We start from the raw sequence: 72,089 nt of genomic DNA on the forward strand, positions 1-72,089 counted from the left end.
CTAGAAATATGAATAACAAAAGGTTGCCTATGACGTAATTATGCTCTTTTTACATTGAACTGAAGGAATTTAAGAAAATCACAGTTATTCAATATACCGTTAACAGTCTTATAGAGTAAAATTTGGCTATTTATTAATCGTCGAGATTTTAAAGTTTTATAATTAAATTAAAAAAGAAACTGATTATATGAAATTTGCTTGTCATAAGACGACACGTGATGTTTTTTAAAATATAAATAACGTAAAGATCTTTTCTGTATCCTTTCTATTTGCATCTGATGGGACTGGAACTGAGGTGACTATATTACAGACGCATACTCTAGCTTACTTCTAACTAATAGAGTATCAATAGTATTTATATTTTTAATTCTTTTGTATTTCTGATTATACATCCTAATTTTCTATATGCATCAATTACCACGCGATTTAAGTGCATTTTAAAACATAAGTTGTGTGTAAAATAAATACCCAAATCCTTAAATGATTCTACTCTAGGTAACTTCGCACCATTAATTTCATACGAATTTTGAGCAACTAAGTATAGAAAAATGTGTACATCATTAATTGGTTTGGGGAAGGAGAAACTATGGTTCATCTTGCATCAGAATACGAGAGTTACAACTGTGTGCAATTTAATATAAGTTAAGGATAAGTGTATAAAATATGTAAGTCTTCAACACGAGACCTCCACTATTCCTATAGCCATTACAATGAATTTTCTTGCCCCTTAAAACTCGTTGTTGACAACCTGACTTAAATTAGTGAACTTGTGATCCTCTCCCCAGCGTCTTAAATACAAGATCATGGCGGAAAATACGAAAGTGAAAGTATTATTTACTAAATTTACGAAAATATTTTATGGTACGGATTATCCGATTTTTTCGATTAACCGTTCAGCTCACCCCCTTGATTACCATGGATAATAGAGGTTCTACTGTAATTAGGTAACATAAATAATAGAAATAAATACAAATAAAATGATAATTCATAAGGTAACATAAATCCAATAAGGTCAACACGAATAGAAATTATAACGCACTTCCTTCTTTAACATAGGCCTACTCGTATTTCACTATTAATCAAACACTCTAGTATAATAATATTAATATTAATATTAATAATAATATTAATATTAATATTAATAATAATAATAATAATAATAATATTACTATTATTATTTTTATTATTAATACTTACTTATGGCTTTTAAGGAACCCGGAGGGTCATTGCCGCGCTCACATAAGTCCGCCATCGGTCTATATCATGAACAAAATTAATCCACTCTCTACAATAATATCCCACCTCCCTCAAATCCATTTTAATATTACGTCTCGGCTTCCCCAAAGGTCTTATTTCCTCTGGCTTCCCAACTAACACTCTATATGCATTTCTGGATTCGCCCATACATGCGGCGGTTCCTCAATACGTGCTACCGTGCTATAGCACGCTTCTAAAATCTGGTAAATAATTCAATCATAAAATTACTTTCGTTTTCGAAAACTGTACTTCTGTTTAAATGACCCTCATTCTTTTGTAAACGATATAGTGGGGTCAGCGAGGCCGGCCTGCAAGTTTGCATTTTATACACTGTGATGTTGTTCGGCTGCACATTAGCGCATTCTGCACACATAGCTAGTAACTAACTACGTGCTAACTAAAACTGAGCACGTGGAGAATGCTGTTTTAACATTGCGTTTCCCCTCACGTCTTTAACCCCCAGCCAACTGCTGCTACATGTGAGAACCGAACTCTGGCGTGCTCTTTGAAGAGTAGCGCGGTTAGTGGTGTTATAAGCGGTTTCAGAATAAGAACGCATATGGACTAAGCCAATACAGTGCTCGCTGCTGTACAGCGTTGGCACATGTGAAAGACAGAGTCAGCAGATACGTGTGACAAGGACGGAAAATATCCGCTAGCGGAGGGAGAGTCTTGTTTCCATCATTGTGTCTTATGTTTAAATACTCTTACTAAAGTCATTTTTATTCCAATTTTCATTATTTAGTCTCTTTAAAAATCGGTGGATCTTGGAATCACAAGCTTGCGAAATAAAGCGACAGATATGTAAAAACGTAGTGTACTTTGTTGCTCGTAATGAGAGAGAAAAAATGAAGATTGTATTGCACTGCCTGGCATGTGGATATTCTCGCCTGAAAAACTGTAAGCGAGAAAGTGCATTCAAATGTCCAAACTTCCTTGCACAGCAGTCATGAATTTACTCTTCATTTCTCCGAAAGGAAACAGAACGTTACAGTAAGCGTATTTTTGTAAGGGCGGACTATGTAAGCATACCTTTAAATACGTAATTTATTACTCATGTTGAAAATGAGGATTCTTTACCTCGTTTCTGTTAAAATTAAGCATAGGCCTACCTATCTAGTTTAATTTAATTTAATTTCTAGCTTACACCTACCTAGAGGTCCATGGTTCTATAGTTTATCACTGTGGTCTATGGCAATATAAGTATAATGCAGTATGTAAACAAGTGAATTTAAAACCGCAACCCAATAATACCGTATTGGAAATATTGACGGTAAACATTCTATAGCCTATTAAGTAAAAGTGTACACTGTATAGAATAAAATAAATGCATCGTAACTCAAAGTTTTTAATATGCCAATTGAATTTTGGAATTATAAAATCTCCTCGGCCCTAGCATGGCAATATATATTTTATAAGTGAAATGTGCAGTGGCGCAACAACGTAGTTTGTTTGGGGGGAGATGTAAGAATTCTGTCATGTGCAATTTTCATGACAATTCTTTCCATCATTGTGATGGGAGGGGATTTATAATGCTATGTTTATAAAGTTTATAGTAAACAATAAAGAAAAATAAATTTAAAACATGATTTTTACCTCATATTTTTACCTCCTTGGCACTTCTGATAAATAATAGTTTTAGTAATTGTGACTGTAATCGTGTAATCAATTACAAAGTGTCCACTTCTGATAAGAACAAAGTGAAGATTACACAGAATATATACAGTAAACATATTACTGTATGTTTTTACCGTTCTCTTCCATTTGTCGTTTTTGTTGTGATCTTGAAATAATTTAGCGACAGACCGCTTCATAGCAACAGCTGAATATTAATAATGCTTCGATCGATAAATAGAAAAAACCAAAACCTAGCACTTATAAAAACTCAGCTGCTGGTCTGATATTAAAAATCGGTTAGCTTTTTCTTATTATTATTTGTGCTATTTTTTAATAGTATGACTGTTACAATAGTTCTTGTGTAAAATGTTTAATAAATAACCATATTTACTTTAATGGTCAATATTTCGAAAACAGGTGTCTGTCGCTTAGTCTCTTATTGCGTAACTCCGTCCAATTCATTGTTGTGATGTATTGAACAGACAAAAAGAACATTAACTTCGTGCCATCGCCTCAATGCAATAGTTCGAATTTTGTTATTTTTGTTACTATAGTAAAATGACTTTCAAGTTCTTCTATGTCCAGTAACGGCCAACGCGTCTGGCCGCGAAACCAGGTGGCCCGGGTTCGAATCCCGGTCGGGGCAAGTTATCTGGTTGAGGTTTTTTCCGGAGTTTTCCCTCAACCCAATACGAGCAAATGCTGGGTAACTTTCGGTGCTGGACCCCGGACTCATTTCACCGGCATTATCACCTTCATTTCATTCAGATGCTAAATAACCTAGATGTTGATAGAGCGTCGTAAAATAACCCAATAAAATAAAAAAAAATTTCTATGTCATTAAAATAAAATAAAAATTATAAACTTTAAATTTTGGCCAAAGAAAGGTAAAAACTACACTATAAAGCTTTCTAATATTTTAGGAATGTAAAAATTGTATTATTTACATCTCTAATTTTTTGGGGGGTAAATCGTACCCTCTCACCACCCCCATAGTTGTGCCACTGGAAATGTAATTAATTATTGTTTCATCTTAAAAGGTTCCATTGTTCTTAAGGGAGCTTGTCAATACTCTTTCTTATAATTAATAATTGAAAAAGGGAGGAGGGTGTTGATCTTTACAATATCAACCAATTACCTCATACTTTTTGCGATATTTCTTCTTACGCTGTGTGTAATATTACGGTGGGAAGTATAAATTCTACCATAGCCTACCTTCGACTGTGAGTGTAGAATTTTCCTTTTGCGTGTAACATACGAAACACTAGATCCACTTGAATCCTTTCAAGAGACATTGCTACTATATGTAATTATTATTGTTCAATAAAGGCTCTTCAGTACGCACAGGAAATAGTCCATGTCTGAATTTGAAAAGAAACAAATCGATCTCTGTTTACAGGGAGAGACTTCACAGCATATTACCAGTTTAAGCGATAACATGCGAACCAGGTGACGTACGAATTCCGTTCTTGTACCGTCAGATTCAGATTTCGAAGCTCTATCGAATGATACAGCTTAAAATACAATCCTGGGTATAACTATTGTGTGCGCAAGAAAGAAAGAAATACGCGACACTTCAGCGAGGCTTCGCGACGATTTAACTCGGCAACACCGCCTCACTAGCATTGGCTAGTCGACATAGACCGGCGTCAACTAGCTCCGCCTTATATGCCTTCTTATTCTGAAAGCGCTCCTAGTACAGCAGGTGTTGGAAAACAGTGTGATTTCGTTATTGTAAATAGTGACTGTTACAGAACAATCTGGTAAATTAGTGAATGTGTAATGTGAAATATTAAATCTGTGTAAAAGCATTAGTGAGAGCTGCTCGACGTGCGAATATTTGACATGAATAGATGGGAGGATAATATTAAAATGGATTTGAGGGAGGTGGGGTATGATGATAGAGACTGGATTAATCTTGCACAGGATAGGGACCGCTGGCGGGCTTATGTGAGGGCGGCAATGAACCTTCGGGTTCCTTAAAAGCCATTTGTAAGTAAGTTTGTAAGTATTCCGTTGATTCTTCATTAAAGAAACCGTTCTCTTCTAGAACGTTAGAGGAGAGGGTTGAAATTAAGAATTTAGGTAGACCCACGCCTTACTTAACCATTGTTCAGCAAGCGATAGTAAATCTCGTTCTTATAATAGACAATTTAAAAGAGAAATATACGAACGATATGAATGGTTGTGTGGATGTGAAATTCGAACCGCTTTATTTTGTTTCCCTTGCTTACTGTTTGGGAGTACTAATTCCTGGTCGAGGGGTGGCGTGAAGGATCTTGGACACTTGTATGAATATGCTAAGAAACATTCACAGAGTAAGAAGCACATTAATAATGCCGTCGATCTCAGTGCCCTAGGCAGAGTCAACATTGCAGTTAGGCTTAGTCGCGCATACCAGGAATCCATAGAGAAGCATAATCAACAAGTAAAGGGTGCGTCAGAAAGAACATATGGATTTCAAACTATCGATACGCAACGAGGAGAGAGATATAGTGAGGGGGACCACGACTGTTGGGTCAGCCATAGAATGCAGTTTCAGTTGAGAATATGGTGTTGGTCTGGTGTACAACGTGCTTTCATCGTAGATACATTTTTGAAAAATGAAGAGTCTGTGATCGCCACTCAGGACTCATTTCGACATCGGATTTCACGCTAGGATTCCAACTCTGAATACAATTTTGCGGTGGGTGGCATCATTTCATATCACAGGTTCAACATTAAAGAAGAAATCACCCGGACGAAATTCTATTGCACTGAGATTGTCCGAGGCTACGGTAAGATCTCGCGCCCTGCGACTTCTTTCTTTGGGACCATTTGAAGGCGTAAGTTTGTAAACATCGATCACATACACTGGACGAACTGAAGACAGCGATTCGTGAAGAAATCGTGGCAATTGCACCAGCTATGACTGTGAAAGTGATGGCGAACATCAGAAAACGCCTCGATGCCTGTATTGAAAGCCAAGGACATCATATGGATGATGTTGTTTTCCATAAATAAACTGCATGTATTGGTGAATATGTTGATAACAATAAATTTTTGATTTGATGAATCTTTACAATTTTCTTGCCATGTGAAATCCATCCGTTCTTTCTGACGCACCCTGTAGAAAGAAATAGATATATTTTATCTAGAATTATAGATTGCATAAAGTTCTGTGGTGTTTTTGAACTGGCATTGCGCGGCCACGATGAAACAGAAAGTTCCGAAAATCCGGGAATATTTCGTGGTCTTGTTGACTTAGTCGGTAGCATTGACAGTGCTGTGAAGGAACAGTACCGTATCCAAAGGCACCTCTAAAATTATTCAGAACGAGCTGTTGGAATGCATGTTAGAGTGTGTCATGACAAAATCAAGAAAGAACTGCATCAATCTGACTTCATAGCCCTCATGGCAGATGACACTACAGACGTTTCTGAGCATTTACAAACAGTTTTAGTGTTCAGATAGGAACTCGAAGGAAAAGTATACTAGCGATTTTGGGTTTTTTCAATCCTGAAGGCCAAGGAGCCACAGAAATTTCTGAATGCATCCTTAAGGAATTAGAAGTTTTTGACACCGATGCCGCCCGTAATAAAATAATTGCTCAGACAGATGATGGAGCATCAGTTATGCGGGGTTTAGTTAATGGGGTACAGTCCAAAATAAAAGAACATTTTCCTTTGGCACATTATGTCTACTGTTACGCTCACCAATCCAACTTGATAATGGAAAGAGCTGCGTCACAAAACCAGTCGGCAAGAATATTTTTTTGCAATCTCTCTGCATTCCCAGCTTTTTTCTCATGGTCGCCACAACGTGTAGCTGCATTAGAAAATGTGACATCGCGACGCATGAGGTAGTTCGGCTACTATGTGGAATTTCAAGTCGAGAACCGTCAATTCTGTGTATGAGAATTTGGAACCATTGAAAGAGTGTTTTTCTGAGCTAGAAAAATCCTACTCCAAGAACACAGTTCATGAAGCCTAAGCTCTTCGCCGTAATTTAGAAGATAGTGAATTTATGTTCTGGTTGAAGTTCTTCCATAAAGTTATGTACCATGTCGATATTCTCTACAACCAAATTCAGTCTAGGCAAATCGACACCTTAAACGTAAAACATAATGTAAAAAATTTTATCACTGCAGTTGAACATGTTCGAAATGAAGTGAATGACATCATGACGGGAAAAACGGATAGTGAAAGCAAGCGTCGACGAATTGAATCATGCCGTGTACCGGATGCAAAGGAAGTCTGTGATCGCATTACTACAGAAACACGCGATCGTTTTGAGAAAACAAGTCATCTTAATGCAGCAAAACTTCTGGATTCTGCGAACTTCGAAGAATTTTCTAGGAAATTTCCTCAAAATATCCTTAATCTGGCAGTAGAGAACTACCCTATGTTAAACAAGGAAATACTACACACCGAACTCTCTGTGCTGTATGAAAGACCAGACTTTAAGAATATTGATGGCGCCGTCCCTCTTCTTCAGCTTATTTATAGTAGCAATCTTCAGAATACATTTAGCGAAATCACAAACCTCCTTAAAATAATAGTGAAAATACCCATGAAAACAGCCGAACCCGAAAGATGTTTTTCAACTTTAAACAGGATTAAAACTTTTGTCAGAAATTCTATGCACCAAGAACGGTTAACAGCTCTTTCTATGCTTTCAATAGAGAAAAAACCTATTAAATGGGAGATTTCAATACCAAAGTGATAGAAAAGTTTGCCAGCAAAGAAAGCCGGAGAACGGAGTTTAACTTTCGCCTTTGATGGGTAAGTCAATAATAATTATTTTTGTAGCACGCTAGTTTATTAAGTTCGCGAGCCGCCACTGCTTTTAGCATAACACATTAAGGGCCTGTACTACGATCGCCTGTTAAAGCTCCAGATTCGTATACTCCAGTTTAGCAATCTGGAAGTTAAATATTTTGTTCTGTACTACCAGCGGATTTTAACTGCAGGATTGTTATCCGGATGATATAGTAACATTTTTATTACGTTGGCAATGAAGTTACTGAAAATGTAGTGAAATTTATTGCGTTGGTATACCTTTCCCCGCGTATTTCATGTTAATGTTCCGTGTTTATATGGTACTATTTATTTTGAGGTTTTATTGTAAGCATTATTGTTATTATTTATTATAATGCTGAAGCTCCAGCCAAGAAAATAACAGAGTGAAGAACAGAAACTTACACATACTGTATGAAGAAACTTTACATGGAAGCAAAAGGTAAGATTTTAAAGGTTATGTTTCTTTTCGAATAGTAATAATTCCTACAATATGATAATATTTTGGTTTTAATTAGTAGGCCTAAAGAGGACGGGTGCGGGTTCCAGCAAAAGTGCGTTTTTCTCCATAATCATTGTTTTATTCATGTGTAACTGCACAAGAAGTGTAGGTGGCAATTATTTTTGTATTGTAATTAATATTAAGTGTGCTTTCAGTTTGTTGTATAGCCTACATTATTAGTGAATAGGGCCTATTTCGGTAATTTTTTTTAGAAATAATGTACTCACGGCTTCAAATCATGGGTCGAAGGCATAGTAACTCGTTTAAAAAGAAACGTTCACTGATACTGATAATAATGAATGCTGTTTTTGGCCTGGGATTTCTAACCAACATTAGTACAGCAAGGTACACTGTTCCTAGCAAATTACCAATATTTCAGTATGTTAGGCCTACGTATTTTACTGTTAGTAAATGGGCGGATATTTTGTATTAGGCCTATAATACCATTCGATCACAGATAGGGCCTAACATTATTTTTTAAAAGAACAGCATGATGTGGAGAGACGTTTCCACTAAAATGCAATATCTGTTGCTGCTACCAGTTCGACTATAATCACTCACTGTAATGCACATTCAACACCTCGTAAAATAACACAGAAACAGAAGATATTCAGTTTTTTCCAAAGTTTCTATGTACAGTATAGTCATGTTTGATATTGTACTGACAATCGTCCATTAAAAGCTCTTGCTTATTTAAGTATAGAAACTTAGATAAGGGAAAAAGAGAATTACAGTATATCTTCTAATGTTGTAGGTTGCATATGGAATTAACCTAGTTTTACTTCCTTTTTAGTAATATAGAATGAAGCATGGGAAGAATATAGTAACATCAGCACAAATACAAGGACCTGAAAACAGCTGAGAAGCAAATTTGAATTCTTGGAAAAGAACACAAAGAAAATTGCTGCTGCAGAGAGACAATGCAGGCTACAAACAATTGGAGCCCCTCCAACTGAAGCAAAACCAAATCCAAACTTAGCCAAGGTAAGTGATTTAATTCTCCTATCAATTGAGTGATTTCTCAGTTATTTTTATTAATATTCAATGCATAAGTTCACTTATATGTTAATTTATACAATTATTACATAATAAGCAGAGGAAATTGTATAACACAAGTTTGAATTCTTTTTATTTATTTATTTATTCATTCATTCACTCATTTATTTACTTACTTTTGTTACAGCCGAAGTAGTAACTAAACCAAGTTCCACTGATACCAGTGCAGCTAATAACACGAATGAGGTTAGTGTGTAAGGAATTAAGAGTCAGAAGAAGAGATGATGAGCTTTAGAGATAAAAGAAAATATTAGATTCTTGAAAATTGTTATACAAATTTAATTTAATGTCGTTATTACTTTATAATACTATTATTTCTATTATTACCATTCAGGTTCACAGTGCAATTCTTTAGTTTTTGAAGTGAAACTGGACATCCCAACAATATCTCCAGGTAATTTGATTTATACTACAAAACATTCTTTCACATTCTACGTATGATCCTTTTCCAATCTGAAATAGCTGTAACATGTAAACACATTTTCAGCCAACATGTTGAAAATAAAACTAACACACATACTATATGAAATCTGCAGCAAGCAGTAGATAAATTAGATGCAAAAGTTAAAAAAAAAAAAAATGTTAAAATATAAATTGTACGTAATGATGAAATGGTCACAAGAAATGGATGTCATAAAAACTAAACATCATTGTATTATAATATTATGTGGGATTTGAGTGGGAATTTGAAATTTATAAATGTAGGCCTAAAAATAGAAAGTACACTAAACTGAAGAATTTATTTTGAGATTTCTCTGTAATGGGTTTGTAATTAGATTAGGCCACATTATGTTAAGTTATATTTCAATTTTACCGTGAGGATTCTCATTTTGAAACTTGTGAATGATTTTTTGTGTACAGAAAAACTGAACAATATCTTTTCATAAGGTAAAACAGAAACTGACTACACTCTATTTACAATAGAACTATTTGCTTGGTTTTCTCTCTCTCTTTTTTATTGCAGCTTCACTTTCTTATTGTTAAAAATGAGTTTGGATTAATAGCACGTTAGAAAATACAATACTGTTACAGCTGCTGACTTTGAAGTGTCCACACATTTATGATAAAACATCATCTTTCTCCAGAATTAAATATCTTATGAATTAATTCCACTCTTAAAATATTACAGAGTCAGCTGGTGCAGCAGGTGAAGGTCTTCCACTGTACGGGTATTTACACAGTGTAATGAAAGTAAGTTTTAAGTGAAATTACTGGTTTATTCAGTGTAGGTAGTGTAGGCTAAACTCAGAAAGATCTGAATATAAGCATATATCCCTCTCTTAAATATTTCAGCTGATAATGGGATAATAGCTGATCGAGTTACACCCCAAGGATGCTTAAAAAAAAAAAAAGAAAGAAAGAAAAAGCAAGCCCCTGAGGAATGCATTAGCCACATTGAAAAATCTTTCTCCATCTGTGAACTGTAAGTTTAATGTTGACTTACTTTTACTTGAGATGTTAGAAATTCATGAACTTCAGTACTATTACAGTGATTTCTTTAAAAAATACATTAGTTGAAAGTTGGATGCTAACATTATAACAAAGAATGATTTGAAATAAAAGTAAGTCATGTCCTCATGTTTGGAAAGAGATGGGGTTTGGAATATCAAAAGTAACATTTGGAGTTTTTACATTACTTTTTCCTCCTCTTTAATGGGTGGTCCATCTACAAGGACATCTTCAATTAGTGGCAGAAAGTAAATGCTACAAAAATCACCCATTCTTTATGTTTTAACAAAATATATGTTTAATTTTGTTGACCAGATTTGTTTGACCTGGATGACTGGGAGATTACTTCTTCTCATCCTTCTAATGGAGTGATAATCTCTTGCAGCTGTTCTTGATCCCTGTGGTCTCTGGCCTCTGCTTTATCTGCTAGTCTTCAGGATTAGGTTCGAGTCAGGTGATAATTATTAACTAATCTAAGGTTTCTGGTTGGGTTCGGGTCTGGTTCAGATCAGGCCGAGATGGGCCGGGCCTAAGAATTATGGCCCGTGCAGATCTCTAACATATGGGGCTTATAGCTGAAGTTGGCTCTGCCACAGTTTTCCAAGTTTTGTGTATTTGCATATGTATTTGTGTTGTGTTTAATTACAGTTACTATGTACTCTTATGTATTAGCCTGTATATTATTAATTTGTAAATATGACATGTACCATAGCATATATAATGAGACAGTGGATGTAATACATGATTATGCTTATTGTGTCTCCTGAAAAATGTCGTGTTTTGTTCACACAAAATAAATAAATAAATTTTAAATTTAATTGCAGCTATAGTGCATCTCTCTTGTTTTAAGTACACATTCACAGAGTACCTGAATACAATTGAAGCGTCAGCTGGAACAACATTGTAAGTTACAAAATTTTCATTCGGTGTGTTTCCGTGTAATAATGTTGTATGTCATGTTACCTTGCTATACTCCTTGGCTTGCAACTGTCCATCAATGCAGTACGTGAAATTTGTCCACTCAAAAGTTTGCTACCCTCATAAGAACAAAGTTGTACGCATATACACATTTTTGCAGCTCCTGTAAATTTTACCAAATATAATTTATAATGTTGTTCCAGCCGACGCTTCAATTAATGTGCCTCTTGAAAAATGTTGTTTTACCATATTTTGCTTATGTAAAATAAATTTGAATTGCAGATACAGTGCATTTTTATTGTTTTAAATAGCCTACAGTGTACCTGGTCATAATTTTTAAAATGTATTTATCAAACCTTTGTGTTTGAATCATCTTAGCCTGTTAAGACATCACTGTGAGGGATCCAAGCAATAAAATATATATAAAAAGTAACGATATGAATATGTTTGCATACATGAATCACTAGGCCTAGCGTGAATGAAACAGCTCCCTTGCAAAACATAAATGCCAATTCCAAAACTTTCAGGAAATGAAGAAAAACTGTCACGTCTAAAATTTAATAAACTGTTACAGTTTGTTAAATAATAATAATACTGTATATAGCAAGCATATCTTAAGTCTGATTAATGAAATATGTTAGGCCTACTCCTTCTGGTGAGCGATATATGCAAGGAAGGAGAAGGGAACTTGCCACCCTACCACATTATCTCCTGACAGTTGTCTCATGAGCAGACATCGGATTCTAGGGCAAATGCCTATTTTGTTTCTTTAGGAGAAAAGTAAAAATAATTATTAATATTTGTGTTTCATGGAAATTGAAAGGTATTCAAAGAGTTTTATAGTGCTCTAAAATGCCCTAAAACGGTTATTAGAGCCTAATTTGTTAATATTCGCCTAAAAATGCCTAACTCACTGTAAAGTTTCGCATTTTACTCTTACTTTTTATAATTTATACATGCATTCACTGCGAAATTTAAGGCATTTAAAAAGTGGAAAGTTTGCTTCACACCGGCCATGAAACCATTGATAAAGGAAACAAAATGTTTTGAATCTCACGACACTCGCAATAGATTTCACCGAATTTAACATGTTTGGAGGCATAAATGCCGACAAAGAACCAACCTTAGTTTTGAAGCAGGCAACAATCACAACATGTGCTGCTACTGATTCAGAGATATTCTATACTATAAAAATGACTGTTTTCGGTCTGAAACCGATTAGCTGTACTGCCCTTCAGAGTGTCATAAAATCACAATTTTTGGAGAAAGAGTGTTTTTGAAATATTTATGAAAAGTCGTAAAACTGCGAATTAATAGGGTAAACCATTACAAAATATTTAAAAGAAAGGCCCTCCTAGTGTTAACACTACCAGGAAATGCAACAATAAGTGGAACTTTGTATTTTTGTCCAATTGAATCTCAATAACAACGGTTCATTTGAATGCTCGTTAACAGTTGCTCTTTCCCTCACCTTATTTGTGTTGAGAAGTTTTGAGCGGTAGGGCGTTTTCCTGTGAAGTTTAACGCGATAATGCCGAAAAATATAAGTGCAAAATCTACATTGATCCGGCAATGGCTAACAGAATATTCAGAATTCACTTATGATGGAAAAATAATATTCTGCAAGATTTGTAGCAAACAGGTATGTAACAATAGTTGAAATATATAAATTCTATTAATTTTAATGAGTAGGCCTATAATATTTATACATTGACTGAGCTATCCTGAGGTATAATTCTTTTTAAGACCACTACACTTTAACCTTTTGAATTCTCCAGTCAAACGTATGTACTCATAATATTCAGTTCTTCCTTACAACTTTGATAGCAATTGCCGGGATGATATTCTTATATTCTAATTGCTTAGCTGGCAGCTTTTCACGCTACTAATTTAGCTTCTTCTGCATGAAAGCGTGTGTGAAAGCAGTGAAAGATTATCTGAATGACTCACGAGTGAAAAACGATATTGCCTACATAACATCAAACTTTTCTTTCATACCTGCAAGCATTGAACAATTAGAAAGTGAAAAACAATCTCTTTGTAGCCAAATAGCAATAGTAAAGGAAGCTCAAGTGAACATACATTCTGCTTTGGGCGAAACTGGGAAAAAAGTTAAAAATAAGTGGGACAACGTATTAAATAAGAATGTAGGATTTTCATTGTTGGAAAAAGTATCAAGAGTGATATCGGGGGAAAGTGTAAATGTTCCAGTAAGTATTGATGTTTCTATTGTACCTAATTTAAAATTTGCGCCTCTCACATCAGTTTCGGTTGAAATAAGTTTTTCTGCTTTCAAAATGATTCTCAGTGACAAAAGGCAAAGGTTAACTGTGGAGAATTTAGAAAAAATTCTGGTGGTGTACTGTGCAGATAATTATAATAAAGTCTGAGCATGGAACTGAATTTCAATAACTTAAAATGAGTAATCTTGATATCAATAATCATTATTTCATTAGTTTCAATATATTAAATTTGTGCAGCTCTGTTTATAAATACAATATAGTATTCTTTTTTAATGTTTAAACATACTTTTTTGTGCGTATTTTAGTGTATAACTAAAAATTTCAGTGAAAGAAATAAGTATGATACCTTGATGTGCCTAAAATGCCTATTTTCATTAAAATAGAGCCTAATTTTACAAATTTTGAGCTTATTTTAGGCGCCTAAAACTGCAATTTTTAGTGCCTAAAAATCCGATGTCTACTCATGAGTGATGCCTTATTGGTATTCCAATCTATCTTCGGAGAGTTGACTAAACAACTAGCAGACACAAAATGAAACAGTTCTAGGAAAACTTTAATCAAGACCTATAATATATACATAAAACCTGTATTAAAATACTATTCAGAAGTATTCGTAACAGCATCAAAAAGAGACAGAATCCCTTGGGGGGGGGGGAAATAAGCCTTGCACTTAATTACTGGAGCAAATAAAACTACTCCCAATGAAGCATTAAAAGTCATCACTTCAATTAAACCAAGCAGCAAATGCAGCACTAGCTCGATTGACAACAGTTCCTGCTGTAACTTCGTGGACCCCACAAAAATCTCCTACTGTTGTCAATGTTCTCCCAGTGGCATAGAATCTCAATACCAGTAGTAGTTGGTCCATTGGAGGTAAGGCATTATTTCTGGAAAAATGTATAAACAATGAGATTTGGTTACAACTTTACCGGTAAATCTTTACAATAGCGTTACCAAAAGAAGGCAAGGACTCCCTACAGGATAGCCTGGAAGAGAGAGGTTTGGATGTAGTTTTGACATTTTTTTTTAGACAACTGTAAATATATGCAAATCATACTAACCTGTCACTAACTCGATCTTACGAAAACTTGTCTTTTCCCTTTAATTAGTAAGAAAACACAGTAATGAAATGAATGTGTTGCCCTTCCCTGCCGCCTACTCTTCTATCTCGATAGAACGATCCCGCCTACCCGTACCTCTCCACCGCACTCCACTTTCACAGCAACTTTCCACCTTTATTTGGGAAATTGGTGTCGGCACTCAATTTTTCTTTCGTTTATGGTACATATGACTTGACTAGAACCCAAATATGTGAATACATTTGTATCGTAATGTGGTAACGCAATTGTGAAGAAATGGTAGTTTACCATATAAAGGATTTTGATATATTATATACTGTTATTATTTTTTATATAAAAGTATTTTGAAACTGTTATTATTGTAAGTTACCCTATATTATTATATCAATCACCTTCATACCTTGTAAGGGCAACAGAACACCTGTATGAAGCAACATTCTAACCTCACTTCTACTGTATTACAGGTTACTGTACTTCAAAGTAATTATTATAGTGTTATTATATACAAAATATTGATGTAATACCTACCGAAATAGTGTAGCTTATTATTAACTGTGTACTTACGAGCTGTGTCTTGTTTCAGTTGATAATTGATTTCATGTAGTAGGTATCGTTATTCGAAACTGTCTAAAAAATTTCTCGTCATCCCATTCTTCAAAATTATTTGGACGGGGCCTAATTCGTTTTGCTGTTCTGATATAACGAAGCATCTGCTCCAGAACTTATCATCAGAATCAGTATCAAAATTAAATTGATCCTTCAAATCACCAGCTGTACAACGTGCAGCCATCTTGATTTCAACACCGAGTTCCAACCTCCGGATAACGCCAATCTGCTACTCTGCCTCCCGGATTGCTAATCTGGAAGTTTAGCCTCCAGATTGCACATAACCAAAAGTCGTAGTACGCAATTACAACCCAACTTCCGGATAAATATGCCATCTGCCGGATAAGTTTAAACTAGAACTTTATCCGAGAGTCGTAGTACAGGCCCTAAATCGCTAGAACAGAGTTAGTCAACAGTTCTACTCGCTCCGTCTCCAGCTCTAGCTCCGTCGGCGTTAGTTCCACTTTCAAGCGCTAGATGTTAGTGTAATCGAGCACAGCCAAAAGTTCCTCGATAATTGAATGTAGGAGTTGAGACACAGGATCCAAACATCGCCTACCTTGTTGCATAATCCAATAAAGGCTTTGCTTTGAAGAAATTCAAGTTCACAGCTTTTCCTTATTTCTCAATGATAACCTAACTGTTATAACTTAATAATGTTTATGCTCGACCATGCCGAAATGTAGTAATTATACACCTGGTAGCGTCCTTTAATGCATGTCATTAAAGTACACCTATTCATTAAAGTTCAGGTTTTCGATTATTCTCGGATATGCAATCGAAAGACAACTATCGAAAGGTCACGGAGGCTGGAAATCCAATACTGTCGCAGAAGGTTATGTTCTGTTACTATAATAATTAGCGTTAATTGTAAATAATATTCAAATAAATTCAATTTGTCATCTCGTTTTTCGATGTCGAATTCAATTTTAAGGTTATATCAAGACTAATATTTATCTTACTACAGAGTTGGGCAGATAAAACCGGCCCCATCTCATGCCATATGATTTGGAAAATAAATTATGTAGGGTATTGATTTCTTTTCTTTCTTTTTTCTTGAAAATGTAATTATGTTGGCTATACTGTATCTTCCGCGTATTTTGTGTCGTTGTTGCGCCATTGTTGCTTATAACCTCTTCCGTTTGCTGTTTAAAAGTCAGACGTTCTAAACACATGTAAAGAGTTGTTCTTTAAATAAGCATGACTTATTCAATACCAGAGCGAATATTCATTGTGGAGGCGTACGTACAGACCAGCTCTATTAAGGAAACACAACAATTATTCAGAGACAAATATCCGCTTCGCTCAGTACCAGCGAAAAGCAGCATTCAAGATTTGGTGCGAAAATGGAATAGACAAGTGTTTTCATGAACCTGTTAAAACGTGCACAGAAGTGTCTAGATGCAGATGGAGGGCACTTCCAACATTTATTATGAAGGTAAATGCATTTTATTTCCATTTCATTCCATTTTAAGTTTGTTTCAAATCATTAGTACCTCTCAATGTCATAACACGGGCCGGCTTTATCTGCCCAACTCTGTATTATCAAGGTCGTCGATATTCGTTTCCCGGAAAAAAAATCAATACTTTCGCGTCTGCGCACATCTTACAATTCATGAGGTAGGCTATTACACTCACATAAAATAACATGAATACTTACGAATAATTTCAAGTTAGAAATATGGTCGAGCATAAAAAGTCGTATGAAACTTGCCTATAATGATAATTAAGACGCTCGTATGAAAATTATGAAACTCGCTTGCGCGCGTTTCATAAACATCCTCGCGTCTTAATTAGTATCATTATAGGCTCGTTGCATAATGTACTATTATGTTTTACATACAACATTGCGTAACAAATTTTAACTTTTTTTTTTCGCACTGGGCATGTGATACATGTTTTCTATATAATTTGACCCTTCTGAATACGAATATGCAATAAAAAGCAGTTATCGGTTACGATTTTTGAGAAATTTTGGAAATTATATCTATTCAAAATATTGCCTTATATAATGACAATCAGAAGATTACAGATTTCTTTTTCTGCATTTTCTTTCATACGGGCATCAGGTAAATTACGAGATAAAGATTAACAATACTTTTCTAGCATATTGGTACTCCACTGTCTTGATATCTTTTTCCCATAGTTGAAATTTCTTGATGAAAGCTCTCAACATGCTCATCACTGAAATCGTCACAATTATCGGGAAAAAAGTCAAGATGGGAGTGAAAGATGTGAATTTTCAGGCATATGTTACAACCCATAGTTTCATACGTCAACAGTAAATTTTGCACTAGTTCTTCATAGTTCTCACTACTACGGTTACCCAGAAAATTTAATATAACCTCCTTGAATGCATTCCAGGCGGCTCTCTCTTTTCCTTCCAAAGATTCGAAGTGATTGTCCATTATTTCTCTAATTTGTGGTCCATTGAAAACTCCCTCTTTTATTTTCGACTCACTAATAGCAGGAAATTTTTCCTGGATACGTTTAAATGCTTCAGTTTTATGATTCATCCCTTTAACAAAATTCTTTATTAACCCTAACTTAATGTGTGAAGGGAGTAAAAATTACTTTACTTTGAGGTACAAGGAGTTGATGTATAATATATTTCTTCCCTGGCTCTAATACCCATTTCAGTTTGGTTGATAGGCCTTCCCCTCTACTCACACTCTTTACCATCCGTGAAGGGGAATATGCTACTGTACATCTTACTGACGTTCGACTAATTGACTTCGAACATAGTGAAAATTCTTATTATTGAAAATGTTTACCGGTAATCTATATTTCGAAAGCCTATACTAAGCGTTTGTATTTCATTTTGTTGTTGTTTTTATCAACTGGCACATTAAAGAGCTACTAACAGAAGAAGATAAATGTTTTCTTCACAGCTAGTTCGTACTCTAGCATACACAATGGGACAATCTGCACTGTGTCGCTGCCCCCGACTTCATAATACAAACTGACATTCCTTAATTTAATTAATTATTAGTTGAAAATATTGTAATAACAACACTAAAATATAGGCCTACTCAAACATGTAATTGTCAAACATCTGTGTCACTGTATTTTATATTCACTTAAGTACCTTATTTAATATTTTATTTTCTTGTGTGTAAAGTTAAAATGTATAAGAGGTAACAGCTACCGTAGAGTTACTCACGGACTCAGGGCTAGTAGAAGGGGAAAGAAATGCCTTCGCATCCTCTCAACTTGTATGAAATGTCGTTTAGCGATTGTCGTTTTATTTTATAATGCTTATCTCGAGCGCGACTGTCCCATTCGCACAGAAAACAGCAAAATTTTGTGTAGGCTAGCCTAATTGCATTCCAAAAAGCAATGCTATAACTTTCAAATCGCACATATAAACTATTCGTAATTTGAATATTATCATTAAAGCACACTTTGAAGAAATACACGTCTTAACAAAGAATACTAACACCACGGAAATCCGGTAAACTGAAGCGGTTTCATATATTGAATCTGTGTCTCCCCCTCCCAATAAAAGAATTTCCGCTTTTAAAAGTCGTATTTCTCAAGGTGGCCTGTTGCAAAATATAAACTACAGTAATGTCATTAAAGCTCACAGTAACAGAAATGCACAGCTCAAGTAAAATCAGGTAAACTCAAGCGAATTCATACTGCGAACCTGTTCCTCTCCCCTCCAAATAGACTCGTAAAAGGGCAATAAAATAATTTCCGTTTCTACAAGTGCTTCTAACATGGTGGCCTACTTATACTAATATTGTTTTCACATAATGGGTCGTCATATTTGTAAAACAAAATAGTTACATACGAAATACGGTGATTTTTTAAAATAGAATGCATATAAAATGAATTATATTGTGCATCTCAAAAAAACCCGAACTGATGGAACATTTTGATTGTTATTTTTGAATTCAGCAAGTCGAAATTAGGTAAGAATTTGTTAGTTTTATGTCTGGCGTAAAATACTGTTGACCAGAGTAAAATTATATTATAAAATACTGTAATATATTACAAAATTATGTATCAAATTCGTTTAATATTTGCATGCAATATGTAGCTATATGGTTTTACTTCTCATAGGAGTTTTGTTTTTCCATTTTCAGCGCTATCAAATCATTACATATTTTAATTGTTGTTGAGGTCAACGTCTCAACTCTCATTATAAATGAACTGTAGAGTCTAGACATTTCAGTTAATTACGGATTTATTATTTCATCAGTCCAATTTATTTTCTTTGAGTACATAATGTACTTACTTACTGGCTTTTAAGGAACCCGGAGGTTCATTGCCGCCCTCACATAAGCCCGCCATTGGTCCCTATCCTGAGCAAGATTAATCCAGTCTCTACCATCATATCCTACCTCCCTCAAATCCATTTTAATATTATCTTCCCATCTACGTCTCGGCCTCCCTAAAGGTCTTTTGCCCTCCGGCCTCCCAACTAACACTTTATATGCCTTTCTGGATTCACCCATACGTGCTACATGTCCTGCCCATCTCAAACGTCTGGATTTTATGGTCCTAATTATGTCAGGTGAAGTATAACAATGCTTGCACCTCTGTGTTGTGTAACTTTCTCCATTCTCCTCTAACTTCATCCCTCTTAGCCCCAAATATTTTCCTAAGAACCTTATTCTCAAACACCCTTAATCTCTGTTCCTCTCTCAAAGTGAGAGTCCAAGTTTCACAACCCTACAGAACAACCGGTAATATAACTGTTTTATAAATTCTAACTTTCAGATTTTTTGACAGAAGACTAGATGACAAAAGCTTCTCAACCGAATAATAACAGGCATTTCCCATATTTATTCTGCGTTTAATTTCCTCCCGAGTGTCATTTATGTTTGTTACTGTTGCTCCAAGATATTTGAATTTTTCCACCTCTTCGAAGGATAAATCTCCAATTTTTATAGTTCCATTTCGTACTATATTTCGGTCACGAGACATAATCATATACTTAGTCTTTTCGGGATTTACTTCCAACCCAATCGCTTTACTTGCTTCAACTACAATTTCCGTGTTTCCCCTAATCGTTTGTGGATTTTCTCCTAACATATTCACGTCATCCGCATAGACAAGAAGCTGATGTAACCCGTTCAATTCCAAACCCTCTGTGTTATCCTGAAAATAATGTACTTAAATGTATTAATTGTATATGCTCTATTTCCACTGTGTCGACTGCTAGCTGGTGTAATGTCAGCGCCAACTCTAAGGAAAAAGCAGAATCTCATGCTCAAGCTGGTTTGAAGGTCATTGAAATCAGTCATGCTACATCAAAGGTACCGACGCGAAGTGTCCAAACTTAAAGTTCCCTATACGGTAGTCTTGTACTAGTACTGGAACGAAGTATTTTAACCAACTCGTTGATGTGAACCAACGAATTAGAAAGTTTATAGAGAGTGAAAAATATCTATTTTACACTACACAATTAAAATATAAAGAAACAGAGACAGAAAATAAAGCCAACGGTTAAATAATTGGGATTGTATTCTTTGGGTATTTAGTGTACAGAGCAGTGGAAAAGTCTGCAAAACTACTTAAATAGTTCAATTTATTATATTACTATTACTTTACAATACATTCAACAACACTATTTTTACAACGTCCATAAACATCACTTTTTAACATACACTGCTTATACACACACCTAGTATCACTTTATGTCCACTCATTAGCAAGTTTCTGGCTGCAAGATTTTTTACCCCTTGACCGCTGTACGCCTGCTTATGTCATACATTTTTTTTATATGACTTGAGAAATTATCAAATAAATCATATTAATTACAGTATATTAACTCTTATTTTATATACAGAATACATATGTAATATAAAATCGCAGTAAGCCATTTTTAAGATAAAGACTGATATTCTGAGAGACGTATACCGGTATTTTAGAAATTGAAAAATTCTTATTTCCACAAAGCATAACATACTACAATGACAACATGATTATACAGACAGAATTTCGCAGTAACACATTTTCGTACATGAACATCAATATAGGACACATATATAGATACACCCTGTATTTTGAGAAACGTATATTTTAGAATTAATACAGTGTAATTTTCAGTCGGCTTTCGTACGTTTACATATTACGTTAGCAATATGACAAAAGTATCATTGAATTGCTTTTTGATAGGCTATGTGTAAAATTTTCTTCTTTTATTTTTCCAGTCCTTTGTATAAAATATAGTTGAGAATGTGAAAAAAACGCAGTTTTTAAGTTAATGTCTGCAACTTTGAGCGACTGTCCTTGAGCTTTATTTTAATATGACCATTACAAATGCTAGTCGCACTGAAATTGAAGTTGCTTAGCAACACTGAATTTGTACTGAAGTATCGAATGTGGGCACTTTTTGAAAAGCTCTTAATGAGCACTATTCAAAAATAAAAATATATATTGGGTGTTCCATTTAAAATAGGAGAGTTGGAGTTACATCCGGTTAAACCGGAAGTAGAAAAATTCGGTAGTACCATTATTGAGTTCTTAGTATATGATTATCCTCACATACCAAGTTTCATATCACTGAACCGTAAGCTTCAAAAGTTATTTAGGTAGTGCATTTATTATTTTAATATTCGATACTCTTTTATGTTTTCTTGACTTAGCAACACTGAATTTGTACAGAAGTATCAAGTGTGGGTAATTTTTGAAAATCTCTTAATGAGTAATATTCAAAAATAAAATAATATATTGGGTGTTCCATTTGAAATAAGAGAGTTGGAGTTACTTCCGATTAAACCGGAACGGTAATACCATTATTGAGTTCTGAGTATATGGTTATCCTCGCATACCAAGTTTCATGTCACTGACCGTATGCTTCAGTAGTTATTTAGGTGGTGCGGGACTTTCATCTAACCCTGTATATTAAGATACCTAAATTGTAGTTATTGTATAGGCCTATACAAAATATCATCCTGCCTCAAATGAGTCACCACTAATCAGGAATGCAATAATTACAAAGCTATAATTATGGCGAAAATGATAACGATAATAATAATAATAATAATAATAATAATAATAATAATAATAATAATAATACTTTTTTCTCCATTCACTATATTTTGTAACCGCGTTGCTTCATTGTTGGCCTGCATGCAAATGATGTAGCAAGTACTGTCTTAGAAAAAACGTTCTGTCGTATAGTCCCAGAAAGGAGGCAATGCGCTATTGTATGTCGTCCCTTAGTAGTTAGAACAAGTGCCAGGGAAAAGAATTCAGCGTAAATAAGTAGTGCGGTAAAGACTGTTAAAAAATAAATAAAATCCGTGGTGCTACAGCCCGTGAAGAGCCTAGACCGACCAGCCGGCTCCTGGCCTCACGCCCACATGCCGAAGCAGAGGTGGACGATCATCCAACCAGAATGGCGGTATCGTGTGGTTAGCACGATGATCCCCCCAGGCGTTATAGCTGGCATTCGCAACCGGATTTCGTTACCTATCATAGCTCCCCAAGTGCATCACGATGCTGGGTGGGCACCGGTCCCATACACTGGCCGACATTTCATGAGAAAATTTCTTCCCCCATGAGGATTCGAACCAGCGCGCATTCCTAGGCAGATGCCTTATACCACAACGCCACGGCGCGGGACTAACAAATAAATACTTACTTACTGGCTTTTAAGGAACCCGGAGGTTCATTGCCGCCCTCATATAAGCCTGCCATTGGTCCCTATCCAGAGCAAGATTAATCCATTCTCTATCATCATATCCCACCTCCCTCAAATCCATTTTAATATTATCCTCCCAACTACGTCTCGGCCTCCCTAAAGGTCTTTTTCCCTCTGGCCTCCCAACTAACACTCTATATGCATTTCTGGATGCGCCCTTACATGCTACATGCCCTGCCCATCTCAAACGTCTGGATTTAATGTTCCTAATTATGTCAGGTGTGTTGTGTAACTTTCTCCATTCTCCTGTAACTTCATCCCTCTTAGCCCCAAATATTTTCCTAAGCACCTTATTTTCAAATACCCTTATCCTATGTTCCTCTCTCAAAGTGAGAGTCCAAGTTTCACGACCATAAAGAACAACCGGTAATATAACTGTTTTATAAATTCTAACTTACAGACTTTTTGACAGCAGACTGGATGATAAAAGCTTCTCAACTGAATAATAACAGGCATTTCCCATATTTATTCTGTGTTTAATTTCCTCTCGAGTATCATTTATATTTGTTACTGTTGCTCCAAGATATTTGAACTACTCCACCTCTTCAAAAGATAAATTTCCAATTTTTATATTTCCATTTCGTACAATATTCTCGTCACGAGACATAATCATATACTTTGTCTTTTCGGGATTTACTTCCAAACCTATCTCTTTACTTGCTTCAAGTAAAATTCCCATGTTTTCCCTAATCGTTTGTGGATTTTCTCCTAACATATTGACGTCATCCGCATAAACAAGCAGCTAATGTAACCCGTTCAATTCCAAACCCTCTCTGTTATCCTGAACTTTCCTAATGGCATACTCTAGAGCAAAGTTAAAAAGTAAAGGTGATAGTGCATCTCCTTGCTTTACCCCACAGTGAATTGGAAACGCATCTGATAGAAACTGACCTATACGGACTCTGCTATAAGTTTCACTGAGACACATTTTAATTAATCGAACTATTTTGTTGGGAATACCAAATTCAATAAGAATGTCATATAAAACTTTTCTCTTAACCGAGTCATATGCCTTTTTGAAATCTATGAATAACTGATGCACTGTACCCTTATACTCCCATTTTTTCTCCATTATCTGTCGAATACAAAATATCTGGTCAATAGTTGATCTATTACGCCTAAAACCACACTGATGATCCCCAATAATTGACTAACAAATAAATAAGTATATAATTTTTTTTTCTCTCTATGAGGGCTGGAGGGGAACATCCCTGTGCACCGCGACCTATTATGCACCCTGGGATAAGTTGCAAGCCCACCGACTACACCTACGCCGAACCGACCTAACCGCTAACACTCTAACGACCAGTCCTGCCATCCTTCCAAATCCATGTACCATTCCACCCCAACAGCCCCCGTCTCCCCAACGGTCTGAGGTGTAGGCCCTCTCTTCCGTCGGCTAGCCACCAGCTACCACGCAAGTAAATTAATTTAACAAAAATAAAAAAGGAATGCATGACAGCGAGGTCGAACACACGACCGACTGATTCCGAAACAGGCACTCTGTCCGCTAGAATAAAGCCATCCGTGAAAACATTCCATATAAACAAATGCAATAGTCCGGGATATAACTAGGCCTATATCTCGAAATTGGACATTAACTTGATTTAGGCCTACTTGAAAACAATTAGACATGGTTCGCATTAGTTGTGGAAATATGTTTTGCCCTGTCACTTATAAATAAATTAATTGGGTGTGAAAATCGTTATTCCTTAACTATGTGTAACTTAATCTTAATTACCATTTAATATTTTATTTTATGCTCGACCATGCCGAAATGTAGTAATTATACACCTGGTAGTAGCCATTTAATGCACCTCATTAAAATACACCTATTCATTATAATTCAGTTGTTCAGCCAATGAGGAATCATCATTGTACCATTATAAAACCGCAAGTATCGATTATTCTCGGATATGCAATCGAAAGACAATTAGCGAAACGTCACGGAGGCTAGAAATCCCATACTGTCGCAGAAGGTCATGTTCTGTTACTATAATAATTAGCGTTAATTGTAAATAATATTCAAATAAATTCAATTTGTCATCTCGTTTTTCAATTCTAAATCAATTTCCAGGTTAGGCCTATATCAATATTAATGTCCATGTTATTCTCTAGATTATATCAAGGTCAAAGACATTCGTTCCTCGGAAAAATCAATACTTTCGCGTCTGCGCACATCTCACAATTTAGAAGGTCAGTTCCGCTCTTCACTTAGATAACCATAACATGAATACTTATTAATAATTTCAAGTTAGAAATATAGTCGAGCATAAAAAGTCGTATGAAACTTGCCTATAATGGTAATTAAGACGCTCGTATGAAAATTATGAAACGAGCGCAAGCGATCGTTTCATAAACAAACATACTCGCGTCTTAATTACTACCATTACAAGCTCATTGCATAATGTACTAATGTTTAATAGTCACACCGGACGCTATACTATACAGCGCTATGCTTTTGTGCGTTATTATAGCTAGCGATAAGATATGAACATGGGCACACTAGATGCTATAATAATGGTTCATCATAGACATTTTCTACAAAATGGTCAGGGGGATGGATCCAGAGGGATTGTTATTGTTTGCTCTGGCTTTAAAACAGAAGCTCGAAAATATGATTCATGAAATTTATAATCGTTTTCTTTCCCAAGGAAATTTAGTTTTTCAGCAGGATAACCACTCCGCGTACACCGCCATAAACATTCAAAGATGATTCACGGGAAGGCCTGAAAAAGAGATTGACAAATATCGAAACAACCCACTCAAAATCAATCCAGATCAGTTGGGGATCAAGCTCTGGCTACTTGGGAAGCATTTGCACCCATTTTTTCGAAATCAAATTTCCGACTGACCATTTTTCCGAAACCCTCTTTTCCGAATGATCATTTTTTTCGAATGACCATTATTCCGAATGGACATTTCTCCAAATTATTTGTGTTCATTAATATCTTGAAATGAACAAGTCTTGAAATTACCAAGTCGCAATGGATGTACAAATTATTACTTCAGGTAAACAGGCTATGAAATTACACTGGTTAATAGTGATTTTTTTAAATGTAAAATTTCTGCTGTTTCTTATATAATTTCATCTGCTGATTGCAGAAATGAAGTCAGAATTTTTCTCCCACCCACCATTTTTCTGTAATTTTAGAAAAATTGTTTATATTTTTATTGCTATTACAGTCCTTAACATGCTAATGAAAAAGAAAATATTTGAAATACTTCATTTTATTGCTTTAACAATTCACTCATAACTTTAGATCATTGTTGCCTGTGAAGTCAGAATTCATAAAAATAATTTTATTCCTCATAAGACTATGTGAGTTAGTATTAATTCTGAGTTGAGTTGGAACTTACATTCATGAAACAAATTTCATAGCCTGTCTTTAGTTTGTCCCAATTTTGAGTGTGGATAAAAGTATCTTATAAAGTGAAATACCTCGAAATAGTGTATAAATGACAAACAGTTTTTGTTAAGTTTGTGATTAGTTAACTTTGAATTTTACTACACTAGTTAAAAGAGCTTACGAGTATTTTTTGATTGCAAAATAGATAACATGAACAGGTTCCCTGAAATCTGTTGCGCTCCATGTGATTCTATTAACTGGTTGGCTAAAAATATCCCGTCATATGCCTTTTCCAGTTCCAATGATATGCCGAGAACCTAGGATCATTCAACAGACTGTTACTTTCTAGAAACCAGAGATCAGAAGATTACAGAGAACTTGTCAGCGAGATGATTCAGAACTGTAATGTGATAGGATGTCATATCTCTCAAAATATCTTTTTGAATGCTCATCTATTTTTTTCTTTTCTCAAAACCTTCGGCAGTGAGCGACGAACATGTGGAGCGTTTTCATTGGATTTTTCTGAAATGGACAAGCGCTCCCAGAAAAAATGGAGCCCAAATATTCTGTCAGACTACTGCTGGACACTCAAAAGAGATGTTTCTCAAGCGAAGTATAGTCTAACACATATTTCACACATATTTTAGATAAATAAATATGATTTTAGGTAAAATATTACAAGATTTCAATACTAGAAAGGTTTAAATTATATTTGAAGAGTACACTGCAAGAATGATGGATGTCACTTTCTTGTCGAAAATGAACCAAGACTGTCAATGCATAGCTTAAGACATATAGAATGTACATAGAGAGTTATATCACAGTCTAATACATACAGTCCCGCACTTCAACACATTTTTTTTTGCCAACATTCGCGACACTAGCGCCCAAGCGGCAGGCAAGGCACTGCTCATAGGGTTGATACAGTCTCGTTCAGCCAGCACGTGATTTAAAGGGATGCGAGATGTTATAATAACGTTTTAATCATGCGTCGGAATAAAGGCAATGTGTGCAATGACGAAAATTGCAGTAACAAGTAGTTTAAATCTCCGAATTTATCCTTCTTCAGATTCCCTAAAGACCAAGAGAAAATTATAACTCAGTCATAACTAATCATCCACGTTGTAGGTAGCCTACGTATTGTGTTCTATAAAACATTTATTAGTTATAAGTTACCTATTTGTATGTCAGGAAGGAGAGTTTAAATAAAAACAAAGTAAATACCTGTTACAGTATATTATTTTTTTGCAGAGATTATATGTGTAAATGTGTAACCATTCCGATTTTGAATAATGTATCTACAGTTTTTAATGCAAGTAATTCCATAATTTTTGTATTCGTGTTTTTTTCTTTATATTTTTCAAAAGTTGAATGTTATATTGCATTCAAGTAGGGATCATGGTGTTAATTTTTCAAGAATTCATGGAATATTGTAATCCTTTTGAAAAATATTCACTTCTTGAATAAATCCAGACTGTGTCGATAAATTTCTGATGTGTTGGTGTAGATTCATGTGGCAGACGTATTAAGTTCTCAAGAAATAAAAGAGCCTTTTTAAATTTGTATAAAAAGCACTCTTTTCTGTAATAATTTGCATGACTGTTATTGGTGTTGATTTTACATTCCCAGTGATTATTTCAGCCGTTCAAAGCAGAAGTGATGTAAGTCAAAATTAGGTAATGAGGTTTAAAGTAAAAATTCTGTAAAATACAGCGCAAAGTAGCAATTAATATATCCTTCGCGCTATTCACCTGACTAATAATAGTTTAAATAAATTCAATATTAACTGCTACTTTGCGCTGTATTTTACAGAATGTTTACTTTAACCCTCATTACCCATTTTTGACTTACACCACTTCTTCTCTGAAAATAAAATTAGGCCTACATTTTCTGAGTTAATTGAAGTTACAATTTTTTCAACAAAATTATGTGTTCATTTATTTGTTCTCACCTACGTCATATTAACAGTAAGTGCATGTAAATTACGTATTATATAGGTAGGATAAGTTAAAATTAAGCTTATGTGTGAAAACTGGAAATGTAATGTAAAATGCGGTAAACTTGCCATAAAATTTTAAACCATAATATCAGTACCGGAAATACCGGTTCTTAAGAAATGAAAAATAATTAACTTCATAAATCAATGTCATATTAAGGTTCAAATCCCCCCTTTTTTATTTTCAAGTTTACCTCAGCGGTCGAGTTTACCTCAATTTGTGGTATGGAAAATAGTTAATTTCTCAGGAAATAGAGAGAGGAGTTCACCACGCGATGTACCCTAGGAGATATGCCCTACAATTTTGAAGCTACTAATTTTGACTCTTTTCACAGGAAATATAGAGTTCCAATGATTCATAAATATATTTAGGAATGAATTGAATTAACCGTCCACGTACGAACAATTATATTATTTCAAACCATGATACGTGATCAGGGCCATGATTCAGTTGTAAGGAGCAGAAAGAATTACGTTTATTCCCAGCTTCTGAAACTTGTAGATTAACTGCGTGTGAAATTCTTCTAGGATTATAAAGTAAAATTAATAAGAACCATATACGCTTACTGTATAGCATAAAAATATAAAATAAATTACGCAAAACCCGTTTTCGTATGTCGGGTGCACACTTTTAAATTGCCTGCCGCTTGAGGGCTACTGTCGCGTCAGCTGTCAAATGTTGGCATATTTTATACTTATGAGTTGCGTGACTGTATGTATTAGACTGTGGTTATATGGCATTAACACTGATAGTCATTGTCCAGTAATGATCGGAAAATCACAGTTAAGCTTTGAGCGCTAATCATTTCAAACTTTCAATTGCTTCTCCTGAAAAATGTATTCCAAATGACATCCATCATTCTTGCAGTGGACTCTTCATTTCATATAATTATTCAAAAGCCCTGAAAACAGATTTGAAATCAGCACTAAAAATGCTATAATAATCACCCATACTTTATCTTTTAACAAAACAAATATGTTTAATTTTAATGACCAGCGTTAGTAATGGTTATAAATTAATACTAATGGCTTGTAACAGGAACTGCTGTTTGCTAAAAATTGAACATCACAATAAAATTCCTATACACAAAGTCCCACATTATTCATAATATTCATGTCCTTCATAAAACCAAACACAGCTGTGTTAATAACTCAAATGAAGATGAATTAGTACATTACGTGAAGTACTGCTCTCTGCACAACACTACGAAATGAACTGCAAGATGTCCTACGGTATACGTTTTTGCTGCGATGGATGTACATATTTTTTAAATTATTTCACATCGTAATATGTAATACTGTCTTCATGCAAAATTTCACTTCTTGAAACGTTGTTACAAACACCATTTTCTACATAGGCTATTCGTTTATGAGTTCTTAATGCAGTTAAATTTCTAAACGTCCTACCACATTTTCTTGGTCGACCAGCTACACTCATATTAATAAACTCATGAAGTAGAAATTAATTCACAACTTAACAACACTATTACTTTTTTAGTAACACTAGATAAAAACCATACGTACAATATTGAAGCACGAAAAAAATACTTGACAGTTGAAAGATGATCAAACAATTATTATCGATATCTCGAAAAGTATATTGTGACGTCAACATGTCAGAAGGCTTCGATAACTACATTTATGAACGTTTTAAGGAAACACGATGTTTTATTGTTTGAAATATCATTACCGGTATTTGAAACGTAGCCTTTCCTATATACAAAGCCCCACATTACTGACACCATTCATGAACTTCAAAAAACCTAAAAAAGCTGCATGGTTCACTGAACTTGTAAATAATTAATTTGGTTAAGTACTCTTTGTCCCTTGTGACACCTCACTAATAGTGAGAAGATTTCTAAATTAAAACTCAAATGAAGATAAAGTACTTTACATGAATCATGGCCCTCTGCACAACACTACAAAACGAACTGTTAGATGTCCTACTTAAGGTATACGATTTACTGCGACGGTCGTACATTTTTTTTTTTAATTTCAAAGCTTTTTATGAACTTCGCTACAAACCATTTAGATTTTCCCGCAATATTAATATTATTAGCTTTCGATTGAAACATCACACAATTTCATAGGATATATAGTTTTCATAAAATGTTCCGCCACAGTTCAAATTAAATATACAGCGTTAGTTAAAAGTCCCGCACCACCTAAGTAACTTTTGAAGCATACGGTTCAGTGACATGAAACTTGGTATGTGAGGATAACCATATACTAAGAACTCAATAATGATATTACCGAGTTTTTTCTACTACCGGTTTAACCGGAAGTAACTCCAACTCTCTTATTTTAAATGGAACACTCAATATATATATATATATATATATATATATATATATATATATATATATATTTTTTGAATAGTGCTCATTAAGAGCTTTTCAAAAAGTACCCCCACTCGATACTTCTACACAAATTCAGTGCTGCTAAGTCAAGAAAACAGAAAAGTGTATCGAATATTAAAATAATAAACGCACCACCTAAATAACTTTTGAAGCATAAGGTTCCGTGATATGAAACTTGGTATGTGAGGATAACCATATACTAAGAACTCAATAATGGTATTACCGAGTTTTTTCTACTTCCGGTTTAACCGGAAGTAACTCCAACTCTCTTATTTTAAATTGAACACCCAATATATATTTTTATTTTTGAATAGTGCTCATTAAGAGCTTTTCATTAAAGCTCACTCGATACTTCTACACAAATTCAGTGCTGCTAAGTCAAGAAAACAGAAAAGTTTATCGAATATTTAAATAATAAAATACTCCTTCCTTAACAAAAACAAAACAAAGCTAGCTCACCTTCTAAATTATGTGTTCAAATTGATACCCTCAGCTGCTTTACAATGTGTCACTCTATCATAGAAACCATTTAAGGAATGATTGAACCAGGCTTTAGGAATATCTTGCACCACTTCCATTTTTATTTAGCAACACTGAATTTGTACAAAAGTATCAAGTGGGGTACTTTTTGAAAAGCTCTTAATGAGCTTTATTAAAAAAAAACATATTGGGTGTTCCATTTAAAATAATAGAGTTGGAGTTACTTCCGATTAAACCGGAAGTAGAAAAAACTCGGTGATACCATTATTGAGTTCTTAGCATATGGTTATCCTCACATACCAAGTTTCATATAACTGAACCCTATGCTTCAAAAGTTATATAGGTGGTGCGTTTATTATTTTAATATTCGATATACTTTTCTGTTTTCTTGACTTAGCAACACTGAATCTGTACAGCAGTATCGAGTGTGGGTACTTTTTGAAAATCTCTTATTGAGCGCTATTAAATATATATATATATATATATATATATATATATATATATATATATATATATATATATATATATATTTAAGTGGTGCGGCTGCTAGGTAACTTTCGGTGTTGGACCCCGGACTCATTTCATCGGCATTATCACCTTCATCTCATTCAGACGCTAAATAACCTCAGATGTTGATAAAGCGTCGTAAAATAACCTACTGAAAAAAAGGTGGTGCGGGACTTTTAACTAATCCTGTATAGATAATAAAGGTAAAAATGGTCCTGGTGGAAATATATATTGGGAATGTGTAAGATTGGGACAGAAGGAGTGTTCAACAAGAGCCAGAACAGACAGAAATGATGAAGAAATAGTCATTCTTAAAAGTGTTGATGTGTCGGCTCACTGTCATGCTCCGAATAGAGAGAAATCACAAGCAGAGTTGGTGAAAAGTAGAAATGAGATTGAGAAGGAAGGTAAAAGCACAGCCAAGAAAGCGTTGGATAGCAGTATAAAACAGAATCAGGGCAATAACATTGGAATACGAAACATACAAGGAAGAAAACCGCCGTCTTCAGTACTTGAGAAGAATTGGGTACAATTTAAGGTTCTGAAAAGGCAAGAAATACTGGCCATTTTAATTGTAAAATCACAATAAATTTAATGTTATCTTAACTTTACCAATTATTTCATTTAATATTCTTGATTTCGGAGAAAAAGGTGCTATGAAAAATGGTCATTCGAAAGGAGGAATTCGGAAAAATGTTCACTGGGAAAAAAGGACATTCGGAAAAACTGACATTCGAAAAGTTGATTTCGGAAAAATGATCTGTAACCACTTGGAAGATATCGCTAAAGACCAAAACCATTTCCGAGATCTGGTGGACTCAATGCCCAAAGAAGCCAGGCAGTGATAGACGCCGGTGGCATCTGGACAAAGTATTAGATCCACATGTGTATTTTTTTATTTTTCTTTAATTTGTTTGTTTATCTTTGTTTTATTTCGGGAAGAAAATTTATCTTCCAAGGGATTTTTACTCAGATATTTGCTGCAACAGGGGAAATAAATAATAATCTTTCGCCGCGTTAGACAATCCATGTCCCGCCCATGAAACCTTTATGTACTATACGGGTCTATTGAGGTATTTTTGAATATCTTGCAGTGATTTTGATGTGCAAATGTTTTATAAGAGACTCAAGCAATAAAGCATGGCAATGGTTTGTCTTACATCACGATCTACTGTTCTCGTGAAATAGTGCCTCACAGCACTGGTTTAATTACTTTTCACTCTGTATAAACGGGTGATATCAAGCTCCGCAACAAAAGAACCCCCTGTCAACCTTGTATCAAAGTGCGCAACTATCTCCCCTCATCAGTTACCCCCACTCTTTCACATCAATACTCAGCAAATTCCCTTCACACTTCAGAGTAAACAAATTAGTAATGTCACTATTGTGTACTCTGTTCCAGGATTAGGACCAACAGCATATATACCTTTAGGTCGATCAATGCTGGCGGTTTAAAAATTGCTTACTGCTGATGTTGGAAACAATCACGACAAAATCCATCTTAGGCCTATGAAAATTTCCTTCCTTACTTTTTGCAATGGTATGAAGCACGCTGTAAGTACTGTAGTTTTGTTATGTGTTTATTATGGTAGAGCTGTTGTAATTCATGTAGTATTGTTTTCTCTTTCTATATTTAAGGTTAAAATTTTGTTTGGAAGTAGTATCGGTTTTCATTTCAACACAAACATCTACCTGTACAGCTCGAAGAGCTTGAATAAATACAAATATATTCGGATGTGGACTAAAAATGCTTCTTAATAATTATGTGCATGTCCACAATGAGGGAGGAAATGCTACATCATGCCAATATAATTCTCAACTATGTTATCTGAGGAAGATTCAGCCTCACGGGTTTGTACGGACATAAGATCATCAACAAAAGCATCTTACACTTCTGAAGATGTCTAATAGTGCTAACCCGAATACCCATGTCAACCATCTACCACACTGAGAATTCTTATTACGGTAATTGCAGAAAATGTTTTGCACTGTAATTGAATGTGTCATCCACTAAAATTGTTGATTTTTGTACTAAATACCTAAGAATAGTTACTGCATCTCCATTTCTGTTCTTCTTTGCTCTTGTAATAAGTTCTGTACTTTTATCCATCAACTACAGTTTAACCATATTGCTTGTAGTTGCTGCAGGCCGAGGTTCGTACAAAATAACAGTGCGCCAGCTGTGGAGGAGTGACTGTGCCATAGCTTCGCGCAGAATAATCAGTACTGCGCGCGCACACGGAAAATAGTACCTGAGCTTTCACAGTAGGGGAGGGGAAAACAGTGGGGGTAGTTGTTGCTGTTGTGACCGCGAAGCATATTTGTGGAGTTTGAATGTATATTTGCGGAGTTTGAATATATCTTTGCGGAGCATGATAACACCGGTATAAACGTACTCGTGTAAATCGCGGTCAAACCTTCAACATTTCCACCACCAAGAGACACGACAAAACTTGTTTCCAAGATTGTAAACGATTTGCGATATAGTCGGCTGTAGTTTCATAAAAAAAAAAATGTTCTAATATAGTTATGAAAAATTCATTGATCGCACTTATTTATCTGTAATGAGCCATTACTTTATGTTCATTAAATGTTAAGAAAATTTGGTTGGTGAAGAGCTCGCATTTTAGTGAATCGTTAAATATTTTAATGTTGACTAGTTAATGTTTCATTTGGATTGATTTACTGAAGGGGAGAGGATGGTATTTTTTTTTTTTTTTACTTTTTTCCTATTTGGTGTAAAATATTAATTTTTTATGCGTATAGAGCTCATAGCTGTAGCAACTCAACCAAAAATAAATATTTTGAAAAAAAAAAAAGTTACTTGGGGGCCCAGATTTGAAAAAAATATACCCAATGCAGTATTTTACTAAACCCGATATATCTAAACCATTTTTAAAGGTAGATTCATCCAGTTTTTTTAAATGTACTTGCAAAAGCATGTTCTACAAACTGTCTGTAACAGAATTTTGATATTAGTCCCTACGTTTGTAAAATAAACAATTAAAATTTAATAACACTTTTCTTGATTCCTTTCTTGCAAACAAACGGACGTAGTTTTAAAATGAAATCAATTAACAAAATTCTGTTACAGAGCAAAGTTTCCTAATAGTCTAAAGAATGTGTGTTCTAAATCTCATGCATGTATCTTTAATAGTTCAGAAATTATATCCATTTTTGTCTGACAATGTAGCAAAAAATTGAAGTTAACGTAAACCGATAAAAGGGGGCAAGTGATTTAAAAATCCATAGTGTAGGAAGTTTAAAAATTGCGTCTCAACATCCCATAAGGGCACAAATACCCACGAAATATTATGCAATGCATTCCACATATATCAAAGAGTATTTTAAAGATTTTTTTTTGAAAATTCAATTTACCGGAAACAACAATAAAATGGGGCGAGTGATTTAAAAATCCATAACGCAGAAAGTTTAACAGTGGCGTCTCAACATCTGATAAGGGCACAAATACCCACAAAATATTATGCTATGCATTCCAAACATCACAGAGTATTTTAAAGATTTTTTTTTTTGTAATTTGCTCATTTTTCACCAAAAAAACCATCCTCTCCCCTGAAGCTTGGTGAAACCGGCCCTGAATAACAAACTCTTTTCGAACAATGGCATAATATTGTATGGTTTATCTCCAATAGTTTTTGTATAAGACTTTTTTTGTAAAATTAAAATTTAAGAAGTTATTAACAATATTCCATACTTATTGTTCACCGTGTATAAGGGCGTAAAGGAATTTAAGAAAGGATATCAGCAAGGGTAAACGCGATCAAGAATGAGAATTGTGACTTGCTTAGAAACTCTCATTTCATCCTGAACAAATATAAAAAAACTATTTTAGGCAACTACTAAATTTACATATGACAAATAGCAATGATTGGGACGATATTCAAGTACAAACTGCTGAGTCATTTATACCCGAACCCACACTTTCTGAAGTCGAAATTGCGATAGAAAAGCTGAAAAGTATAAGTCTCCAGGTATCGATCACATTCTAGTGCGCAAAATTAATACAAGAGAGTGTTAACACATTATCCGGTGAAATAAGCTTGTACTTGCTATTTGGGAAAAGGAAATTGTACCAAAACAAATAGGAGTCCATAACTGAACAGCAGCGGTCATCAGCACAGAGCGCCCTCGGGCTAGCGTCTCTTACCCGCGGATAAGAGACTGCACTATGGTACATCTGTAGCTGCTGGTGGGTATGCTCTCTCCTTCTCTGCCTGCTGCGCAACGGGGCATTTGAGGTTGCACCAATTCCCTTTACCCATTTCAGCGAGTACTGACGACCACTGCTGTACAGTATCTTTAAGAAGGAAGAAAAGACTAATTGTAGTAACTTTCGAGGAATATTACTTTTGTTGACGTCGTACAAAATTTTGTCCAATATTCTTTTGAGGATTGCTCTAGAGTATGCCATTAGGAAAGTCCAGGATAACAGAGAGGGTTTAGAATTGAACGGGTTACATCAGCTGCTTGTCTATGCGGATGACGTGAATATGTTAGGAGAAAATCCACAAACGATTAGGAAAAACACGGGAATTTTACTGGAAGCAAGTAAAGAGATAGGTCTGGAAGTAAATCCCGAAAAGACAAAGTATATGATTATGTCTCGTGACGAGAATATTGTACGCAATGGAAATATAAAAATTGGAAATTTATCTTTTGAAAAGGTGGTGAAGTTCAAATATCTTGGAGCAACAGTAACAAATATAAATGCTACTCGGGAGGAAATTAAACACAGGATAAATATGGGAAATGCCTGTTATTATTCGGTTGAGAAGCTTCTATCATCCAGTCTGCTGTCAAAAAATCTGAAAGTTAGAATTTAAAAAACAATTATATTACCGGTTGTTCTTTATGGTTGTGAAACTTGGACTCTCACTTTGAGAGAGGAACATAAGTTAAGGGTGTTTGAGAATAAGGTGCTTAGAAAAATATTTGGGGCTAAGAGGGATGAAGTTACAGGAGAATGGAGAAAGTTACACAACACAGAACTGCACGCTTTGTATTCTTCACCTGACATAATTAGGAACATTAAATCCACACTTTTGAGATGGCCTGGGCATGTAGCATGTATGGGCGAATCCAGAAATGCATAAAGAGTGTTAGTTGGGAGGCCGGAGGGAAAAAGATCTTTAGGGAGGCCGAGACGCAGATGGGAAGATAATATTAAAATGGATTTGAGGGAGGTGGGATATGATGATTAGAGAGAATGGATTAATCTTGCTCAGGATAGGGACCGATGGGGGGCCTATGTGTGGGCGGCAATGAACCTCCGGGTTCCTTAAAAGCCAATAAGTAAGTAAGTATTCTTTTGAGGAAATTAACTCCATATACAGATAAAATTATCGGAGACCATCAGTGTGGTTTTAGGCGAAATAGATCGACTATTGATCAGGTTTTTTATATTCCACAGATATTGGAGAAAAATGGGAGTATAAGGGTAGAGTACATAAGTTATTTATAGATTTCAAAAAGACATATGATTCGGTTAAGAGAGAAGATTTATGTAATATTCTTATTGAATTTGGTATTCCCAAGAAACTAGTTCGATTAATTAAAATGTGTCTCAGTAAAACATATGGCAGGGTCCCTATAAGCCAATTTCTGTCTGAGGCTTTTTCAATTCACTGCGGGCTAAAGCAAAGAGATGCACTACCACCTTTGATTTTTAACTTAGCTCTAGAATATGTCATTAGGAAAGTCCAGGAAAACACAGAGGGTTCGGAATTGAACGAGTTACATCAGCTGCTTGTTTATGCGAATGGCATGAATATGTTAGGATAAAATCCACAAACTATTAGGGAAAACACGGGAATTTTACTTGAAGCGAGTAATGAGATAGGTCTGGAAGTAAATCCCGAGAAAATAAAGTAAGTGAATATGTATCGTGATCAGAACGTAAATTAGCACGAAATGGAAATATAAAAATAGAATTGGAAATTTATCCTTTGAAGAGCTGGAAAAATTCAAATATCTTGGAGCAACAGTAACAAATATAAATGATAATCGGGGAGGAAGTTAAACGCAGAATAAATCGGGAAATGTCTGCTATTATTCGGTTGAGAATCTCGTCATCAAGTCTACTTAAAAAAACTGAAAGGTAGAATTTATAAAACAGCTATATCACCGGTTTTTCAGTATGATGTGAAAATTGGACTCTCACTTCGAGAGAGGAACAGAGATTAAGGATGTTTGAGAATAAGGTGCTTAGGAAAATATTTGAGGCTAAGAGGGATGACGTTACAGGAAAATGGAGAAAGTTACATAACGCAAAGTGCACGCCTTGCATTCTTCGCCTAACATAACTGAAACAAATTCAGACATTTCAGATGCGTTGAGCATGTAACACGTAGGCCTATGGGTGAATCCAGAAATTCATATAGAGTGTTAGTTTGAAGACCTGAGGGGAGAAAGACCTTTGGGGAGGTCGAGATGTAGATGGGAGGATAATAGTAAAATGGATTTCAGGGAGGTGAGATATGATGGTAGAGACTGGATTAATTTTGCTCAGAATAGGGACCGATGTCGGGTTTATGTGAGGGCAGCAATGAACCTCCGGGGTCTCTAAAAGTCATTTGTAATTTATTATTATTTTTATTATTATTATTATTATTATTATTATTATTATTATTATTATTACTCTGGAGGAAAAACGTACTTAAATCATTGAAAATAATTTGAAAATTGTAACATACCATTCTAGAGACACTATGGGTAGATTTCTAAAACGAAGTCTAGACCATGGCCATGGCTTTCAACCCCATTTAGATTTTTGAAACGAGGTCTTTTTCATTTATCTGAGCCATGGCTCGAAACCATGGTCTGAAGCAGAGACCACGGCTGGGGTAGGTTTAAAATCACGGCTTCATGTAGGCTATACAAGATGGAGATAGTAGATCAGCTGGATAATTATCGAAGGAAAATTTGTCTCTACGATATTAATTTCCCGAATTAGAGTGATGAGAGACAGGCATAATCCTTTGTAACTAGCCTATATAACGACGATAATTTCAGGCGAATATTTCGATTTTCGAAGGAATCAACGCAAAATTTAGCAAGAACACAAAATAATAATCTGCAACGAAATGCAAAAGGCGGCGGGTTGATAATTTTTTTACGCCTTCTTGTTGTTTTCAAGGAAGTAAGATATATTTTATACTAATTGAGGGCTTTGCCGGAAGAAAGACGGATAGACCTATACGCCCTTCTTCGGGAAAACAGTTTAAAATGTAGTGAATAATTATAGTAGTGAAATTTTGTTTTGATTGTACTGTACATACCTGCAGGACAGGGCTGCGTGAGTGTATAACATTTTATTCAGGTGCGTTTTAAAATCTTAGATTGCATGTAACTCAATTCACCATATTGACGTATACGCCCTTTTTCCGGGAAACCCCTCAATTATACCTTTATGCCTTTAAGATGATATAATTTAATTCTTAGTCTTTACAGTAGTTTTGGACATTTTATTTAATACTCGAAATTGATGTGGGCCTATAAGAATATGAAATAAACGTGATTTTGTCTTCTTATTTTAAGTTTTATGCTACTGGGGCTTTCCACGTAGTACTAGTCTAGTATAAGCGAAAATAGAACCATACTACATATTAGTTTCAATTGAAATTTTAATCCAATTAATATTAGGTTATTAATTCCTTAGAACCGCGTTTTCAGGTAGCTAATGTTGGTAGTAGTTATGAACAAATGATAAAATACAACTCGATTTGTGCTATATCTTCTGGTACCTAAAAATCCGTTCCCTATTAAATACTAAATAATCCTAGTATTTTAAACTCACATAGGCTATATTCTGTAAATTAGTAAAAATATAACAATACCTTAGCTGAGAACAAAAGAATGTATTGCAACTTACTGCAATTCAATAAAATTATTAATCCCGATGTTCATTTATTTCTAATATCGACTGTTTACAAGAATAAAAATCGATTCTAAGCTCCGTTGCCATATATAAAACCCACGAACCTCGGTTTCTTCTCAAACCGCATCTTGACTTCGTTTTAGAAATCGCATAAGGATTCAGACCTCGATCGCGGTTTAAAAACCGAGGTTTGGAACCATGATTTCGTCCGTTTTTTAGAAATCGACCCTATGTCTTCACCAACAAAGTTATATTAGTACCTAGGAAAAAGTTTCAATAATGCACAACCCTCCATATAGGATAATTAGCAAAGCAACATCTTTAGCACGACGCGTAGCGTCGCGACGTGTGCCTTGTGGGCTATCCCAAACTCACCCGACCCTACCTCCACCCCTCTCAATGCGAGTCCTTATACACTCGGTCATTTATGGCCTACTTCTGCAAATAAAACAATTATAACTAGATCGAGACGAGTGAAGCCGCGAGCGTAATGTGAACTATCGCGATGAGGTATTACGAACGCAAGAGCAGTAGCGCCACGGCTCCGGACTGCAGGACTCCACTGGCCTTGGTCGAGTAATAACAATAAGTAGATTATCTCTGTCAAAATGACTTAATGCAGTGGTCGTCAGCACTCGCTGAAATGGATATTGCAGGGATGTCGAACAGCGCTCTCAAGCTGTGAAACGATTAGGTACTGTTTACTACCTGAGCTGGAGCGGTGAGGTCAGTCTATCCTTACTGTAGCAGTGTTCTGTACGTAGTGTGTTTATCAACTCTGGCGGCTGGTATGGATATGGAACGATGTTTCAATAGTGAATGGATAGATAAACATTTATTTATCTTAAAGGGCGGAAAGGCGCGTTGCTTAATATGTAGAAAGAAACTTTGATACATAAGCCATAATAATATTAAAAGGTATTTTAATTCAATGCATGCTGAAGCTTATGGAGCAGAAAAATTATCCGGTTCCGCTCGTGAAAAGGCAAAAGAGATATGTCTAGAATGTTTTTAAATCTCTAAGTTTGTCCCGTAATATTGTTGCTGAGCGCATGACAGAAATGGGAGATAACTTGGATGGATAACTGATAGCAAGAATGAAAACTTTTACTTGCTATGCACTAGCTCTTGATGAAAGTACCGACCGCAAAGATACGGCGCAGCTAGCTATATTCATAAGGGATGTCGATTCAGATTTAAATCTTCATTAAGATCTTATAGATGTCATTTTACTAAAGGATCGAACTCGAGGAGAAGATATTTTTGAATCTGTAACAAAAACTATGAATAAATTTCAAATCATAGTAAGATTAATTTTGTACATCAAAACAGTTTACGTTTTTGAACTTGCACTGCTACAACACATACACATAAAGTCTATATTTTAAACATGAATTAGCAACATTATTATGATGATTTATTTTTGCCACTAACGAACAACATTCATGAATGATCCAGTAGATAAAACGATATTATTATTATTATTATTATTATTATTATTATTATTATTATTATTATCATCCATCCATCCATCCATTCATCCATCCAGCCTAATGTAGACCTACATTCTTCGTTCATCAAAGTTTTCAAGTGAAAATCTAAAATGAGCTCCTAAAAATTAGTAAGATGTATAAAAATTATCTAAGTACCAGCCACCGCTTTAGTAGTTTCGGTTTTGTTTACGATCATTCGCCCGGTCTGCCTGCTACCTGTGTTGAACCGTTGCACGGTAAGGGAGGAGTGAAGGCTCTTCAGTTCACAGCTCGAGAGCGCTGTTCGAAATCCCTGGGGTATTGGTAAAGAGAGCAAGGAAGCCTGCACCTCCGTGCATGCTTCGAGGAATCGAGAGGAAGGAATCTTGCCTTAGTTTATGCGGACGATCAGTGGAGACTAGAGTAGTAAGTACTATACACTTGTGGGTGGTTTGTGTACGTACACGATGGCGGAAAGTTCATATAGTGATTCAAGTAGATATTCCACCCCTATGTTGTTTAATCCTTCATGGGAGGAGGCATTTTTTTTTTTACAGAGTTTGAAAATGTAACAATATGTTTAATTTGCAGTAAGATACTCAATGTGATATATAAGAAAATACAATCTGCAGCGTCACTATGATAACTGTCATGCTAATGAATACGACAAATTAAAGACGACGAAAGAATCGAAATGGTGGAGCAGTTTGACCATTCCTCCTGTTAAATAAGGGATATTACTACTACGTGATAGTAGTCTCTATTGAAGCTTCATAATTTATTTGTAATAACTAAGCTGCGGATTTATGCCTATATGCCTATTTTAATCCTTAACCTGAAAGCGGAAGGTTTTAGGTTACATATCCATTTTAAGACATTGTGAGTATTATATGCGAATTCTATAGTGCCTGTAATTGCCTATTTCACTAGTAAATGCCTATTTTCTTATAAATGCCTAAAAGTTGCTAAATATCCGTATTATATATTATACTTGAATTTACTGTCCATTCTATCGACATTTTTTGAATCTGTAATTTGTTTCTTTTTTATCTAGCTGATGGAAGTGATATAGCACTATCGATAATTTTATTATGAGTGTTACGTTTTACTGCCTGCAGAGCGCGGAGAAATTCGAATAATTTAAAATCAATTAATAAGAAAAAATGTATTTCGAAAACCGCATGAATCATTGTGTTAGTTGACTTGGGTAGTTCTTTTAAAATGTGTATCCGTTTTGTGAGTTTGTGAATTGAGTATGGAGTTGAGTTGTCTACTGTAATACGTGAAGTATACTGTGGAGATATGCCAAAGCAAAAGTCATCAGAAGCACTGACTGGAAAATACATTGACATTACTGCGTTCCCACTGGTTTGGTCCCCAGCTGAGACTGGATCCCTGAAGTATTGCCCCATCACTTCATGTGAAGTGGAAGGGAGTTTCTCCCAATTTAAGAACATTCTTACAGGCAGTGGACATCAGTTCTCATTACAACATTTGGACGAATATTTAATTATTCACTGCCATAATGACATTCCTATAGAAACTAGTGTATAATGCTACGCTATGCTCGTGTTAGCCATTGAGAATTAGAAATTTGTTAGTGCCTTTTTAAATGCCTATTTTAGAATTTTGAATGCCTATTTTGCCTGCCTATTTCAACTTTTTAGTGCCTAAAAATCCTCAGCTTGGTAATAAACATTGAGATTAGTTGGGCTACATTTGCACTGTTATGTTACCATAGTCATTCATTCATAGTGTTCTGTCCAAGGGCAGGTATTTCACTGCAAATCCAGCGTTCTCCAGTTTTTCTATTTTCTGCTTTCCTCTTAGTCTCCGCATATGATCTATATAATATCTTAATGTCGTCTATCATCTGATATCTTCTTCTGTCCCAAAATATTCTCCCGTTCATCATCCCTTCATTCAGAAGGCAGATATGTTACAATATACAAATTGTATAACACAATACAGTGCGGTATATAAATTTGTATAATTGTTTTCTTCATTTGATATAGTAAAACAGTGACTTTGAAATAGTAATAATAATAATAATAATAATAATAATAATAATAATAGGCTAATAATACTAATAATAATAGGCGGCACAATCTCACAATTTGATTTTTCTTATTCTTAGTGTTATATTAGTAGCAAACAATGTAACTGAAGCTGATTGGCCAATCAGATTGATCATTTAATATTGAAACGCGCCCCGCAAATTCAGTTCTGAACAAGAGGAACACCTCTTGATTCTGAAGGAACTACTGTACTAGAGACCTGCAAAACAGTGCACACAACCGGTTTAGATTCGACCGGTCGGAGCTACAACTGGCTAGGATGAACATCGGACCGGATACTCGGTTGTCGAGTGGTTATGCCTGATGTATTGTAGAGTAGACAGAACATCAGGCGTACTTACACGAAACTAAATTTTTTCGAGTACACAACTGGAGTAACAAGGAAATTTACGTTGTCTTATTGAAAAAAAAAGTGTTTGCAAGTATTCTACAGTTCATTCGACACTATAACACATATATTTTCTTTATTATTCTGAACTTGCAGTAACTTTATAAGTATCGTTTATATTTCAAACTTTTAGAGTTTTACTAATGAAAGTTGCTTATAGATATGTTAAACAATGTTATAGTTTTCACATAACAAGACGTGCACAAGCCATGTATATTTTGCTTACAAATAAACGCTATATAGCTGGCGTTTTTCTATACCAGTGTTAAACAATATACGTCATAACTTCATCATTTGATTACGTCGTAACTCTTTCTCGTCACATATTGACTGAATCTTGTTGGATTTGTATAACCCAATAATCGATATTACATAAGTTCGTGTAAGATCGCGAATTATTTAGAACACAAATCTCACACTGAAAGAAATGGTAAGGAGGAAGAAAATACAATCTCCAAATAACACCAGGTACATTTCATCATACAATAACTCTAACATTTTTTCAGTATACAAACAGAGTAATAATACTGAAGGATATTTATTTTGTTTAATTACAAAAATATGTTTGCTTCAAATAGGAATACAAATAATTTGACACTTTAATATATTTATTTTTGTATTTCGAACTTGCAGTAATTTGACTAGTAACAAATAAATGAACAATGGACACAGTGACATCGAAGGAAATAGACGTAATGTATAATGTGAAATATCATAATGCAAATATATTCAAAAATATAATTACAGTTCATTATAAAACAAAATAGGAAATAAGTACATACAGTCCATTATGACGTTTGTACTTTAAACTAAAAAAAATGTATAGGCCTACCTCTAAAACAATAGTTACATGCTTTTTAATCATTCTAAGCAGTTGCAATATTATTTATTAAGAAATCAATTTAAAAAGATAAACAGTAATGTTATTTTCAACAATACGATTACTTTGGCTCCCAATGGTTGTTTTTCTGTACAAAATAATTATAGGCTAATTTACACATCCTAAACTACGAATAACAAAAGAATAGCAAGTTTTAGAAACAAAACATTCTGTATAGAAAAGATCTATTTCAGAGAAAACAAGTGTCATTCAAAGAACTATTTTATTACAAACGTGCTAATATCAACTACTTGATGTTCACAATTATTATTAGGACCTATTATCATAGACTGCATGATCAGAGTTGACTTCTTGTGTTTATGTATTAATAAATCTGTTTTATTAGTCTAAAGTTACGCTCGGTGGAAACACTTATTCATGGAATGGCCAATATTCGTTTCACAAGTGTTGCTAGAGACGCTAGAGTTGTTTGGTGATCTTTCCACCAATTTAGTATGTAGAAAATCAAATAAGCATAATGTATAATGTGAGATATAATAAGTAAATAAATCCAAAATAGAATCACAAAACATAAAATTAAATAATTATTAACTCTAAATGCATTCCTCGAAAACAGTAGCTATTCATATGCAGGGTAGAAGTGAAATAACCCTGCAGATTGTACGGGGCGATAAGGTTCACTTAAATGAATAGAAAACCTATATTACGTTTTGTGATTAAATGCGCGGTTATTAGAAAATTGAGTTGGAAGTTTCAGCAGTCTGGCAACATCGCCGCTAGTTGCGCACTGCTTTTTCTTCTTGTAATACAGATGTAAGACGTCAACGAACTCAGGTCTATCTCCCTAGGTCAAGCATGTCAAAGTGGGCCATAGATAGTATTTGTCATAGCTGTGTCGACTTTTCTACAGTGGCCAGATGATTGACAACTCACTGAGAGTTCGATTGCTCGAAAATTAGTTGCTATACTCTAGTCATAGTAAACATACTAAAAGCATTGGTTGTAGTAGCCTATGTTTCAGAAGATATAAAGTTGTTTTTGTTTTAGTTTTACTATTGATTGAGTTTACTGTTTTTTTAAGTGTGTCATTATTGTAATATTATAATTCAGTTTTCTAGTGTAAGCAAAAATTACAACCTTGGTAATTTGTGGATACCGAAAGCTTTTTTTTTTCCTGCAATTTAAGCTTTACAACGTCTGTAGTTTCACGCTGCATGCTGTTTGTTCCTCTTGATGATCCGCAGTTATAATATCTGAATGGCACACTGTGATCTTCATTTTATACGCCAGAGCCGTCCACCCACAGAGAGATCGAATCAACTCGAATACTCGTTAAACTGAATACTGAGGCAGTACGCAAGCAGATGTACTTCGCATACTGCCTATAACGCCAGGCGTTCAGTAGCGCTATGTAGGGTTTCTTCGGTTACAACCGGTTTTTCAGGACTCTATGCTGTATATCCAAGGAGAACATTTAGGCTGGAACTGTTATGGTCTCAGAGAGTACCTGGAGTGTTCCAGACAAGATAGTTGGACGGTACGTTACACAGTACTCCAGTTCCTATGAGTAAGAGTCTGTCAGAAACTCCTACTGTTATTTTGGAACAGAGTGTTCCAACCTACAGTTCTTTTTTTGGAACGGTTATTTTCTCGGAACTGTTCCGAAAGTACTGTTATGTTATTTTCCCTCTCTCTATCATAGACCCATCTACTGTGGATGTAGATTGTGCTCCTGCTTAGCATCAGCTAGAAAGGACAGACTGATAATGTGATAATCAGGCTTCGAGACTTCGGACCCAATAGAGCAGTTCAGTGGGAAATCCGCATAACGGCGTACTGAGTATAGTGGTAAAGCGTACAGTAAGTGGGGGTACTGTAGAATGAATACCAACAAATACGCAAAGGAAAACGTTCTGGATTTGAAGGTTCTAACGAATAATTTGGTTGTTATACAAACTGTGTCTAAAACTATTATACAGTTAGAAAAGTCAGAGCAAGCGATGCCGGAAGCCCTCAAATTAATTTAGAAAATGATGCAGAGAATTAATGAGACACCAAGTATACCGGTTACTGAACGTGTAAAACAGAAGTGGAAAACAATTTTATGTAAAAATAACGGATATGGAACATTGTGTAACATAAACAGCAAATTAGTGGACATAGAGTCACCCGAGAATAAAGGACTGTCTCTTAGAGATTGCAATGATGTTAAGTTTTTTCGTTTTGCTCCTATCACGTCATGTGACGTAGAGCACAGCTTTCTACAGTACAAACTTTGGCAGATAATCGAACAAGATTTACGTTTGAGACACTGAGAATGTATCTTGTAGTAAGTACATTGCAATTCGGTACTGTAACTGCACTTCCTAAAGACGACCAATAGGATAAATGAAGAAATTAAAAATTGCTACATGCTTATTTCTACCATTAACACTGTGTATAATTAAACACAAATGCTTATAAAAGACAGGAGAATAAATGCTTTTCAAATTCTTTTCACATTGTCATTGTGTAATGTATATTTACTTTCAGAATGTACATATGTGTGTGTTTCCCCATACTATCGTACTCTACTCTAAATAGCAACGTCGTTACCTCAACACATCTCTATCTACCTGCAGCGAGTCAACAACCTATAGTGCATGCACAGTAAACTTATTGTATCGGGTCCAAAGTCTCGAAGCCTGGTGATAATGAACTGAAGATGATATCCGTACTGTATAAAAGCAGAAAAAGTCTGTGTGATTTTTATTCAAATTTTCCATTAGTCAGATTTCTCAGACTTCATTAGCAGCTTTCGACAGACTGTGCGTGTACGGACCCACATACATATACGAACATTTTCTTTAATGAAAATAAGTAAATCCCATCACAGAACTAGCTTATTCATCTGACTACAATCTACCAAATTTTCTCAGTTCATGCACTGGCCAGATCTTAGTGTATAATGTTGAGCAATCAGTACGCAATAAAGAGGCTAAAAATGTCGTAAAATTAGCATTACAGAAGATCAGGAAATATTCTTACTAATGGTCATACATTAAGAAAATGAAAAGAAAAAGTCGAAATCTAAAATGCAGTACAGTATTTAGTTTTATTCAGCTTTCGTTTCATCTATAACTTATCAAACAATTGCTTTCATAAATGTAAATACTAGTATTAGGCATTCACATTACTTTAAGTTTAATTTGATTAGTATGAGAAACATTTATTATCACGAAAAAGCAGCCACCATCACAAGACTCCGCTGTGCCCGCGGCAGCGAAACATGAGTGCAGTCGGCTTCAGAGCTGGCTGAGATGACGTCACAGGGCATCGAGTTGATGACCACTGTAACAAAGCATGGGAGGCATTTTTAGTGACTACCGAGCTTCTCCAAAAAGTAGAGCACTCTTCAATTGAAACTCTCTTTCACAAATCTATGTCTCTTTTATGGCCTAGTGGTGTTCGGTATAAAAATGTGTTCCTCCATACATTGTTAAAGCAGGCAAAATACTACAAAACCATTATACTGGGTTAGTTAAAAGTCTCGCACCACCTAAATAACTTTTGAAGCATACGGTTCAGTGACATTAACCTTGGTATATGAGGATAACCATATACTAAGAACTCAATAATGGGATTATGGAGTTTTTCATACTTCCGGTTTAACCGGAAGTAGCTCCAACTCTCTTATTTTAAATGGAACACCAAATATATATTTTTATTTTTGAATAGTGCTCATTAAGAGCTTTTCAAAAATTTCCCACACTTGATACTTCTGTACAAATTCAGATGTCATAGATACTTGAATTTGTTCGAAAATCAAGTAGTACCGGCCATCGCAAACTTATTTCCACATCCAGCCAACCATCGTCTACCCAGAGATGATATCTATTTCCAACAAGACGGAGCTCCAGCTCACTATGGACAGAATGTTCGTGAACATTTAGACCAGGTTTTCCACAACGATGGATTGGTAGGAGATGTCACATAGTGGCTAGCTAGATCCCCAGATTTGTCGCCTTTGGGCTTCTTTTTGTAGGGCCATTTGAAGTCAGTAGTATATCGAGAAGGACACAACAACTTAGAAATCTGGAGCATCGAATAATGGAAGTGGTGCAAGATATTCCTAAAGCTGGTTAAATCATTCCTTAAATGGTTTCTATGAGCGACTGACACATTGTCAAGCAGCTGAGGGCTACCAATTTGAACACATAATTTAGAAGGTGAGCTAGATTTGTTTTGTTTTTGTTAAGGAAGGAGTATTTTATTATTTTAATATTCGATATACTCTTCTGTTTTCCTTGACTTAGCAACACTAAATTTGTACAGAAGTATCAAGTGTGGGTAATTTTTGAAAATCTCTTAATGAGCACTATTCACAAATAAAAAAATATGTATATTGGGTGTTCTATTTAAAATAAGAGAGTTGGAGTTACTTCCGGTTAAACTTCCAGACTATGCATATTTACTGACATGGGACTTGACTTATCTCTTCCCCCAAGTCCGATCCTAACAAGATGGTGCACTTGATTATATGCTGCTTGTTATTATGCCACGCATTACTATACATTCAGAGAATAATTAACACATTGGACAGTGAAGAAGCATCTTCGATTGTACTGGCTAAAGCACTTATATCCGATCGGTTAATGGAAAGTTGCAGTTTACAAAAAAACAATTTTCAATGTTCACCACAAGCTATTAAGCAGTTAGAAGAATCTGGTTTACAAATGAACGAAGCTGTACGCATAATGGAAGAAGTGTCGGAAAAAATTAAACAGATAGTTCCGGGGCTAATTTTTGAAAAAGTAAAACTGAAATTGCAGAGCGTTCTTAAAAAAAAACAGTGAGTTATTAGTCCTGCGTGGTATACGCAATAGACTGATAGACCAGAAACAAATGTCAGACACTGACCCATACTATTCCTATGCTCCACTCCACTGACTTCGTGTGATGTAGAGAGAACATTCTCTCGATACAAAAACTGTTTAAGCGATAGGCGAAGGCGATTCAGCTTTGACAACTTATGATAATATATCGTCGTTTACTGCAACGCTGGTAATTCCTTCAATGATTTCAAGGACTGAACCTTGCAAGGTATGTACTACAGTACGTCATTTTTCTTTTCCTTCTGACTGTACGGAGATACAGTAGCATGTTGAAGTCGTCTGTTTACGTTTAAAACCTGTTGAGCCAATGGTCTGAATGAAAAAAAAATGTAACATATAGTTAATGTGCACCTACATTCAACGATAAGTCATCCCGCATCCACTGTCTACTGATGATACTTTGGAAATAAAATGAGGGGCTTAGAACAAAAAGCAGGTAAGTGACATTATTAAAAAAATGAGGTGCGTGATGTGATAGCCCAAAAGGATGTTTCTTTGGGATAAAATCAGGTAAGAGATTACACTGTGCAATGCTGCTATATGGGCATTATTTCACTAAGCTAGTGTATAATATTTCATTGCAAGTAGAAATTTAACTGTAATTTCCTCAAAACTAGGTTTCTATCACTCACCTGCTTTTTTGTTCTAAGCCCCTCAAATGTGAGTTCAATGTAGAATAACACGTTAACTTTGAACATTGACATTATTGGTATCTGCATTACATTTTTTTAATATTGAAATATTCCAGGTCTTTATTTTTTCCACATATATTTCGATTGTTGATAGCTAAACGTAATTTTATAGTGTCTGAGGAAATTGCTATTCAGTTCATAAACCTAAGAATCAAGTTTCATGAACTATTTACTAGAAAACTGTTTATAAATACAGAATTAGAATTTTAAAAAAATAACAGCTGATAACTCGTATTAAACTGCATTAGGACACTGCCTTCTTAATTTCGTGGTACAGCATATCGTAATTTCATGGCTTTTAGAAAAATAGTCTGCAGTATAAAGAAGATAATACCACAGTCTAGTATATACACTCACGAAGCTTGTGTTGTGAGGGTACTAGGAACAATAGACTGTGCCGGTACTATTTCGCATTGCCTGTAATGAGGCTATATTAGCGATCCTAGTGGTTAGCAACTTTACTATCTATGGATGTATATTTACTACGTATTGAGCTTCGTGACTGTATATACTAGACTGTGATAATACAGTGAAACCTCTTATTTACGGATATCGAAGGGACGTAACAATCTGTCCGCATGTGAGAGGTGTCCTTTATTGGGAGGGAGGCTCATCAATCTAACAGTAAATTTACAATTGGCTTATGCATTATGTATCCTTTCTCGCTTTAAATGAAATGTATTACTGCAGTTTAATTTTAAATACAGTATACAGTACTATAGTAAATTCTTTGGGACTTTGAATTACAGTAGATAAGACCGAAAGAGAAAAATACAGTACTGTGCCATGCAATTTTATTCTACGTCTACAGTTATGCAGTACTGTAATTTACAGTTTTCAACTCAACCTTTACGTTAAGGTGCCATATCTCTCGAAACAGAACAACTGATTGAAGTGAAGAGAATAATCCTACTAACCCTCTCATGTGATGAATACAATTTGACGATCGCGGAAACTTCGGACTCATCAGACAGGTTAAATTTAATGACTTTTTTTATCCACCTGCTTCCAGCTAACAAGGGGTAGCCGGCCGGGCTAGTGGTAGCCTACGAGACCCTTATTGTCTTCTTTCATGTTAAGGAATTTCTGTACTAAATTTTCAATTTGTGTATCACATTAGGTCTTGAAATCCAATTTCTGTCCGCAGTCAGGAGGTAAAACAAGTTTTAGGACTGTGAAACAGCTGACCGTGTCCGTGTTTGAGAGTGTCCGTAAACGAGAGTTAAATTTATCATTATTTCTATATTATTTTAGTTGGGACATAAAAAATCTGTCCGTATATGAGGAGTGTCCGTATCTTGGGGGTGTCCGTATGGAGAGGTTTCACTGTACTGTGAATAGTCTATGAAGAAAACCATGATTCCAGCATACATATTAAAATCTCTCTAGAGTATAGACTCAGGGTTGCCAGATGTCCCGATTTGGCGGGACATGTCCCGATTTTCATATAAAAGTCCCGAGTCCCGCTTCGATTCGAGGCGGGACACGAAAAGTCTCGTCTTTAGAAAATTAACATCACTTGTACAGGGACATCATTTTATTTTTACTTCAATTTTTATTGCACCTGAGTTTTTGAATGTACTTCACTCCCACCCCTTCTACTAATGAAGTTTCAACTGTTCTCCAGACAGAATCAAGGCCGCATATAGTAAACAGCACTGAGTTATTGAGTATAGTACGTTCCAGAAATATGTTCGCGTTTTCCAGTGACGAAATAACTTTCAATGTTGAATCATATTTTCGCACAGGTACAGTCCGTTTGCCTACGTCGCATCCCGAATTCCCCCACCTGCTTCTGCACGCCCCTCTGTAAAAGCAGGGCTGTCTTAGCTCTTTTCTGAAAACATTAATTTCTGTTAGGAATTGGACGTTTACGTAATATTATACAACTGTTTAAAATAACTTAAATAAAAGGGCCTCGTTAAGTAATTAACTGTCACGTGATTTCCCTCCTTTCTACGATCCCGCGGCATAACCACTTGGACGGACAGTAGATAGCATATCTGAGTAATTTTATCTGTGCGGGTCGGGCAGAAGTGAAGATTGAATTTACAGTACATAAGGTACTCTTTTATAGAGTAGGTACAGAATTATTTCAACATGAGTTACTAGTACGAAGGACGAAACTGGTAATTGGAATTAGATGCAATAGTCTATAGTGCGATAATATGCACAAAAGAACTGAAGCCTGTATCGAAATGAACGGCCACCATTTTCAAAAATGTGTTTAAATATCCATATTATGATTATTTTTAAATTTAATTTTTTTCTCTATATTGTAAGCTAATGTGCTGTAGACAGTATAATATACACTGCATAATGAATACGTTCGCATGGATAACTCAGTTCGTGAGTAAAAACACTTATTCTTAATACAGTACTGTATTTTGATTAAACAAAAACCTAATGAAAATTATCGAACTCAAAATCGCGATATTTCCTAGTTTACGTAAATGGATGAAGTATTTTTCTTCCCTCCTATACCTAGTAAAGTGATTTGTTTGTGTTTTACGCCGGTATCATCGTACTCCAGTTGCGGAAGGAGGTAGCGAACGGTGTTTCAGGTTCTCTAAAGGTATAGCCAGTTAATATTAAAAATGCTAGTAAAAATAAAACGATGTCCCTGTATAATTTTATCGCTACCTAGTAACGTTTTCTTCTAGGCCTAAATAATTACATTAAATTTAAATTAAGTTTCTTAATAATGTAGGTTTGCACATTGAAAAAATGAATATTTTGGCAAGTGTATGATTTGTAACAACGAATTCAGTGGTAAATATGATATTTTTAAACATTTAAAAAGAGACATTCATCAGAAATGCATGGCACAGAGAATTGGAAAAGCTTGTTGAAAATACTAAAGTCCAGTGATAAATATGTGAGAAGCTCTAAAAATGTATACTTTATGTTAAATGATGGGTTTGGAGCAGCAATATGCTAAATCCATGGCGCTACAGCTCTGAAGAGCCCGGTCCGACCAGCCGGCTGCTGGCCTCAGGCCCACGTGCCAAAGCAGAGGTGGACGTTCATCCAACCAGAATGGAGGTATCGTGTGGTTAGCACGATGATCCCCCAGCCGTTATAACTGGTTTGTTAAGGGAACGCATAGGTGAAATTATTAAATCTTACGGTTTTCATTTTTTTTTCTCAAAGACCAAGGACACTAGAATAAAATTATGTGACACGTTAATTAAATTAAATTAATATATAAATGGTTCCACACGTCGAAAATTAAAGAAAATCACGTTGAAAAAAATTCCTGCCATTTATTTCATCTTAATAAGGAAACGTGTCACATAATTTTATTCTGGTGTCCTTGGTCTTTGAGAAAAAAAATGAAAACTGTAAGATTTAGTAATTTCGCCTATGCTTTCCCTTAAACCGGATTTTCGCTACCTATCGTAGCTCCCCAAGTGCATCACGATGCTGGGTGGACACCGGTCCCATACACAGGCCGAAATTTCATGAGAAAATTTCTTCCCCCATGAGGACTCGAACCAGCGCGCATTCCTTAACGCGAGTCCTAGGCAGGATGCCTTACATCGCGACGCCACGGTGCGGGACAGCAATATGCTAAGGCACAAACTAAATATGAATTCAGGTATCAATAAATTTTATGTCAATGTTATCAATTAATAAACATTAAAATTTAAATATTTTGTCACATGTGATTACAGTCCTTAAGTTAATTTGGCATAAGATTATTGTCACAAGCCCTTCAGATAGACGCCAGACAAACATGATGTAGCCTAACTTACGGCCAGATGTTTTGTACTTGGAAAACTGTATCCACAATAAGTGTTTTATTTAAATTGCATTTTTGAGATTCATATTACTTTCTTCAGCTGCGGGATAATTTTTTATTTTATTTTATTTTATTTTATTTATATACAGACATGAAAATGTCTATTCTGCTCATATTGATATCACTCTTTCTTTAACACAAAACATAAGTACTATAATCCATGTTGAATATTTCGTACACTACTTTCAACACTTGAATATAAATACTTGATTAAATGGCGATCTTACTCGTGTTAATTGTGTAAGCATGTGCGGCTTACAGCTGTTTCGGTGCTTCTTCACACCATCCTCAGAGCCTACTAGATCTCGGCGTCATCTCGAACTTCTCAAAATGGTTACAACCCAAACATAATAGACATCATAAGGAAGGCAAAACAAAAACTCAACAAACACAAAAACACACAAAACACAACACAAACACTAGAACACAAGAAATACATCACACTAACATACGAAAACAAAAACACACACAAGATCGCATCCTCATTCAGAAAACAGAAATACAACATAGCATACAGAACAGAAAACACACTACAAAGACATCTCAACACACAAACAAATAAATACAACCACACAGGCGTATACAAACTCGCATACAATAGTTGCGACAGTTTCTATATTGGACAGACAGGCAGATCATTCCAAACTCTATACAAAGAACATATTAAAGCAATAATCAGAGGACACAATACATCTACATATGCCGAACACATAACTAATGCTAACCACACATGCAATAACATAAATACAGACATGCAAATACTACACACACACACACACACAACCCAAAAACCAAAAACTCAACACACTAGAACAATATGAAATATACAGACACACTAAAACACACCCTGATCAAATTCTCTCAAGACACAGATCAATTTCAGAACACACACACTGTAGCGTCATTTCTGCGTATGCATTTAGCCTATTTCGGTAAATTGTTTTCAGAATAAATACGTATAGAATCCAGATATGAAACTGATAAATATTATATTCATTTTTAGATCCTTAATAATATTAATGATATTAATAATAAAGAAATATAATAATAGTTAAAATCTTATTTCATAATAATTACCGTTATATAATAATAATTATTGGTGATTTTGAGTACATTTTTGAAAATTCCAATGAGCCCAGTATAAATTCAAAACGAATGGTATTCAATAATATGACTTATTTTAATGTAAATTATACAATTGAAGAGCCCACTGCAAGAATGATGGATGTCACTTTCTTGTCGAAATTGAACCAAGACTGTCAATGCATAGCTTAAGACATATAGAATGTACATACAGAGTTATATGACATTAATACTGATACAGTAATGATCGGAAAATCATAGTTAAGCTTTGAGCGCTAATCATTTCAAACTTTCAATTGCTTCTCCTGAAAAATGTATTCTAAATGACATCCAGCATTCTTGCAGTGGACTCTTCATTTCATATAAATACAAAAGCCCTGAAAACAGATTTGAAATCAGCACGAAAAATGCTATAATAATCACCCATTCTTTATCTTTTAACAAAAAAATATGTTTAATTTTGTTGACCAGTGTCATTAATGAATGGTTATAAATTAATACTAGTGGCTTGTAGCAGCAACTGCTGCTTGATAAAAATTGAAAATCACAATAAAATTCCTATACACAAAGTCCCACATTACTGATACTATTCATGACCTTCAAAAAACCTAACACAGCTGTATTAATAACTCAAATGAAGATGAAGTACATTACCGGTACGTGAAGCACAACACTACTAAATGAGCTGTAAGATGTCCTACGGTATACGTTTTTGCTGCGATGTACATACATATTTTTTAAATTATTTCACATCGTAATATGTAATACTGTCTTCATGTAAAATTTCACTTCTTGAAACGTTGTTACAAACATCATTTTCCACATAGGCTATTCATTTATGAGTTCTTAATGCAGTTACATTTCTAAACGTCCTACCACATTTTCTTGGTCGACCAGCTACACTCATATTAATAAACTCATGAAGAAGAAATTAATCCACAACTTAACACTATTACTTTTTTAGTAACACTAGATAAAAACCATACGTACAATATTGAAGCACGAAAAAAATACGTGACAGTTGAAAGATGATCAAACAATTATTATCGATATCTCGAAAAGTATGTTGTGACGTCAACATGTCAGAAGGCTTCGATAACTACATTTATGAACGTTTTAAGGAAACACGATGTTTTACTGTTTGAAATTTCATTATTTGAAACGTAGCCTTTCCTATATACAAAGCCCCACATTACTGACACCATTCATGACCTTCAAAAAACCTCAAAAAGCTGCATGGTTCACTGAACTTGTAAACATTTATGTAGTTAAGTACACCTTGTCCCTTGTGACAGCTCACAAATAGTGAGAAGATTTCTAAATTAAAAGTCAAATGAAGATAAAGTAAATTACATGAACACGGCCCTCTGCACAACACTACAAAACGAACTTCAAGATATCCTACTTGAGGTATACGCTTTACTGCGACGGTCGTATATATTTTTTTTTTAATTTCAAAGCTTTTCATGAACTTCATTACAAACCATTTAGATTTTCCCGTAATATTAATATTATTAGCTTTCGATTGAGACTTCACACAATCTCACGGGTTGTATACTTTTCATAAAATTTTCCGCCACAGTTCAAATTATATATATATATATATATATATATATATATATATATATATATATATATATATACAGAGTTAGTTTAAAGTCTAGCACCACCTAAATAACTTTTGAAGCATACGGTTCAGTGGCATGAAATTTCGTATGTGGGGATAACCATATACTAAGAACTCAATAATGGTATTACCGAGTTTTTTGTATTTCCGGTTTAACCGGAAGTAACTCCAACTCTCTTATTTTAAATTTAACACCCAATATATTTTTTTTTATTTTTGAATAGTGCTCATTAAGAGATTTTCAAAAAGTACCCACACTCGATACTTCTGTACAAATTCAGTGTTGCTAAGTCAATAAACCAGAAAAGTGTATCGAATATTAAAATAATAAAATACTCCTTCCTTAACAAAAACAAAACAAAGCTAGCTCACCTTCTAAATTATGTGTTCAAATTGATACCCTCAGCTGCTTTACAATGTGTCACTCTATCATAGAAACCATTTAAGGAATGATTTAACCAGGCTTTAGGAATATCTTTCACCACTTCCATTTTTATTTAGCAACACTGCATTTAAAAACATAAACAACGCTGAACATAAAAATATAAAAACGTTTCGGTAGTTATAAAGTAAAAATAATAAAATGCGATAAACGTGTCCTTCTTTAAGACAGTAGCTTCTCAAATTAATCTGAACTCCATAAAAACTGTACGATGAAAGAGTAATGGAACGGAGAAAAAAAATCTCTCCGGCATCGGGATTTGAACCCGAGTTTTCAGCTCTACGTGCTGATGGTTTATCCACCAAGCCACACCGGATTCCCATCCCGGTGTCGGATCGAATCGTCTCAGTTTAAGTTCCATCTCTTGGGTTCCCTCTAGTGGCGTAGTGCAGAGGGCAGGCCACTAGAGAGAACCCAAGAGGTGGAACCACTGACCTAGAGAATGAAAATGACCAACTCCACTAGGTCCATGGTAATATACTAATTTTTACTCAATTTGTATTTTACTTTTTGGTCCAGGGAAAATACCCGTCCTTGACAACGCTCGTAAAAATACGATTATTATTATTATTATTATTATTATTATTATTATTATTATTATTATTATTACACATTTATTGAAGAGGTGTAACTGTAGAATTGAAACTATGTTAATAATGCACATACAATATCAAAAACTTGCATTTTAAAATTAATAATTTACAATTCATGTTGAGAAATAATCAGCTAAGCCTCTTCTTGTTAATAACATGTATCAACATATAATTAATTATTTATTCCGTCTTATGGCTTAAGCATTGATTACATGATGTGTTACATCTTATTTAGTCTTAATACTAACGTTTTCGCCCTTTGTAGGACATCTTCAGGTACGAGATATAACAGATATCATCTAAAATCAATTACAAAAACTTTGATTTACATTTGGAAATGACATAACTAGAGTAAAAATATGATATAGTGACAATATTAATCATCCAAAACAACATTAAAAGATCATGTCAAATATTAAAAACAAATTAAAACGACGTAAGTTTGAATAGCTATGAAGTAATACTGAATACGTGATGTTGGCATACAAAGTAGATCTCAATACATTGGTGTCCTAAATATATTGTACTGTTGCCAATAACTTGTTGAATGTAAATAGAGAAGCGTACAGAGAGTAGAAATCAATGTGCTGATCATAGTAAAATCAATAAATTACTAGAAATATAAAAAACCCTGATATTATTAAATGTAGAGTCGTAAAAGCAAATATGACTAATTTCATGGCACGAGTACAATTCTTGTTAAGTGTTCTGTGCTCTCCTATAAAATCATGCGAAAAATCTAAATCATTAACGTACACAGGTTGTTGGAATGAAGGGATGTGTTTGTTGTACATGTAATCAGTTTAATTGAATAAACTTCATTATATAATATATAATATAATAATAATAATAATAATAATAATAATAATAATAATAATAATACTTAGACGGATCTAACCTTTTAATGTTTCATGAGTGACATGTATATAATGCTGTTTTATGTTATAGAACCGTTTTCCTCGCAATACTTGTGAACAAATCATACATGTAATATTCTCATCATATTGGCAGAAAAAAAAATGCGTCCTCCCATCCTACTTGAAACTTTAGTTTTTGTAGAGGTACATGGTTTCGAGAGAGACATTGCGACGACGCCACTCGCAGGTCAGAGACAAATACAAATGGAACGGAGTTTGACTCCAATGAGTGAGAGGGTGGGGGTTGGAGGAGGTACGAAGCAAGAGAAATGCACAGCTATCATTGCGAGCCACAATGTGCTCGTGAGTCACATTTTCGCCACAGCTGCTCTAAAGAAATTGAGTGATCCCGATTTTAGAGGTTTTCTTCAGAAATACACACATCAGCAGATTCCGAGCGAATCCATGCTAGCTATGTAAAAAATATTATGTAACTCAGTGTTATAACGACAGAATGAACAGAATCAAAGAACATGTAAGTGACAACAAAATATGTGTTTCAATTGATGAGACTAGTGATGTTTTAGGAAAACATGTGGCTAATGTGATTGTAGGTGTTTTGTCACCTAATAAAGCAGTGATCGTCAACTCGACCGAAAACGGGCATGGGCACTCATCACTCCTTCAGTGCGGGACAAGCGTGCATTACCTCATGCTCGGCATTATACAACCCTATCTCCCGTTCAGTAGCGGCTCTTGGCAGAAGCTAGCTGCAATGTTGAATAGAAGTAGTATGTCTCAACAGTCGTCAGGAATTTCATTCACAGTTTCAAGACTTGAACGTATGATGTCAGATTTCAAGATTTTCATAGCCTAGCGTTGGGAAAAATCGTTCTTTTTCTGGAACTTTTCCAAGAGTTCCGTTTCCAAGAAAGTACTAGTTTTAAAGAACAGTTCCGAAATAACAGCAAGCGCCTGACATAACGTAATAATCACCAACATTTTATATTGTTTCGGAACTAGTTCCGTTTTAAAAAATCTTAGACCATAATGCAATTCGAACCATGACAGCTGTTACAGTCAGGTGTAACAGTAATTTATACAAACCATAAAACATCGCAATGGTTTGATCATTCCTCCTGTGAAAAAGGGATATTACTACTACGTGATATTAATCTCTATTGAAGCTTCATAATTTATTTGTAATAAACATTGAGATTAGTTGGGCTACATTTGCACTGTTATGTTACCATAGTCATTCATTCATAGTGTTCTGTCCAAGGGCAGGTATTTCACTGCAAATCCAGCATTCTCCAGTCTTTCTATTTTCTGCCTTCCTCTTCGTCTCCGCACATAATCTATATACTATCTTAATGTCGTCTATCATCTGATATCTTCTTCTGTCCCAAAATATTCTCCCGTTCATCATTCCTTCCTTCAGAAGGCAGATATGTTACAATATACAAATTTTATAACACAATACAGTGCGGTATATAAATTTTTATAATGTTTCCTTCATTTGATATAGTAAAACAGTGACTTTGAAATAGTGGGCCTAATAATAATAATAATAATAATAATAATAATAATAATAATAATAATAATAATAATAATAATAATAATTGGCACAATCTCAGAATTTGATTTTTTTTTTATTCTTATTGCTATATTAGTAGCAAAAAATGTAACTGAAGCTGATTGGCCAATCAGATTGAGCATTTAATATTGATACGCACCCCGAAAATTCATTGTAGTAAAAAATTTCGCTCTCCTTCCAACATACTCAATTCTGAAGGAACTACTGTACATCCAAGGAGAACATTTAGGCTGGAACTGTTATGGTCTCAGAGAGTACCTGGAGTGTTCCAGACAAGATAGTTGGACGGTACGTTACATAGTACTCCAGATCCTATGAGTAAGAGTCTGTCAGAAACTCCTACTGTTATTTTGGAACAGAGTGTTCCGACCTATAGTTCTTTTTTTGGAACTGTTATTTTCTCGGGACTGTTCCGAAAGCACTGTTATGTTATTTTTCCCTCTCTCTATCATAGACCCATCTACTGTGGATGTAGATTGTGCTCCTGCTTATTTTCAGCTAGAAAGGACAGACTGATAGTGTGATAATGAACTGAAGGTGATATCCGTACTGCATAAAAGCAGGAAAAAGTCTGTGTGATTTTTATTCAGATTTTCCATTAGTCAGATTTCTCAGGCTTCATCAGCAGCTTTCGACAGACTGTGCATGTTCGGATCCACATACATATACAAACATTGTTTTCTTTAATGAAAGTAAGTAAATCCCATCACAGAACTAGCTTATTCATCTGACTACAATCTACCAAATTTTCTCAGTTCATGCACTGGCCAGATCATAGTGTATAATATTGAGAAATCAGTACGCAGCAAAGAGGCTAAAAAATGTCGTAAAATTAGCATTACAGAAGATCAGGAAATATTCTTACTAATGGTCATACATTAAGAAAATGAAAAGAAAAAGTCGAAATCTAAAATGCAGTACAGTATTTAGTTTTATTCAGCTTTCATTTCATCCCTAACTTATCAAACAATTGCTTTCATAAATGTAAATACTAGTATTAGGCATTCACATTACTTTAAGTTTAATTTGATTAGTATGAGAAACATTTATTATCACGAAAAAGCAGCCACCATCACAAGCCTCCGCTGTGCCCGCGGCAGCGAAACATGAGCGCAGCGGGCTTCAGAGCTGGCTGAGATGACGTCACAGGGCATCGAGTTGATGACCACTGTAACAAAGCATGGGAGACATTTTTAGTGACTACCGAGCTTCTCCAAAAAGTAGAGCACTCTCCAATTGAAACTCTCTTTCACAAATCTATGTCTCTTTTATGGCCTAGTGGTGTTCGGTATGAAAATGTGTTGCTTTTTGTTACGTACGCTGCTCCATGCACTGTTAAGGCAGGCAAAATACTACAAAACCATTATATAAACATGGTTCATATAACCTACTTAGCGCACGCGCTTCATAGAGTGGCTGAAGTTCTACGTGAATCCTGTCAAGAAGTCAACAACTTCATAGCTAACACTAAGAAAATATTTCGGAAAGCTCCGTCCAGACTATGTACATTTAAAGACATGGGACCTGACTTATCTCTTCCCCAAGTCCGATCCTAACAAGATGGTGCACATGGTTAGATGCTGCTTGTTATTATGCCACGCATTACTATACATTCAGAGAATAATTAACACATTAGACCAGTTATGCCAATTGATGCCCATAGGAGCAAGCGTGCGCTTTAGAGCTCAGGAGAGCCTGAGCGCTTTACAGCTGGAAGGAAAGAGACAGACGAGTGAGGTAGTATATGCCGCTTGGTCGAGCTATATACAGAGATGGCCAGGACTGATTCAATGGATAAAGGGAAGAGAACTTATTAAAACTGTAACCATGTTAATTTTTAAATATGTCTGAGAAGTACAAGTGCATTATAAGAATGTAAGTCTGTAAGTTTTAATTTTAATGCTCATTTTTCACAAGTTTGATTTTTTATTCAAAAGGAATTATGTTTTTCAATTTTTTATAGAAAAGTGAAATTTTCAGATATAGGCCTATTTATTTAGTAGCTAGCCTTACATGTACTGAATCAATGTTGTCGTAAATCTAATATACCGTAAATACGTATTATTGAAGATAGTGTATTACAAATTTGAAAATATTCGCATGGAAAATTAATGCTTGTAAGAAAATGAATTAACAAAGCAATTACTGTTACATCATAAGCAAAAGATATGTGCCAGGTGTTATAAAAATGTCAGCTCTATAGCTTCAGCAGGTTTCGAGAAAATAATTTAATATTCTGATGATAGGAAGTTGCTCACCAATATCACCTTTTTAATGCATAATGCGATAAGAGTTTTGTTATAGAATATTAGTTACATTTAAAACATATACAGTACCTAGGTAACTTTGCTTTGTACTATAATATTGTTTTGATTAATTCATTGATTACTTTTATAAGGCTAAAGATACCACCAAGATCAATTCCAACTTATCATGGCATACTCAGTCTCTCTTTTTTTTTTTTTTTTTGGGATATCACTTTCTTTATGAATGATATGTTTAATTCACTTAGTACAGTATAGTTGTTGGTACTATGGAATTTATGTGAACATTTCGTCTTAACTCTTTATTATGTTATTAACGTTTGAAACACAACTGCAATATCAAGAAGTTGGTGTAAATACTTTTATTCTGCAGACAATATAGATAATATCAAATAGAAAGGAGCCATATAAAAATAACGACATAAAATTTCACGTTCCGTTTGAAATTTGTGCACCACTGTTTTCTTAATCCAAACAGGCTGCTTATTCCTCTTCCGTAAGTAGTGCTTGATGCCCGCGCACTACGTCAAGGTCAGAAAAATGCGCTTGCTTTGATATCACTGCATTAGACAGTGAAGAAGCATCTTCGATTGTACTGGCTAAAGCACTTATGTCCGATCGGTTAATGGAAAGTTTAGTTTACAAAAAACAATTTTTAATGTCCACCACAAGCTATTAAGCAGTTAGAAGAATCTGGTTTAGAAATGAATAAAGCTGTACGCATAATGGAAGAAGTGTCGGAAAAAATTAATCAGATAGTTCCGGGGCCAATTTCTGAAAAAGTAAAACTGAAATTGCAGAGCGTTCTTAAAAAAAACAGTGGGTTATTAGTTATGCATGTATACGCAATAGACTGATAGACCAGAAACAAATGTCAGACACTGACCCATACTATTCCTATGCTCCACTGACTTCGTGTGATGTAGAGAGAACATTCTCTCGATACAAATACTGTTTAAGCCAGTGATATCAAAGCAAGCGCATATTTTTTTTACCTTGATGTGCGCGGGCATCAAGCGCTAAGTATGGAAAGAGGAAGGGTTGTGTATATGAATAAGCAGCCTGTTGGATTAAGAAAACAGTGGTGCACAAACTTCAAACGGAACGTGAAATTTTATGTCGTTATTTTTATATGGCTCCTTTCTATTTGATATTATCTTTATTGTCTGAAGAATAAAAGTATTTACACCAACTTCTTGATATTGCAGTTGTGTTTCAAACGTTAATAACATAATAAAGAGTTAAGAAGGAATATTCACATAAATTCCATAGTAGTACAACTATATTGTACTAAATAGATGAAACACATCATTCATAAAGAACGTGATATCCTCAAAAAGAGACTGAGTATGACATGATAAGTTGGAATTGATATTGATGGTACCTTTAGCTTTATAAAAGCAACCAATAAAGTAATCAAAACAATATTACAGTGCAAAGGAAAGTTACCTAGATGCTTTATATGTTTTAAGTGTAACTAATATTCCATAACAAAACTCTTATCGTATTATGCTTTTAAGGTGATATTAGTGAGCAACTTCCTATCACCAGAATATTAAATTATTTTCTCGAAATATGCTGAAGCTATAGAGCTGACATTTTTACAACACACGGGCACGTATCTTTTGCTTATGATGTAACAGTAGTTGCTTTGTTAATTAATTTCCTTACAAACAATTTTCATGCGAATAATTTCAAAATTTTCAATACACTATCTTCAGTAATACGTATTTACGCTTTATCAGATTTACGAAAACATTCTGTAAGGCTACTAAATAAATAGGCCTATACCTGAAAATTTCACTTTTCTATACGAAAAGTTGAGAAAATATTTCTTTTCAATAATCAAACTTGTGAAAAAATTAGTATTGAAATTAAAACTTTCATTCTTATAATGCACTTAAACTTCTCAGACAGATCTAAAAATTACTATGGATACAGTTTTAATAAGTTCTCTTCCCTTTATCTATTGAATCAGTGCTGGCCATCCCTGAATATAGCTCGACCAAGCGGCATATACTACTTCTTTCGTCTGTCTCTTTCCTTTCTGCTGTAAAGCGCTCAGGCTCTCCTGAGCTCTAAAGCGCTCGCTTGCTCCTATGGGCATCAATTGACATGACTGGTTTAAGCGATAGGCGAAGGCGATTCATCTTTGACAACTTATGATAATATATCGTCGTTTACTGCAACGGTGGTAATTCCATCAATGATGACGAGGACTGAACCTTGCAAGGTATGTACTACAGTACGTCATTTTTCTTTTCCTTCTGAATGTACGGAGATAGAGTAGCATGTTGAAGTCGTCTGTTTACGTTTAAAACCTGTTGAGCCAATGGTCTGAATGAAAAAAATGGAACATATAGTAAATGTGCACCTACATTCAACGATAAGTCATCCCGTATCCACTGTCTACTGATGATACTTTGGAAATAAAATGTGAGTTCAATGTAGAATAACACGTTAGCTTGGAACATTGACATTGTTGGTATCTGTGTTACATTTTTTTAATATTGTAATGTTTCAGGTCTTTATCTTTTCCACATATAGGTTAGTTCACCCTATTATCAGCCACCTCCCAGTCGTCAGCCATCTTGGCACAATTATGAAAAAAATAAGTACATCAAAGAATATGTACATATTCTGTTGGCTCACCAGTACTCTGCCATTCTTTGTCCTGCCCTCGAACCTCTAGCAACCTCTGATGTGAGAAATATAAAGCAATAGTTAGCCTCTAAACATATCGTGGAGAGCACCATGTTGTTGTTGTGTGATATTACTGTGCATTGAACAACTTGCAGTGTCATTTTTACAAGGTCAGTATTTCGTTATTATAAGTCATAGCCACTTAAAACAGTGATTGAGTGACTTGAAATATTCTAGAATAGTTAAATGAGCACTGATTTTGTGTTTTAAAAGTGCTAAGTTAAGTATTTCAATGGGGCTGACTATAGGAGACTTCAATAAGATAGAGAAGCCAGTAGTCAGCTAGGCGGCTGACTACTGGAACTATGGCTCACACTGAGTTTAAAGACCATTTTCTGTCATCTGCAAGCTTAAATCCTGGCCTTTAATGTCAGACCACGGTATTTTGGTTTAAACACATAAAATCCAGTAGTCAGCCTAGTAAGACAGATAGAGGCTGACTATTGGTATCTTGATTAACATATAGTCAGCCACCATCTCAAATATTAAAATCTAAATAAAATAATGTAATAATAATAGTGTAGAACTCAAGAGAAGTTACCTACAACTTGCTCCCTAAATATACATTTTACAGATATAAATAAAAATGTCTTCGACTAAAAGAGTGAAACGACCGATTCACCAATATGAAGAGATTCGGCAAAATAATTTAAACATTGGTAAGGGACATTGCAAGAGGGACAAAATTTTCAAGAGCATTTGTTCTCGCCAGGTCCCTTACCAAACACAAAAAAGCAACGACCTGTTAAAGAGAGAGAGTTCCATGTACTATTTCATCAGCAGCATGACGTGAGTTCTTTCATAAAACGAACTTGACCAAAATCAGGGAAACAAAATTAAACAACAGAGAAAAGAGGAAAGGGAGAATCGAAAATCTCTTATGGGGAAAAAAAAAGGAAATCTACATTCATCTCAGATGCAAATGCTAATCCAGATGATGAATCTCAGGAAGAGGACAATTATTTAAATACAACTGTTGTACTGCTTGCAATGATGAACGTTTTATTTATTTATTTATTTATTCATTTATTCATTTATTCATTCATTCATTTATTCATTCATTCATTTATTCATTCATTCATTCATTCATTCATTCATTCATTTATTTATTTATTTATTTATTTATTCTGTTGCAGTTAAGAACATCAGGCCTTCGCTTCCACAACACCAGGAATACAAATACAATAATAGAAATAAACAGAAAAAAATACACTATATACAAAGTAAAGCTACACAAGAAATAAAGAGAGAGAGAAAAAACACTATAAACAAAGTAAAGCCACACAAAAATATACACAGGTTGCAGTCACACAAACTTTAAATGAGTGTTAAAGTATCATAATTAATTCTATCCTAACTAATTAACTAACTTAAACAAGACACTTGCAATTTTAATCTAGATTAAAAAAGAAAATGAAAAAAAAACACAAATCAATACTTCTAGCAATACCTAAAAAACATTAACTAAGACAAAATTTTCCAATTTAATTTTGAATTGTGATAAAGTCCGGCAGTCTATGACATCATTAGGTAACGAATTTCATTTCAAATGTACTGAGCTTAATGCATTTCCATATAATATTGCAGCGGGTAAAGAATTTCACTGTCAATTTTGCTGATTTTTTTTTTTTTTTTTTGTAAAAGAAATATTGTTTCAATAGTGTCTACCTCAGAAATGCATTCTGTAATTCCTTCTAATTTTTTTGTAATACTGTATAATGAAAGAACATATAAGCTTATAATGTTTATTTTATCATATTCTAACAGTAAAATTGAATTTAACCTAAATTTGGTTTAGAGGCTGAGTACTGGTTCCAAACTGGCTGGACACTGGATTTTTGTGGCCGAATACTGGAGAATTTGTTACTACAAGGAAAATGTATTATTTTTAGTCCAAAAAGTGCAGTTATAATGTTATGTTATGTGAAATTTCGAAACTAGACTATTTGTTTGTAATGGTGATTGATAAACGAAATAATGTTAAATGGTTTTCTTATCAGAAACTACTCTAGTGTATTACAGTACTGTTAACAGGCTGACTAATGGTGCAGTCACCCTATTTCGATTGTTGATAGCTAAACATAATTTTATAGTGTCTGAGGAAATTCTATTCAGTTCATAAACCTGAGAATCACGTTTCATGAACTGTTTACTGGAAAACTGTTTATAAACACAGAATTAGAATTTTCAAAAAATAACAGCTGATAACTCGTATTAAACTGCATTAGGACACTGCCTTCTTAATTTCGTGGTACAGCATATCGTAATTTCATGACTTTTAGAAAAATAGTCCACAGTATAAAGAAGATAATACCACAGTCTAGTACATACAGTCACGAAGCTTGTGTTGTGAGAGTACTAGGAACAATAGATTGTGCCGGTACTATTTCGTATTCAAATTTTGTACTCCATAGCGTAATACCTCGTTTATCTATATTTTTGCTGTACTGTAGTTTGAATTCAAGTCACTGCAGCTATCTACGAACTGCCTATGTTACTTCTACAATGATCTTTGAATGGTTGTAACGTGAACCATAGTTGTGTTCCAGGACCATAGTTATGGAAAATGCCGGTATGTATTCATAAACTTACCAGTGCGAACAGCTGTTTTCTAAAATGAAGTTTATGAAGTCCAGCCACACATCGCGATGCTCATCTCCTTGCGCAACTGAAAATAGCATGCACAGATATAAATCCCAATTTCGAGGAAATTGCTTTGAAAAATGACTAAATATCACGTGAATGAACTCTTCTAATTGCATATGGTAGGTAGGAATGTAGTGGCGCAACTGTCTGTAAATCCGTCACTGCACTGTAGAGTGCAACCCCTCCCACAATATTAGTTGCCATTTAAATCCTGTCTTGTGGGTTGCGTTTATTTTGCCCACCACTGGCCTATAGATTTAAAATCTGGCAACCCTGTGTATAGTTTACAAGTCAGCTAGTTGATAGCCACTAACATGTAGTATAGACTTGAGCTTTGAGACACGCCTCAGTAAGCCTACTATGAACTTTTATAAAATCTTTAAAATAATAAAAGAAAACAAAATAATCCTTACGATGCAAATGTTAATATATTTTAATAGTATCTAATAGTTAACACTCATGATATAAAATCTAGTACTTAATTGTTCTGTTCGGTGTGATGAATATGTTCCATTTATACATGGCTACAAAATGTTGTATAATCAATTGGTTTTAGGGCGGAAAGCTGTAGCGTCATTTCTGCGTATGCATTTAGCCTATTTCGGTAATTTGTTTTCAGAATAAATACGCATAGAATCCAGATATGAAACTGATAAATATTATATTCATTTTTAAACCTTTAATAATATTAATTATAATAATAATAATTAATAAATATAGTAATAGTTAATATCTTATTTTATAATAATTACTATTATGTAATAATAATTATTATTGGTATTTTGAGTTCATTTTTGAAAATTCCAATAAGTGCAGTATGAATTCAAAACGAATGGTATTCAATCATATGACTTATTTTAACATAAATTATACAATTGAAGAGTCCACTGCAAGAATGATGGATGTCACTTTCTTGTCGAAAATGAACCAAGACTGTCATTGCATAGCTTAAGACATATAGAATGTACATAGAGAGTTATATGGCATTAACACTGATAGTCATTGTCCAGTAATGATCGGAAAATCACAGTTAAGCTTTGAGCGCTAATCATTTCAAACTTTCAATTGCTTCTCCTGCAAAATGTACTCCAAATGACATCCATCATTCTTGCAGTGGACTCTTCAATTATAAATTTACATTATATTTTAAAATTGTTACCAAAAGTTTTCGTCATTCAGTATGGAATCTTCAGACATTGATAATTAGAGATCTTTTGAAAAAAATATATTGCATTAAAATTGTAGTGAAGATTTTTACATAATATCGAAGTATAGATTGTTGATGTCAATATTAAAAAAAAAAAACATTTAAAAACACTGAAGTGTACCAATTAAAATCAAAATTTCAAAAATGTATATTTATTCGAAATTAAGTTAAGTAACGATATCATATTACGTTAAAATAAACATAACTTACATGAACATTGTTAATCAAATGCGTATACCACTTGTATTACCTTTTAAATTAGAATGTAAATTTATAATTAGGCCTATATTATTTACATTAAAATAAGTTAAATGATTGAATATAAATCTTTTTGGATTATTGGTGATGTTTAATGTTTTTAATGATTGTATTTTCGTGACTTTGCATACATTTTCCACTATTCTCCAAATTTAAAATACTATTTAAATACAATTTACGATTCACATAATTCCAACTTTCAGAAACGCTGCATTATACGATTTATTTCGTTTGTACTTATTGATAAGGAAAGATAGAGCATAATCATAGTCATAAAACAATGTACTAATGTATTAAAACCAAAAACCTCATTCTCATCAGTAATTTTTAAATTGCATCGCGGGGGTTCGGTAGTGTTTTTAAATATACCTGTCCAGTCGAGTCTTACTTATCAGCCCTTAATAAACACATTTATTCCTAGAATCGCGATTGACACTACAAAACGTAAATGTTTTCATTCCCTACTTATTGTTGTAGTTTTCAATCAGGAATCTTAATATAACTTAGAAAACTTACCTCAGTGGGAAGAGGTCCATCCTGGTTGTCCCATGGGAATCGAACCGAGCTCCTGAACACACATATTCTCCATAAACCGCTATCTTTGCTTGATTTAAACGGAATCATATATCATAATGGCGATCCAATACGTAATTTTCATTGTTGAAGACGGCGTTGTTATCGGTTGCTATGTAGAGCGATGAACGCAATTCCATAGAGATTTAAAAAATGGAACTAGCATCAGTGAGTAGAAGATGTAGACAGCATAGAGTATATTCGCTGATGTAGGTAAGAAAAAAATTGTAGTACTTGGGTTGAGAGGCTCTGGTTGAGAACTTTCGACCTGATGTCATATGTAGTCAAGGGGATTTAAATATTGTCGTTTTTATATTTAAAACGTATTTTTAAGGGTATGCACCAACTTACCGGAATTGATCCGTACGCCGCATTTGGATTTTTATTCTTTTCAGTATTTTAAATGGAGCATCGCTCACTTGACCGTATTATCTCTGTCCGCATGACTGGATTCCGATCAGAACTACAGTAAAAGGAATTTTAAATCTTCCATCCGACACTCCAGACAATATGCTTTACTCACCTAAGAAATACAAAGGACTTCGTCTTTATAAAGCAAGCTGGGAAGCTTTTCTAGAGTTTATCAACGGTTGCAAATTGCTTGCAAAGACAAACAACATATATGTTTCAAATACACGTGATTTGACCAATGAAATACAAGCAAGTTTGGATAAACTTGGATTGGCAAATATTGACTCCTCTGATCAGATAAATGTACCATCTTTACGAAAGCTCCTACGAGACAAAGAATTTGATTCCTGGTTTAATATATTAGAGTGCTTTATTTCTTCTAATCTTCAAACACTTTCTTCTATTTTATCACCTCTCTATCATTTGTTTCTTTGTTTGCCAACATTTCAAACTACAAATTCTTTACGGTACTATAAAACATACTTTGCTTTCGTCATCTGTTTACCGCATAGATAGTCAACTGAAAATGGCGGTTTCGCTCAAACGTTTTGAAGCTAACATTAGTGAAATAGAATTTTAGTAAATCAATATTTTTTATTGTATTAGAGTAGTTTATTTCTTCTAATCGTGTAATAGTCAATTAAATACCACTAGAGTTTTGATTTTTCTCTAGTCAGATTACTGTTGATTTTATTTTAGTTGATTATTTAACGACGCTGTATCAACTGCGAGGTTATTTAGCGTCGATGAGATTGGTGATAGCGAGATGATATTTGGCGAGATGAGGCCGAGGATTCGCCATAGATTACCTGGCATTCACCTTACGGTTGGGGAAAACCTCGGAAAAAACCCAACCAGGTAATCAGCCCAAGCGGGGATCGAACCCGCGCCCGAGCGCAACTTCAGACCGGCAGGCAAACGCCTTAACCGACTGAGCCACGCCGGTGGCTTTTACTGTTGATAAAGACTGGTACTACGATGACTTTTCCTACAATTTAAATTATTTATTAATCTATTCAATTGATTTATTTTTACTGGTAGAGTTAAGGCCATAAGATCTTTTCTTCCAATCAACCAATACAAAAATATATACTTTCTTCTTCTTCTTCTTATTCTTCCATGGGGTTACATCTCATGGCTGAGACCCGGCCTCCTCAAGAATCTTGAGGTTTCGCAGCATGGTTCTTTTTACGAGGTCTCGCCCCTCACAATAATAATTGGAAGAGAGATTCTTCATTTAAAAATAATTAACTTGTTTGAAAGATAAACTAATACATAAGCCAAAAATGGTTATTTAAAATTCATACAGAGGACCAGCCATCGCAGCGAACATGTTAGTGACGAAACTCACATTGCTCCTTCCTTTCTTTCTTCCTGCATTTGGATAAGCTAAATGCTAAATGCTATGTTTTATTTAACGACGCTCGCAACTGCAGAGGTTATATCAGCGTCGCCGGATGTGTCGGAATTTTGTCCCTCAGGAGTTCTTTTACATGCCAGTAAATCTACTGACATGAGCCTGTCGCATTTAAGCACACTTAAATACCATCGACCTAGCCCGGGATCGAACCCGCAACCTTGGGCATAGAAGGCCAGCGCTATACCAACTCGCCAACCAGGTCGACTGCATTTGGATAAGCGAATCCCCACACGATGCAATGGTGCCCTCATTTCTATGTCTATGATTATCATTTTTTCAGTTCAATTAAAGTTTATCAACTATTGCTTACCTCTGATTGAGGTTCTGGCTGATATGTAGGCCTACACCTACTATCAGGCAATACATCTCACTTGACGATAGGCTATGTGTTAGATGAAGAACAATAATTGTTTGTACACATCTGAAGTCTGATTACTGGAATTGTTTCTAGTCAGCGATGTATGCAATGGAGAGGAAAGGAACTGGCCACCTTACTTCATTAT

General features: G+C 34.7%; 2 long non-coding RNA genes across 4 annotated transcripts; one reads left to right on the top strand and one right to left on the bottom strand.

Annotated features, from left to right (window-relative positions):
- The first annotated feature begins 7,740 nt into the window (after positions 1 to 7,740).
- LOC138696330 (uncharacterized) lies at positions 7,741 to 12,160 on the top strand. Of its 3 annotated transcripts, XR_011331327.1 has the most exons (7): positions 7,741 to 8,094; positions 8,948 to 9,138; positions 9,338 to 9,396; positions 9,545 to 9,604; positions 10,340 to 10,401; positions 10,504 to 10,633; positions 10,975 to 12,160. It is a non-coding gene; the product is annotated as an uncharacterized lncRNA (long non-coding RNA). The 3 variants fall into 3 exon arrangements; XR_011331326.1 differs by having other exon boundaries at positions 7,741 to 8,259; positions 10,340 to 10,633; XR_011331325.1 differs by having other exon boundaries at positions 10,340 to 10,633.
- A 2,192-nt stretch (positions 12,161 to 14,352) lies between these two features.
- LOC138696331 (uncharacterized) lies at positions 14,353 to 15,891 on the bottom strand. Its single transcript, XR_011331328.1, has 2 exons — positions 15,464 to 15,891; positions 14,353 to 14,707 (listed from the first exon to the last, which is right to left on the bottom strand). It is a non-coding gene; the product is annotated as an uncharacterized lncRNA (long non-coding RNA).
- Between the last annotated feature and the right edge of the window lie 56,198 nt (positions 15,892 to 72,089).

This window comes from Periplaneta americana, chromosome 3, assembly GCF_040183065.1.
Source record: "Periplaneta americana isolate PAMFEO1 chromosome 3, P.americana_PAMFEO1_priV1, whole genome shotgun sequence".
Classification (NCBI taxonomy): domain Eukaryota; kingdom Metazoa; phylum Arthropoda; class Insecta; order Blattodea; family Blattidae; genus Periplaneta; species Periplaneta americana.